Here is a 72,089-nt window from a genome sequence, read left to right on the forward strand (position 1 = left end):
TGAGTCAGGCATTTAGAAAAAAGCACAGGTTCACATATAGGTAACACAGTGCAAAAAAATAATACAGCAACATCCTTTGGGAAGGCAGAAAAGGTCAAGCACAATGCTGCTCTTTTCTGAAACAGAAATATGCAGAATTTATATGTGGGAAATTGACCACTCAAGCAGCTAATTGACAGCAGGATGTCTTGCTGTACACATCTTCTGAGGTGCTTTAATTATGCAAAGGCACCTTGTTGTCACATAGATATTATAAATAATGTTTAAAGCTCATGTTTGTTTGAAGTAAGTGCTATGGGGACACCCCTTTGGGGAGAATTCCTTGTTATAAACAACATAGCACTTCAGCACAGGGTTTTGCTGCTGATGGATTTTCCCCTCCTCGAATTATGTTTTAAAAAGCTTCTGGCTCTATTCCTCACTGTCATTGCAAAATTGGGCACTTCAACAAATCGCTTGGTTGACAAAAGGAAAAAAAAATGTTGCTTCAAAATAAACAATTATGATGAGTTTGAAGCATAACATAAAATGTCTCATTGATTTTGTCCCAGAGGACTGGTGTAAAGAATGAATAACCAAAGATGCAATGAAGCATGTAATATTAGTGCATGCAACATTACTTGTGCAGTATTGTTTTAAATCCGTTTTCTCACCTCGGCTCTTCTGTGATCACCTGCTACCAAAAAGGGAAACACGCAAGTCATCTAAATACCTGATCAATAAGAAAAATAATGTCTTCCTATTCAAAAATAGCTTAGTAGTGGCAGGAACAGGCACTATTCCTTTTCCACAGCCTCTGAGTGGAGCACTAGAGATCATAATTTCAACCTGTGGTGCTTGAATTCCTGGCCACTAGAATTTGGCATTTGTTTTCCTCTCAGAAATAAATTTTACATTTAAACTCTGATTACACTGTAAAGCTGGTACCAAGAAGCATTTATTCCTCTCCTGCTCTCTATATTCATAACGCTAAGTGCGCTCTGAAGGGGCACTGTGCAAAATGTACTGGCAAAGCCTCATTCTGGAGGCAACCATTCACTCGGGTGCATTTTGTCACACAAGCCAGCGTTCAAGAAGTAGGACGTTAGAGTGTTACAGCCAGAAAAAGGAGCAGTAAACGATCAATTGTAGCAAATGTTCTGCAGTCATTTCTTCAAACACAAGTGATGCAGTATTTTGTCCCTGGGCTGAAATAGATTCAATTCCCTATTACACTAGAAAAAACTCAGCGCAGCTCTTCTGCTACCTTTGGATATGGCTCTTCTCATCTTATCTCCAGCCAAGGTATTTGCTTGATTGATGGAGAATCTGTGTCTTATAAGTTTCCATTCAGCAAAGAAAATTTAAATTGCTTAAAAAAATGACATTAATCAGATGTTAAATAATAGTTGGAAACAATCAAACAGTGGCTGTCATTCTGAAAGTTTGATTCCTAATAGGCTTGACACTGAAATTCTGTTAACCATATTTATCTCTCCAGGTATGCCTGAAATCAGTTTCCATCACTGAAGTGGAACAGATTATTTATTGTCATGGGTTTCCCAGCATCTTTACAGTGCTCAAATAATTCTACGCATCTTTCCACTTAGCTTCACTGGTTTGGCATTATCATCCCTCTGTGAGCCAAGACTCCATCTCTTGCATGTAGTGATCAGATCCATTTTTTTACTAGAAGGATTCTGCTGAGAAACTGCAGGTATTCCTTTACTACGAAGATGTAGCCGTACTGTGCTATGACCTCTGCCAGCTACAGCGAGAAATAGTATTTTTGTATTCCAACACATACGAATAGAACACAGGCAAGATCACCCTATTAGGGAATCCACCGTTGATGGGATTCTGTTGCTTAAATACTTGGGAAGATTTCAGCCTCCATGTTTTTTTGCTCCTGGATTCCTCATTGTTCTATACTACTGCATTAACTGTGCAGGGAAAATAAGCATTTACTGTGGGAGTGACTTGACAATTTTGTTTTCAGAGCTGTAGACTGACAGAAGATATATCTATTCAGCTCTGCTGGGCAGCAGTGCTCAGCAGTAAGCTAAATTAGCCCACAACATGTTATTCTACCTAGACTTCCGAGAACCAAGGCAGCTTGCTTTCAGGCTAATATTCCCAAAAAGGGAAAACTTTGGCATGTTTTTCCTCCTGGATTGATTATTCCCCCAATACTTCCAGGTTCTGCTCTGTGATGATTTAGACCACAACACTTCATTCCATGCTCGAACCTACTGGTTCTTGCCTCCACAGGTTTACTGTAGCTTCTATAATGAATGAGAATGAAAAAGAAGTAATAAATAAGGCTGTGTAGCTAAGGGCTATGCAAGACTGATATTCAAAATAACTGTAATAAGTATTTCTAAAAATGTAATAAGTCAAGTGTATAAATGGAGAGAATTAAATGCCATGGTAAATTTACATAAAACAATGTTTAAAGCAGAAATTGGAATAAATATAATATAGATAAGGACTAATCCTCTCCCTGCTTAACTGGGCCATTAATAACAATTTTGAAGGACAGACCATAAAATATCTTTAAAAACAGAGGGTCATATTAGAGATTAGCAAGGGCTGATACAGGAAAAACAAAGAACTGCGCCTAGCACTGTGCCCTCAGCTCTGTATCCTATGCACGACAGTTCCTACCAGGAGTCTACCTGTACTGGTAGTTACTATACACTGAGACACAATGGCGATATCCATTTACTCTGGTCTTTTTTCTTACAGCGTTTAAAAGTTGTTTGTTTGTTGGTTTGTGTGTTTAACATTCACTGTGGAAGACAATAAAATATTTAGGCATTGTTTTTTTAAGAGTGTCGCAGAAAATGATTCAGAACCAGAAAGAAAATAAGCTATTCAGTTAGGTCCTTTGAAATTAAGCCACTTGCACTTTATAAAGAAGCTGTTGGAGATGACAAACCTGACATTTTTTGCCTTGCATAATGCTGCAAAGATAGCTGCTTTACGAAGACAATCATTCCTAAGAGTGTAAGCATTATTAGGTTTCCTCTGCTGATCTTCAAGGTGTAAATGACAGGTAACTTAAATACCCTGCCAAGTGCAAAATTTCTTTACAAAACATATCAAAAAACATGATTTTCTGTTTTACATAAGACTTCACAATCCATATTATGTCTAATCCTCTAACACGTATTCTTCTGTTTTCTCTTTACCTGCAGGATTTCTTGTGAGCAATGCATATGGCTTTAAGTATTAGAAAAGTAAATGGTGTCTTGAATAGCAGAATTAAATTCAGAAGCATCCTGCACTGTCAGGAAATCACCTCTAAAATATATTCCTGCAGGCAGTTGTTCTACTAATTCCTGGATACAGACAAATATCGATCTAATCCCAAAAGTAAAAACTGTCAGTATAGTGAGTTTTCTGTGACCCATCTCGTGTCTCTGTAGCTCTGGCATGATAGAAGAAGAGTTCTCCAGCTGGGAACAGAATTACTCTACTGTTTTCTGACATTCTCTTTGATTTTTTCCTGCCAGCCTAGTTGATCAGTAAGCGATGTATTAATATAAGCCACCCGGCTGAAACAGGTTCAGAATATGAACACCATGAAGACAGATGAGGCAAGAGAGAGAGTGGGTTAGATCTACTTAAATGTGCTTTTTTTTTCTATGGGAAATCTCTTCAGGTATAAATGATTGCTTCGTGTCCTCTCCTTGTATAAGGAGAGTTCAGGCGACACCAAAACACACATTTATCGAACAACCTCTTTGCCAGTGCACTAATTTGGGATGGGATTAGACTGATTGGCCAGAGCAGGGGTACTACGTAACTACTCCTGCGTTTATACAGTCTTAAAATTACATTCGGCCCTTTGAAGGCAACTGCGAGGCTGATGTGGGCCCCAGTGAAAATGAGTTTGACACCCCTGAGCTAGAGGTAGGGGAAATAGTAAGAACTAGCACATGGTCCTTCCAGCTGGGCTAAGCAGTGTTGAGATCAGCTTCCCAGTGCAAAAAAGCAGTCTGGAGACTTCTAACATGCTGCCTCGAGGTATAGTCTGAAAATAGGACTGTTTAATTATCCAGCCGAGGTATCCCGAATCTGAAGAATCAGCCTCTCAGAGCCTCTAAAAGCATATCTGAATCTGTCTCTAAAGAAAAATCTTCCTGGAGGAAAACCAGATGAGAGCACGTTCCACACCATCTAACTTCATGTATCTCATATAGTTGTGAAGGTAGGACCTCGAGCAGCAGTGGAGACTCCAGAAGAAGCTATCCTGGAAGCTCAGCTTCACTTACCCAGCAGCCTCAGACACTAATCTAGGCACCTGTAAGCCAAAACTAAACTGCATAAATATACCTATTTCCTCCAGTGTGCCCACATAACAATGGCACTCAGGTAGCCACTCTTGCATCAAATCGGTGACAGTTGTCAGTGATCTTTGAAGTTTATCAGCCAGATGGGAGTTCAAACAGAGTCAAGTACTGAACGATATCATCTCGTTTTGGATGTAACTATGAGGCGAAATTGAATCTTTCACATAGTAACACTTTTAATCAAACCAGGAACCTTGTCTGCGGACTGTAGCACTGATGGACATTAGGTCAACAGCCCTGGTCACTGGGAGGGGGTCTCATATCTTTTCAGAGAAAGTGTTAGTTCCAGGCTCTCTTATTATTTTCCATTTCTTCACTCAATGACATGTACCGATTTACAAGGAGGTTTAGGACTTGAGGGAGAGAGATCAATAGCTTTTTAGTGAATACTAAGTGCTATTTCTGACAATTCAGAATATAAAGGAGCCCCATGCTGTCCAGCTCTCACAGCTAGAGTGAGAGCAGAAAGATCCATTGCCTTGAAGGATGAGAAACTGTTGCCAGAATAACATCTTTTTTTACCCAGACCCTTGACTCAATGGTCGGATTGGGTGATCATGCACCTCTGGACAAAATGCAGGGGGAGAATGGACTTTCTGCTGGAGCAGTCATCACTTAATTTAAGTCTGACATATAGGTTCCTTAGGATTATGTAGGCAGACTCAGTGAGTATTAATTAAGATATTCACAGACTGAAGCTTCTGGGAAGAAGCTTATTGCCCAAGTAAAAACTCACTGCCTTTGCATAGCACAGTCAAGTTGTGTGTGCAAGTAACGTTACTGAGATGCATCAGATTTAGTGTGTACACATGACTAGACTGTTACAGCCTGGGCACAGAATTGCACAGTTTCTAGATGGAAAGCAGGGTTTCTGCAGCCATACTGTATATTTCAATTATGCACTAAATTGGTCTGATGTTTCTCTGAAGTATATGACCTACTTTGCAAGTACAAAACACTATATAGCAAATGCATGGTAGTCCAACACACTTTGGACTAAGCGAATCGGACCATAGATTTGATTTATGAATGAGTTGTAGAAATGCCTCTTATGAATACAGTGTTATGAGTGTATCTGTTTAAAAACAGTTTTGTTTCATTCAAAATGGCTAAATCCTCCTTACATACACAGAATTCATATTCCCAGAAGGAATACAGGAAGGAAGCAAGCAAACACAGGTTTTCACTTCCTGGGTACAGAGATATTAATTAAAATGGATTCATTTAATTAATGAGAGCCACTTATTCCTTAGGAGAATTTGAGCAGCATCCCCAAGGACAATTCACTGAAAACATGTTTGGCAAATAAACTGAATTGCAGTGATAGATATTAAAAAGTGAAAAAAGAGCTTGTTATTAAAAAGAGAATTATTTGCACTTAAGCCCATCTGTTTCTTGTGCTCATGTAGTTTAGATTAAAGTATTCTATTTCTCTCTCCTAATTAGGACTATTTATTACTGACTTCTCAGATATTTATATGTGAGCTTGAATTACAGTTCTTACAACACTTATTTTAATATGGTATCAATGCAGATAAACAATGGCTCCTGACAGGCTCTGGAAAACACTCAATAACGTCAAATCTGAAAATTCTTGTAAAGCTTCTTCCAAAAGTATTAACAGTGAGTGGAGAGATATTTATCCTTTAAATCTAATTAGAAATTAACACTTCAGCTAAAGACTACATAGAAGTCAAAAAGATTATAAAATATTCACCAAATCACCATACTAAATTTTGGGACACACCAATAATAGACAAGTGTTTATTCATCGTTGCTTTCAAACCCAAAACATTTGATGTGTGGAGAGCAGAGAGGAAGGCAAATACATAACTGGTGCTTCTCATAATTGTGATGTTCTAATTGATGGATGGGGACAATAATACAGTGAGTTAGACAGAAGTGACATCACCAGATGTAAGTATACAAATAGAAAAGTTATATCATAATCTCAGGCCTTTTAAGTAATTTTTCCCAACCCTTTCTGACTCCTGATGCATGACAAAAAGGTATGGAGGCTCATCTAGGGAGGCACACCAAGGGAAGGCAAGAAATAAGACAGAGTTTTCAAAGCAGAGCACGAACCCTGGCCTGAGAAATACAGGGAGGTGCAGTAAAAAAACCCCAACGTTAAATGAGACAAGATACTAGAAACCATGCACAAAAAATACATTAGAACATGTCAACCTAAGCGTTATGTATAATGTTGTGTATTACATCCTATGACTAGTACTAATTGTCCAGTCTCCAGATAAGCACCAAATTTCCTAATACCTGTTGGATTTTAGGTGAAGAAAAGTCTTTAACAAAAGTTTTTAAAAAATAAATAAAGGAAAAGTAAAGAATGTAGATTAGGAGATGCTACAGTAAATAATGTGGATTAGGAGATGCTAATTATTAATATTTTTTTGTCAATACTTATGTTTCATAAAAATTCTAGTTCTGTCCATTTGGTCTATTGCCATATGGGACTCTAATGACCCATTTGCTGTTGATAATAAGTCATTAGCATCATCCTCATCATTCTCATCTAATTCTCTAAGGATTTTTTCCTCCAGAGTGATCGCAAGTCTCATTCCACCAAGTGGAAATACTTTAAAATGAATCAGTGTAGACTGTTATCCTACAGCCCTCCAAATAACTCTTGCATCATTTCTTTCTCAATTAGGCTTAACTTGAACAAATATCCCTGTCTGTAGAATTGCATGTCCACAACCTAACAGAACCATCTACAAAGTGCTAAAGAAGATGCTTATTAGAGGCACAATTGCAATTATTAAAATAAAGAGCTATTTTCTGTAGCGTCCCTCAAAGAGAAAACTGGAGGCATTTGCCACCAAACCCATTATATCCTGAAAAGTATTTGTTTACCATTGTTTTTCATCTCAAATAGAGCTGATAATACGGCTGTATTAATCCCAATGTTAAAAAAAGCATCACTGCGCAAAGTAAGCAATACACGGATTGGCATGAAAATGCATTTTGGCCAGATGGTCAGTATGTGAAAGCACTGGGATTGCTGTTATCCAGCTTTCGGTACCAGGGATCCATAAGCAGCCACACAGAGTGGACATCAGCATTTACACACACAGTAAAATCCCACAGAAATTCAGGGAGTAAGGAGGCCTTGGGAGCAGGATGGCTTAGGTCAGAACCTGAAGGGAATCTCAGAGCAGCCCCAAGGACAACTTAGAGCGGACTTGGTAAGGGTCCCTTCAGAAAATGTAACATCAGGCACAGGAAACATAGCAGAGCAGGTACTATTTTCATATACATCTCTTACTTACCTCGTGCTGAGAGTGGTTTCAGGACCCCTGAATAAACCAAGACATTTCAGACATAAGGCTGTAGCATTCTTCAGAACAGGCGTCATGAAACACTTACCAAAATGAGTTTCCTGATACAAAGCTTCTGCACTTGTTATTCCAAACGGTAACGCCAGATGTGCCCTCATTGAGGAGGGTAGGCTGGGGGGAGCTGGCGGGGCAGAGCTTCCGATAGAACTGGTATCTTCCGCTCAGATCCACTGGCCTGGTGCTCCCTGTTGGCAAAGTAATAGGGAGAGAGTGTAAGCTTTTGTGGTAAAAAACTATTACTAACTACATGCAGGTTTTATCCAAGGACAGCTAACATGAAAAAGCATTCTTATAGAGTTGCCATGCTGTGATATCTAAGTTAACAGAAAACTGTGTTAGAGTGACTACAGCGGAACTTAAGTCAACCAAAACCGACAGTGTGAGCTCCCAAGCATTCACTCAAGCATACTCCCAAACCTGCCTGTACACAGCAGTGTTTGCCTGATTCAAGCAGTCAGCATGTTACTTTGTAGATGGTGCACAATAAGAGTGAAAAAAATTAATCTATCAGCTTCAGTAGGAGTCCTATCTGCCTTTAAAGAGCTTCTCAATGTAGTGACTGGGTGTTCTCTGATGATCAGACAGCCTCTTCCCATGGTGACCCAGAAACTTCATCTGAATCTAGTTTGTGCAAATCATGGAACTGAGGACATGAGTTTTCTGGCTGCAGGTTGGCATGGTCTCCATACTGAATTTCTCCGAAACACTTCCCAACACTAAAATGAGCAATCCCCTCTCTCCTGACATCCTGTTGAACATCTGTTTTCAAGTCTGGACAGAGGCAGTCAAATCCCAGGTCAGTTGTTTTCGGGTTGTTCTTGCCCAGACTCTCCAGATAGAATGAATAACCTTCACGCAGCTACTTCAGCTATGAAAGACACGCTGTAGACCCCTTTGATTTCACAGTACATCTGAAAATTTCCACTTCATAGATAAGAGGTCCTGAATTTATAGTATAACTTTCTTGCCTCGGGAAGATGTTGTTCTGCTCCAGTTTTGATTATGAGGCAAGTCCTATCGGCAGAGAAGATGGATTTCCCAGGCAGTTGCTGCATAAGGAGCAGGGACAGCACCCTTGTCATTAACTTGAGTGATTTGGTACTTGTCCCATGCCAAGAATGCAAGGAAGGGTTAGTACACACAATACTTGGCAAGTCTGTACCTGATGGCATTTTGTCCAGTCCTTTAGGTATTTCTGTGTGTGTAAGCTGATATGGCAAAGTGGAAGAAGTGTTTTGAAATGGATTTGTGGAAGTACAAATAGGGGCAGGTGTGATGATAGTCCCACGTTATAGTGGCCAGGAGCAGTTATAACAACACCCTTGTCTCTGCTCCTCTTAGCAAAGGCATTCCAGATAGGTTGCAAGCAGCACTTAATGTTCATTTGCTTCCTAGGAAGAAGACAGTGACTGTACTGGGCCAAAGGTACATCTGACTCAGGATTCCAGCTTTGACGGATAGATAAGAAAAGCATACAGTGATTTTCCTCCAAAATATTACTACTTCCCTAGCTATCAGGAAATTATACCTTGTATTAATAGCAGTAACAGACCTTGCGTCAAGGAGTTTGTCTGGATACTCTCATAACGCACTTGCAGTTCTGATCTCCTTACAGTTCTGATTGCAGCAGTAAGCTCCAGAGTTTAACCAACCTGGTTTTGTGACAAAGGGTTTTTTTTGTTTTATTTCTACCAGTGCACAATTCCATTTGATATTGCCTTGTATTTTAACATGAGAAAGCGAATACCAGTTTCCCGTTCCCTTCCAACACCACTCACAATTTTATCACAGCCTTCGTTGTATTCTTGTGTCAGTGTGCTTTTTCTGTGCTGAAAGTATTAATCTATTTCATCTCTCTTTGGACACGAGTCATTCTGTGCTTTGTCACCCATCTCTGTATCTCTAGTTCTGTTTTAGCCTTTCTGAGATGGATAAACAGTACTATGAAGTGTACTAAAGACAGAAACCTACCTTTCCCCTTAATCAACCCAAGAATGGTTTTTTCTTAACTGAAAACTTCCAAAGGTAGAAGTCGATCTGGCCATTCCATTGAAATACCTTGAAAGGGATGGATTTGATCAACATTTTGAAAATGTGTTTCCTAAGCTTTAAGAAAACTACTAAGAACCCTTGAACTGTACTACCGTGAGAAAATCCAGGATCTCACAGGATCAGGCTGTAAAATGTTATCTACATCCAGCTCCAATGACCCTTTTATTACACTGCCTTTAGATTTAGTAGAAAACAAACCAGAACCCTGGAGGGTTAATATTTTCAAAACCAGCCTCAGCTGAAGACAATCAGTGCAGCTTTTGATAAAACTGATCAAAGGACAATTCTTGACAGCTTGGAAATATGAAATGCTATTACTTGCCCTCTTTTAGTTTTGTTCTTTCTTCTCAGAAGACCAGTGTTTGTTTTGCATAGTAGCAAACATTGTTTTTGTGTTGTTTAACTTTTGCACATAAGCCTTCATTTCATTACACCAGAGTAAAAGCAACATGAGATTAGAAAGAGGTTCTTTGTCTTCTGCTATATTAAAAACTTCTCTTTTTTTTTTCAATTTATCTTTCTTTTCTTTCTCTCTCTTTTACCTCTTGGCCACAATTTATACATCAGCATCTTCTGGTATTGTCTTGTCTTGGATGAGAATCCCCTTGAAATATTCCCATAGAGTTGCTATTTCTCCTCTTTTCATTACTTAAAATGGCAAGTGTTTAAGATAATGTATTTGGCATCGGACTCACAAAGAAAAGAAAAAAGGAAGAAAAATTAAAAAGAAGGCATGGGGTGAATGGCTGTGTGTCTCGAGGACAGTTTGTGTTGGGGCACCAAGGCCAGGGAAGAGGGCAAATTCACGATCTCTTTTACATTGTGGTACTGATCAAGGGATGTATAAATTTCCCATTGACAAGTAACTAGGAGCACCTTAAAACTGCTTTTCTTTAGGCTTAGTACAAAAGCTGCAGGTCGTGTATCTCAACTCCATGCCCTCTCACAGGAGAGGATATGTCATTTGGCCATTTAACCATTTAGAAAGGCCCACAGGATTTTAATCTCTCTTTCATAATCTTTAATTAGTCACCTCTCTCAGCCCCTTCACAGTTTTCTTTCATGCCATTTGAAATCAGGACACTTTGCAGATACTGGCATACAGATTAAACCAAGCATTTAGTCAGTAGCAGTCTGCAGCCAGTTTGAAAAGCCTTTTGGGCACAGTGTCTGCTCTCTTACACTGGTGGAAAACTACAGGAAATCTAAAGAGCTCAGTGTCAAACCTTCCTCCATATTCAAGAATGCTGAGGCTGTAAAACACAGTTCAGTTCTTATAATTCCTTTGAACCAAACATTGACATAACTAACACAGAAATGCTTAACTGAGGGATCAGCGAACAGAGATAATTTCCATGCTATCAGATCCTTATATTAGTTACCACCCCCAGTTAAGTTTAGAATTGCTTTTTAAGCTTCTCTATTTAATCTAGTAGCTTTCAAATGCCAGTCTCTCAATTCATCGTTCTTTATTGAGCATTTCGGGTATAAAGAAGCAGCATTGTCTCCTAATTTTAGTTTAGAATAGAGAGTGAAAAAACCTTACAGATTAACCACGGATGTTTGCAGTGAGGACATGAAAAACCCATGAAGACCCTTCCGCTCCTCAGTTTCCCCATTCATATAATGGACTTGAAAGTCCACCCTTACTTACCTGGGTCACTGTGTATAAACCAGTTGGTGTTTGGTAGGGTGTTTCAAGAGGAAAAATGTTTTCCAAATGTCAACCATAATCATTCATGAATATTAATTCTCTGGGCAACACATCTGTGAAAGCTCTTTAAGTAACACCCTGCCTCTGAACACATTCGCGGAACTAAGTGGGCACATTTCCTATCCAAAGGCTATTTATTTATTAATTTTTGGCAGGTAGCTGTTTCTGCTTACACCCCAAATGGATGCAAGTCACAGTCTGACAGTGACTATGGAAAACCCATCAGCGTCAGTGCCAGCCCTGAGAAAAAGATCTTCCCTTTTGTTGGAAAAGGGCAAGTCTACCTAGGAGGCAGCATGTTCTCCACAGTGCCAAGGATGTGTATACTGGGGGAGGCTTCATTTTCATTAATCATCTTCATTTGTCTTAAAAACGGAACCAAAATAAAAAATCTTCCAATGTTTTTACATGACTGATTTTTTCCATTTGGATCTGGCATTTTTCATTAAAAATGTTTTTTGGCAGCAATGTATCTTTCAACTGGAAAGCTTTCCACATGAAAAATCTCAGACAACGATAACAACAAATGCTGCAACAGTATCTTTCATGTGAGATACAGGGCAATTTCATGACTAACAATAGAGGGAGCTTGGTTTTCTAAGAGCAGGGTATTCAATTTTATATCATGTTCATGACGAAGCTGTGTGCCTGAGCACATCTGACTTTCAGCACATAAGGATGTGTGGATTCAGTGTGCCCGCTCACTGTACATAGAAATAACATGCTAAGGAGGAAATAATGAACTAGCTCTTCTGGTGAGCTGTCAGGATTACCCAAAAAGGGCCGTTATAAAATAGGAGCAAGCTCATAGCTGAGTTTCACCCTGCTGATATTAGACCTTTTCTACATTTCAGCCAGCTGAAAAATATGATCCAAGGAAAGTGCTCTAGACCCCGAAAGAACTTGAATTCAACCAGGTTCGATGCCACATGCTGGAAAACCTTGTAGTGTAGCAGGGCACTGAGCAACTTCTCTGACTCCGAGGTTAAAAAAGTATCTTATAGGCCACTTCCACAACTTCCTTGCCACAAAGTCTGTGAAGTCACAGACTCTGGTGAGACCTGGATCAGACTCTGAGTGTCATTCATGTTCAAGGAGATCGTCATTCCAAGGCAATACATTTCCAAAATGAATTGATTTAGATGTAATTTCCCTCTTTTCTGCCTCCCTCTTAAAATAGAATAATCCTATGGACCTATGTGTTTTTATTTTCTACCAGAATCACCACAATGGATTAGACTCTATTTGCCTTCTACTGTACATGGCATTTGAACAAATCCCATCTAAATTCCTTTCCTGCTTTAATAGTGACTTTGGCAATTAGATTCACAGGCCATCTCCACTCTGGCATTTAAAGTCCCTTTGTATGAAAAAATAAAATAAAACTCCTTAAGAACAAATCTTCCATATCTCCCTCTTCTTTATCATCCAATAACGTCCATGACATAATGCAGAAAAGTTTATCCAAAAAGTAACAATTCTGTGGAAATGAATTAAAACACTGAATAGTAAGAAAGCTATTTAATTACATAAAAATCAACATACTTCTAATGCCGTGCTTAAAAACTAGTGGTGTCTTCTTTTTTCATGCATATATTTATTCATGCTGTAGGCTATACATTATTCTAATTATTCTGTTTACTACAAACACTGCCTATACATCACATTGTGTTCTCTGATGACTAAGCTTTGGAAGCGAGGACTTAAATTTACCTGTTACAACTTTCAGGAAGGCTCAAGATACTTTCCATTTATCTTCATGACCAGAAAACACACAGTTCTTCCATTTCTTCCCCTCCACCCCCCAACATCCTCCTAACGTTATCTCTGTCTCACCAGCTGTCAACCACATTCCAAACTCTTTGCTGGTGTGGAAAACCCATCCTCCTCCCAGTTCCCCCAGTGTCATTGCCCTTTGGCACTCGCCTACTTCATGCTTGCTTCTTATTGCCCTTCTTTCAACCTCCATGATTTAGAAGTCTGTTTCTAAGTGGCAGTGCCATTTTAGTGTAATCATTGGTTTAATCCCTTTAAGAGTCTGTGATCTCTTCACTGGATAGGTATTGAACATCTCCTTGAAAAAGTAAGATTTTTAGATCCACTTTCAGGCTCTAATCTATAGCTGTAAAAGACATTTGCTGCTTTGCTTTTTAGCCTCATGCTTTTCTCACACCAGAAATTGATGGAGGTGGCTTATTCTATTTTTAGTTCTCTTGAGCACTGACTTTTTCTGATAATGTCAGCTCTCCTCACTATACCAGGAGGTTGCATAGTCCTGTCACCTGGGTAAAGCCTTATCCTTCCCTTTTTTTGCAGCCCAGACTATGAGATTTTTAGCTCACGTAAACCTGCACAGTTCCACTGAAGATGAGTCTGCACTGGACGTGTCTGCTTCACTGCTGGCCAGAGGAGTTTGGGTGGACAAGGCTTTTAGGTATTTCAGTATTCAGACAAAGAATTCATTTGTTGAAATGCTTGTGACAGGAAGTGAGAAAAGACTTCAAAAAGGTGTGCTGAGATGGACTTTCAGAGGTTGTTCTTGTTTCAACTGTGTTTATTACTTTTTTGGACTCGAACACCCCAAGTGCATGAGTTTTACTTAATACTGGTACTAATAAAATGTGATATTAAGTCTAAACATTCACATTCCCCCAAAGCAAAACTTGATCGCAGTATATACAATACTTCATGATTTCTTAAATCATCGGTTTAGAAGCAGAACTTGAATCCTGTGCTTAATGTAATCAGACCCATATTGTCCGACTGTACTGACAGTAAGTTCTGTTCTAATCTACCAGGCCTATTTATTTTCGTGGAACATTTGCATAATATGCTATTATACCCGGTAAATAACAGCAGTACCTCACAAGGCAGCACTAGTCAACTTTGCCTGAGAAATTCCTTTGCTGAGAGAAGGCCAGTGCAGCTTTCTACTGGGGTAGCAGACTGCAATGGTTCACTATAATATTACACAAATACCAAAGTGTGAGCAAGACTGTTCTGTTTAGTAACAGCCACTTGATATATTGGCCCAGTCATTTAATAGATGTTTTTCTTTGAGTCTAGGAAAGTTTGGGGTCTTTTCTCCCCAACTTTCCCATTTTCAAATGACTTTGATTGAGTGACTTTAGCTCTGTTACCCCTCAGGTTCCTTCTCTGTTCAGTATTAGTGGGCACCTGGTGAATCACATGAGCCATCTAAAACCCCATAAAATTTGCATGCCAGCATAACCCAGTGATGTCTTTGTTCACCGTTATAAATTCAAAGACTTTATAGAAGTTACTTCCAATAGAGATCCTTGAGACTAAAATCAGGTTAGAAGTATATAATTAATCAATCCTTTATAGATCCAGTTTCAAATTCTCAGAGCAGGCTATTTATAGCTAGCAAAGCGCAAAATATGACCAAAAAATACACTAGCATGTCTATGGGGTCCTCATAGGTATTTCAAATGAAATAGGGGTAAAAATGATTATGCCCAATGACTTATTTGATAGGTAATTTTGGTTCAATTCCTCTCATAAATCATAAAGACTTTGCTGGATAATTTTTCTAAGGAGAATGAATTACTGGCATGACATAGTCCTTCCATGACATTTGCTAATACACTTCTCTGTCAAACTGTGAAGTTAAGTGTTTTCATTGTTGAGCTAAAGAGGCTTAACATTAAAAACTTATGGAAATGGCTTTAATACTGAGATTTACTTCTAGAATGCTTTTGAAATGCAATATCCCCAGGTACTTTATAAAAATGCTAGATTCCATTTGCTGAGTTTTTACCTGTATTCATAATCCAGAATTTGCCATTATAAATACTTAATCAATCAGCATCTGCTAGACTTACAAAACAGTTATATCTCAAAATTGACGGCTGGCCCGATTCTGCTCCTCTGAAGTGGTTGAGAACTTTGCTTCCAGCTTCCATCAGAAGAGGATAAAGCACATAACGTCAATCTCCATCACAACCTTTGGGTCTGACTGTACAGTTGCATACATGCGCAGTCTGACCCAAGCCAATGGAATCACTTTGCTGGCTGGTACTTAAACGAAAATGTCAATTTAAAAGTTGTATTTTTAAGCTGTGTATATTTCTTGCAGAGGTATAAACGTAAGTATCAGGAAAATGGGTTGAGGGGTATTTCAGATTAATCTTAGTTTAAGACCGCATGTTACAACCTCAAGCTGTCCTTCCCTGGGCTTTGCCATCCAGGGGGCAATATGATGTTATCCATATGGTACTGTTGGCCTTATGTTTGGCAAGGATGGTATCCATCTACTCAACTCTTTGCTGAGGGCTATCAGACCCAGGGTGAACACTAATCCCACATCTACTTTGCCCTGACTCATTTGCCACTGATGGAATACAGCTGAAATTAACCAAGCACAACTATCAATTTACCACGAGCCAATAAACACCGATAAAATGTCCTGTCTCAAATCTTACCTCTTTCAAATCTGCCCTTGATGTCTCTTCAACCTCACACATTCATTTAGACATTCTGTCTTCAAACTCCAAGTGAAGTTAAACATCCTTTAAAACACAGATGGTTATTACAGTCTGCCGTGGAAATAAAACAAAACGAACGAATGAACAAAACCCCACCACAGACACACACACAAAGGAAAAAAGGAAAATCCAGTGCAAACCTGACTGCGTTTGGTTAGGCGATACACTAGAGAAGAGCACTGCTCTTGGACAAGCCAGATTCCCTAGACGTGTGAAGGCCAGAGGAAAGCCATGTTTACATCAGTTTATCTTCAACACTGTGCACATGTTTGCGTAACAGTGTCTGTGACAGAGGTGACGCAAGGCCCTCAGCCCTTAGCGCTGTGATGAGCTCTCTCTTATCAATCTTTTGTGCCCAAACCAATCTGGAGAGAATTTTCTACAAAGCAGATAACAAAGCCTGAAAAAACTGAGAGCAGTCAGCAGCTACTTTACTGCCATTTTAACCAGAGTTGTACAGTTTTCTTAACTTAGGTTTTGTCACCTTTCAGTGCTCTTCCAACCCACAAATTCCATACTGTCACCGCTCTCATTCCTCTCGAGAAAACACTAGCATTGCATTGACCTCCTTATAAGATCAACTGCATCTGGGTGAGCCTTAAAACACCATCTCTCATAGAGTTTTTTAATACAGAATATGGAAGTGGAAGTCTGAGGTTTTGATTGTAGATGTTTGATAGACAGAAAATGCTGTGCCCGCTTTTACACAAATAAGAAGAAACAAAGATGCCTTTTTTAACTCCTTATATGATAAAAATAATTTTGAGAAATTAAAGTCACAGATAGCATGCAGTTCTCATTCTGTCTTTGTCACCAGCCAAAGCCTTGTTCTGGGAATACATTAGGAATAACATTAGCTTTGATTCACATTTACTTGTATCACTGTATAATCTTGCCGGTTCTCTACTGCTCATTATTGTCCAAAAATCTTACTTTGACCATGAACACAAGGAATCCTAGGTTTTAAATGGTTCCACTTTCAAAAACTCTGCTACTTTCATCACTTACTCAGCAACAGCAAATACACAAATATGGAATTTGTATTGGCAAGAGCATTGGAACTAAAACTACTGCAAAGGCATTGCACATTTCTCATCGTTATGCCCCTCATTTTGCTAGTTAGTCACATATTTAATGGCAGCAGGGATCTCCTCAGAATTGGCTTTGCTTATTTTGCTTTGTGCAAGATACTGCATGATCATTATTCACGGTTGTAAATAATTCCTAATTACATCTCAAGTGGTCCATTTTGCCTACCTAATTCTTGAAGAAACTACTCTCTTCTGTTTATACAAGTTTGGGCCATGTATTTAAGCTGGGATGATACAAACATTTTACCTGCACAGGAACATCTCGTAGCAGGACTGCCCCCATTTTTGCATGGCACCTGCTCAAGAATAGAGGGGATGAAGGTACGGGTATGAGGGCTTCTACCCTTAACGAAAGAAAAAGAATCTAAAAACGACTTTGCCTTGAGCACATGATACTCAAACCCAAGAACATGTGTTTAATGAACAAAAGCCTTTTACTTTTTCCCTTTAACTCAGGCTGTCACTATTTTCATGTTTATTTGCCAGATGCATCCCAGCTGCTAATTAAGCTTGAACGAATTAAGGTGAATTGAATCTTGCCTGAGCATCTGCTCTTCTCCTATTAGCATGACAGGCAATGAAAGGAAGATGATGCTACATCTTTAAAAAGGCCATTTATACCTGGAATTACTTCTTGCAATACACTAATACAGAATTTTTTTTCTCATAACACATACTGAGTAAGCAACAATAAGATGTGTTGTAGAATACGCCAGTCAGTTGACCTGTGTTACAATTTTAGCAGTTTTCTTGATAGATTCGCATAATATGCAAAATTAGGACTAAAGTTTTAAATTCTATTCAAAGATGAAGAAAGAGCCAAGTATCAAACAATCTACAAGCTCAGCGACTCGATCAAGCGTGATGAAGGTGTAGCTTCAATTTATCTCTGGGTTTGGCAAATTTCCTAACAAATGGAAAAGACAAGGTAGTGCCAGGCAGTAAGTGTTCTGTGAAGCCTTCTGTGCTAGAGGAAGGGAATGTTTCTTATGGCACCTGTGTCAAAACAGTCCCATGTGGAGACCTTAAAATGAGAGGTAGAACAAGATGTTAGACTAGGTCTACCTGTGCCAAAACCACAGTTAATGCTTAAGGAGCATTAGAGTCTTGGTTCCTGTAAAACCGCCGTTAATACAGTATTAAAAAAATAAAAAGCCACAATATTAAAAATAGTTATGAAAGGGAAGCAAAAAGTAAGTCATTTTGATCCTGGAGACACTTTTAGGTTATCTTAGATGGAAAGAAAATCTCTTCATAGAAGAAATATAAAAATGATTAAAACCCTGTGCCTTGAGAAGGTGCAGAGTTTGCTTTTACACAATTTGCAGTAAGTCTTTAAAGAGATAAAATCTTGAATATTAGATGTGCATCCCTTAGGGCTTTCATTTCATTTTTATACTGAAAAAAAGGCTAATACAAGTTCATAGTAATCAAAAATGGTGATAATTGCACTAGTAAAATTCTCCGTAAAAAGTTTGTGCTGTTTTACAGAAAAGTAAGTGAAAATTAACCAGAGCTGGTCCAAGTTAATAAATTTACTCATTGCACAAGAGACAGTTGGAAAGTAAAGTGTATAAATGTAAATGTCGAGAAGTTAGAAGCATAGTTCCTCAGCTGTAAGCATGATAAATTTAAGTCGTGTAAATGCTGTATTGTGGCAATTAAAACTAAGGATGTACAATGGTAAAACTGCTGAAATAATGTTTCTCGCTACATGCTTTCCCATAGGAATATACTGTTAAAGGAAAATCTAGCGGACTTTACATCCAGTAATGAATGTTCTTTTGCTTAACGACAAATAAGAGTCATAGTACCGTTTCCAGACTAAAGATGATTAAGTATTAATGCCCATTGGGCTAAAGAGCAAAACAAGAGCTATTGATCCAAAATTGGACAAATGTATTTGTTTATTAAGCTTAACTGAATTTTGCCAGTTCATAATGGTGAACTCAGCACCATGAGAAGAGTAGTTAATGATAAGACTCTGGAGATCCTAATGATGCTTGGCTTGTCGTGAGCATTACCCAAAACACGTTTAAGTACTTGGATAAATTAATCTTCATCACTAAATTCCATCTAAGCAAAATAAACTGGGGAAATAGCTCTAATATGCACAGCGAGGGAATCTTAAATATAGACTGCAGGACTTCAATATTTCACCTGTACTTGAATTAAATCTGAATAAACCATCAAATCTGAATCCTCTATTTTTTTTCATCAGATAAAATACAGTAAAAGCTGATTGTTTTTCCTCTTCCACAAGCATATCCTGAATTGAAATAAGCATGAAAATAATATCAAATGGAGAATAATTCCCGTTTTTTGTGGAGTTAAGGTTCATGAACTGTTTTTCATAATTTATTTTAAAAGTGTATCCAGAAGGAATCTGACCCTCGTCAACTAAGACATACAGCATCCCTCAAGGAGCCTTCAGGACCCTTTCTTGGGACTATTTGTGTTAAAACACACAAATGACAAAGCCAAGAGCATCAAGGCGTTAGTTTGACAGTAAAGAGACAACGATACAGAATCCAGAGGACTAGTTGCAAATGAGCAACACAAAATGCATTTTGGTTGTTAAATTTAAAATTTTAAGCTATTCATTAAGTCATGAATAATTCAAAATTCAGACTTCATATTTATGGTGAGTAATAATTACACATAAAATGGAAAGTGCAGCAAAACAATTGACATTGAAGAGGTAACAATTGATTTTGAGTTGATGCAAGATGAGAAATATTCAACATCATCTTCCTTATTGAGCAGCTAATCTCTAAATTATAACTTTCTAATGGCTTTCTCAAAAACAAAGCACATTTTCTACTTACACTTCAACATTTCGGTAAGAAGACATAGACTCTTCATACCTGCCTTCTTCATGGACCAGTCCTGGTTAAAAGAAGAAGACATTTGTGTGTGAAATCAAAGCTAGAAAAGAAAGAATTAGAATTCACAACAGAATAAAAGATATTGTTAATGTAGGAGCTTTATTGTCAGATGAAAGAAAGAAGACAGGACAGTGTAGGACAGGAAAAGCCTTTAGCAGTTGAGTTTATATATATATGGAATGATATTAGGGCAAAAATACCTGGAAGATCTGTACAATGGAGTTCTACAGAGAAACTGCATGAGACTTCAATAAGTGAAGAATAATTTGTTGTACTCTTTTATAGAGTAATAGAATATAAGAGGGGATGTCTTATTCCCCTAGCAAGGTAAAGCTAGTTGGAAGCCTAACTTTTTCTAAAATTCTGCAGTAATGCAGGTTTTACCACCTCAGGCAATTCCAGTGCTTAACCACCCTTATTGAAAGTCTAACTAAGTTTTACTCTTTACTGAAATTTATGCCAGTGTTTTCATATTTGTCTACCATAAACACAGAGAACAGTTTGGAGTGATCTTTTGAGAGCATTTAGAAAGGAGATTTCAAAGGAAGTCCAGCTGAGATAGAATAATTGTGCTTGTGGAAAAAAATTGCTGGAAAATTATTATGTGTTAGAAAAATTATAGCAGAAGTAAAAACTGGTGACTTCAGGAAATGAATTTAGTAATAGGGAACTCAGCCAGGCTCAGGAATATGTTTTCATGCTTTTCCAGATTACAGGTAAAGATGTGGTCTTCAGAACTCCCAGAATCTCTTGGATGCCTTCAGGGAAAGTTCTGAGCCTCAGAGGGATCTGGGGTTGAGAGCGATCACCATTCCTGGTGAGACCACACCTGGAATATTGCGTCCAGTTCAAACCCCTCAGTTCCAGAAAGACAAGGAACTGCTGGGGAGAGTCCAGCGCAGGGCAACAAAGATGCTGAAGGGACTGGGGCATCTCCTGTGTGAGGAAAGGCTGAGGGAGCTGGGGCTCTGGAGCTGGAGAAGAGGAGACTGCGGGGTGACCTCATTGATGTTTACAGATATATAAAGGGTGAGTGTCAGGAGGATGGAGCCAGGCTCTTCTCAGTGACAACCAGTGACAGGACAAGGGGTAATGGGTTCAAACTGGAACATAAGAGGTTCCACTTAAATTTGAGAAGAAACTTCTTCATGGTGAGGGTGTCAGAGCCTGGCCCAGGCTGCCCAGGGAGGTTGTGGAGTCTCCTTCTCTGCAGACATTCAAACCCGCCTGGACACCTTCCTGTGGAACCTCAGCTGGGTGTTCCTGCTCCATGGGGGGATTGCACTGGATGAGCTTTCCAGGTCCCTTCCAACCCCTGACATTCTGGGATTCTGTGAAAGGACACAACATTGAACTAAATAATTGGAGATATAAAAATGTTGATTTAAGCAGAACAAACTTTAGAGTTACGTGTGAAGTGTTGAGGGAAATTGAATGGGATACAGAGAGAGAGAAGAGGGAAGGCAGAAACTAAACAGAAGTGTTCACAGATAATTTAATTTATCCCCAAGAGGTATATCTGTCATCTCAGAAAAAAATATATAATGGATTAGGTATGACATCCACAAAAGACTACATATGGAGTCAAAAAGGGCAGCCAATATGGATGACTGAGGACATACAGAAGGTAACCCTGGGAAAGAAGCACACAAGATCCCTAGACATATGCTATCCTTCATATCAATTACAACAGGCTCATGGTCCCTCTGGCTTTTCCTGTAACAATTAATTTAAAAATATAGTTCTGCATTGTTATTTCTCGATGGCCTTATTTTTGTCTTACTCTCAATTTCTCTGTCAGTTTTAATCATACACATCGAGCAGTTCAATCCTTGTATCCAACTGGTTTACTTTTTTTGCCTAGGTTTTAATGTTTTACAAAACCAGCAAACAAAAACAGAAAGAACAGCAGTAACTTATAGGAAGAAAACCTTACATTTTTTTCAACACTTTGAAAATGTATATTTCAGTAGAGATGGAGGAGATTTAGGACTTACATATTCAATGTCTGAGTCTGTCACTGATCCACTCATTACTGTTACAGTCACCTGTAAAACAGGAAAATAATGTTCTTTACCATATTTTGAGACTATATAAAAGTTTGGAAAGCATTTTGATACCCTTCGATGAACGATGACATATTAAGATGATGAATGACTGTTAAACACCATCACCAATTCCAAGACTGTAGGCAGCTCTCCGTTCACATCAGTCAGATTCAGCAATGGGATTTTCATGTGTCCTCTTCTTGGTTAACTCCAGGGAAAAGTCTACTTGGCACTACCACTACGTCGAAGGCCCTTGTCAGAGCCCCTTCATCACTTGTGACAGCTAGACTGGCAAAGTGGTGACTCATTTGGCCAACCCTGTTTATGCTGCTAACCCAAGCACCAGTGTGAACCTGCCAGTCTTTCTCCCAGTGGCATCACAGAGAATTCAGTTGTCAAATGTTGTCATTTCTGGAGCTATTAATCTTTGCTGGACACAGAACGTAACTGAAGAGGGAAGAGAATAACTTCATTGGCTCTCCTTCCAATTTAAGTCTGATCAGGTTGTACCTTGGGTGGATAAAGACACTAAGAAGTAGGCTTTCCTTCCACTTATACACTGGATTACACAACTGCTATTTAATTTAATCTATCTGGGAATTCTTTTTTCCTTATCTTCCCTAAAGGCTGGGCCTTAAGTAAATGTTGTGTTTGTTTTTCCTTGAAACTAGACTTAAGGGTAGTCAAAGTTGCAGTTTAGTTTAAGAAATATGTGCATGGCTTAGTGATGGGAAAACTAAAAACATTCATCATCACCACTGCCAAAGATGTCAGCATAGTGGTTTATTGATGCCTAAAGGCATTCTTTTCAACACCCATCTGTGTTGCACAGGTCCAAGGAGTTAATACCAATGTGCTCCTTCTCAAGAGTTTCCCAAGCTGATGCTGGCTAGTGCTCTTCATTGACTATCAAACAGATTTTTAAATGGCTGCTCAGATAGAAGTGTCAGTGAGGAGAAAGGTATCAGTTTGAAACGCAATTTCCCATAGGCATCCTACAATGATAAATATTCTATTGTTGCCCTGTTTCTGTTTTTAAACATGCGAATGTTGTAGATGAGTGAAAAAAGGAACCACAGCATTCACAGAGTAATTTGCTGTCTGACTTTGCAGGCAAAACTGTTAATTGAGGGCTTTGCAAATAAGATAATCTAAAAACGAAGATCTATGGCTGTTCTGTTATTTAACTAATAACAACATCCTGAAAAACAGCAAAGCACTCATGTCCAAATCACACAAGCAGTTACTTTTTGTTTTACCATTCAATAAATAAAATGTTGTTGATCCCTACATTAGTAAATCAGTGAAAGCCAATAACAATCAAAAAATCTATGAGCATGAATAGGCATCTTATTTAGATACGGGAAGTTTTTGTTTCATTTTTTCTAGTTAAATTTCAATGTATCTGTGAATACGTCAAGATGACAGAATCTCATTTAAAAGCTGTGAAGACAGCTGACAGAGAGTGCATTAAAAATTAGATTTTGAATTCATAGAATGAAAGCTTTAAATCACTACAAGCATGTCTGTAGGACAAGATTGATACCAGATGCTATTTAGTACATGTTATTAACAAACCATTCAAGCCTTGAAGGGACCTTGTCACTACATAACTTCTGTCTATGTAAATAAGATTGAAGCAAGGATTTATATTGCTAGCGATATCGAGCATCCAGTACATCAAAGAAACAGGACAGAAAGTACTGCTCAAGTTAAAGAAAGTACCAGAGAATACTAAAATCTATGACTTTCTCCTGACTTTGCTTACACATATAAATCACTCTACAGTGCCACATAAAATCTATCTCATGAAAGTACTGGCCTGCAGAGCAAAACCAAACACTACAATTCTCTCTGTGCTGAGAAAAAAAGTACTGCATTAACCAAATATTGTTGTATTATTATACAACAGCGAACATTAATGCAGATTAAGTTGTTTAAAACTGAAAATATATATACACTACAGGACCTGTCAAAAATCTTTTATTTGTTCTCTCTTTCGAAGGTCTTCCTGTTCTTGGTACACCGTTCACCAATATGCAGCAACACTCTTGTTTCAAATACTCGGTGCTTTGGGGAATATTGTGACAGTTGTCTAAGCAGCTAAATTCTGGTCTTCCCCGAGCTTCTGGTCCATAACCTCCACTGACATATTCATTCAATGTTAATTTGACACTTCTGCCTTTTCCTGTGGTCACCCTGATTTATCAAAACCAATTCTCCCTCAGCTTCTAGCTTAGCCATTACATACATGCTCATCCATAGGTCGCTTCAAAGGGATTGCGTGTTATCCAAAGACAATGTTATATGCCAGTTCTACAAATATTTTCTCAGATTCATAATTTTTAAGACTGGAGAGACCTCTAGGAGATCAGTCTGACCTTCTGCCTCAACACTTCTCGTTGAACCAAAAAAGCTTCCATAAACATCCAGTCTGGATCTTAAGACGCAATGAAAGAGGATGTACCATATCGTCACATAAATTTCTGGATACATAGGTATCCATAGCATGGCAGGTTTTTCTCTTTGTTTTCTTGGCTTGATTTGTCTGACATAAACACACCCAGTAGATTGAAATTCTGCAATAAATTTCAAATGACAGAATTTATTAGCACTTCAAGTTCTTGTCAGTTACAGAGATGGCAAAGCACGATGGTACTTGATCTGGTCAGCCCACAGACCATATTCTTAGAGACTGTTGGTAACTGCAATGACGGGGAGAGGAGGAAACAACCTGGTTGTTTCCAAGTACTGAAAATAATTGAGCTTTACTACAAAACGAGGTTTTGTTTGATTTTTAGGACTGCCACAAAACAAAGTTGACCTTTGCAGGAGCATTGTGTTTTATAAAACCTTAACCTCTGAATGCTCATGCAGAAGCGCTTACTCCACCCTACTCTGGACAGTAAATGGCTCTATGGCTGTACGGCTGGGTTTAAAACGCACTGAGAGTGCTTCTCTTAACATTTGCAGTTTCTAGCAGGACCAAGGGGCTAAAACTGCAGCCAGGTCCAACTGCAGATTCATTCTCATCTCCTTGACATTCCTCACCTGGCACGGCTGGCTTGAGACAACAAAACAGCCTGAACATTTTCTCTTCATCACCAGAGGCGAGCCTTGTCCTGAGTAACTCGCACATTGCTTTTCAGTGGCTTCTCTACAGCACTGCCTTAATAAAAACCTGACCATTTGTAGCATTTCCTGGACTTCTGATCAGCACACAGATGCCCTGCCTCGCTGAATTACTGTTTCAACAATGAATTTAATGTCTCAAAGCTTATGAGCTTAAGTCATCTCACATAATTCATGCAAAAATTAGAATCAGTGCAATGAAAATACATAAGCCCAGACCTACTCCCTTCAGTGACTGTAACTAAGCAGAGCTTTACAACCAAAGCCCAGTCATGTTAAGGTTGGGTGTACTTTTCGACTAACAAATATATCAACCATTAAATGATGTATTTTACAACATATTGAAAGATTGCTCTAATGTGCTGGTAATATATATTTCACTGAAAAAGAACGAATTCCTTTTTGATTGAAGAGGAAAATTCTTCTGAAATGAAAGTTTGATCTTTGAATACTGTGGTCTCATGTTTATTGAGGGCAGGTTCTTTGATGAGATAGTATGGTTATTTTCTATCAAACAAGGAGTTTCTCATCACTTGTGAAACTTTCAAAACAAAGTTGAATCTAAATTATGTAACATCAACTTGAAATTGGCACACAGCTTTTTCTATATGATAGGGGACAATTAAATCAGAGATAATGGAAGGAATAAACCAAGCACAAACCACTAGAGAAATTACTGAAGAAATGTAGCATACCAAAACAGGTGAGTATGAGCAAATAAATATTATAACTTCAATTAAAAAATAGAGCATTTAATGGACTGGAAAGGGATGTGGGAATTAATGTTGGCTGATATATTTCAAACCACTGAATTAAATCCATAATATCTGTTTGTGTTCCATATTTTAGTGCCTGTGGTTGCTGGAAGACATCTTCTAGGAAACAACAAAAAATGATATATATATATGTATATATGTCAATATGACTAAAATAGTGTTATTTACTGCCACCAGAATCTAATTGGAATCATCCTATGCAGCCACACATGTCAGGAAGAACACTTATGCTCTTTGAAGAGTAATCCTGGCTAAAAATCATGCTGATCTTGGGAACAAAGGTGTTACACTATGGGCTTTGCACATGGGGAGGAATAAACAGTCGCAGAAAAAATCACGGGTTTGTTCAGCAGACGCTGCAGCTCAAAATGGAGGTGTTGGAAAGAGCTGCTGAAGAAACCAGCTGCTTTTGGGAGGGTTCTTCCTTACCACAAAGGACTCTGTGCATGGACCCGCTGTTTGGAGAAGATTGCAGCGTGCACTACAGGCTTTCTGAGCTGCAAGTTTTACTCTTGAAATCATTTCAACAACAACAAAATCTCTCTTAATCTAAACAAAAATATCCCCAGAAACATTTGACTAGCAAAGGGGTTTGACTCTACATCAAATCGATAGAGAATATTCACTGTTGAATATCAAGCACTGGCATGCTGCCTCACAGGTGGAGACGCAATGACAGTATTTATTTTGTATCATTTATTCAGATTGCTGAAATATTCCCTCGATGCACATCCTATGCACTGGGTGTCTTTTCCACCGCTTACAGTGAAAACACGCAGCAATACAGAATAAATGACTGCACCTCCTGTATTTAGGGTATCATTGAACAATGTTAATTTTCCCTCCGGAGAATATAGTACTGAGCCCAGTGGAGGGAAAAAGCAAACAGTGCAAGTTGCTGAATTCCATCACGTGGACCTAAATTCCATATTTCAAATGCATTGTGTAGCTTTCTAGTGTGCTGATATCCAATGGCTATAAATACTGCTGCTGTTTAAAATAGCCAAATTTACATTCTTTCCGAGGGTTTCATGCACTGATTTAAGAGCCATAAAAACATTTTTCAGTGCCTCCATACATTGTGCGCTGCTGATAATCTGAAGGTTCCTTTTGCTCATTTTGAGTGTCTCCCAGACCTCATTGACTGTTCTCAAACGTGCAGAAGCGTTCAGCACACATTTACCAGCACGCTGGACTGCACTCTGCAGATAACGAGGAATTTACCTATTATTTAAATACCGCTTACTCTTGCTTAAGGCACCTGATACGTATAAGGAGAACGAACCTACCCAAAAAGAAACCAAACTCAATCAAGAAGAGGTCATTTGGAGCCACATTGGCTCTGTTTGCTTTCTTTCATAAAAAGGGGGAAAAAATTGACCCCTTTCACCAGGGAAAGCCTTTGAACCACACCAGTTTTCCTTAGATTAATGTTAGATTTACACTGATCAGCAAGCCTGAAAAATATATGTTGCCTTACGCATGCAGCACACCCCACTTTTAATGGTTAAGTACCTTAACACCCCCCTTTTTTTAAAATGCTTGCGGAATACAATGTGTTCTCAATGTGTTCTTGTGTAGCTTTCTGTATTTTCACTTGTCTTGGAAAAAACAGCAGTTGAGTACAACTTAAATATTCACTTTCCAAAGCTTGACCAAATTACATTGCACATTCAATTCCTTCTACCTTCCGGAATAAGCAAATTGAATGTGATATGTTGGAAGAGGAATAGGCTCAGCACTTCTGTAAACTTCAATATTTTTCTGTTACTAACCACCAGCCTGTTAATTAGAGAGTGATTGAATCTTATGGACTGCAGCAGTGTAGAGAAACTCAGCTATTTGTTCCTGACCTTGTCTGAAATTAAAACTGCAGCAGGTGAAAAGGAGCTAGAGGGAAAGAACGTAGTTCACAATTACTTTTACATATAGATATATATATATCTTTCCATGGAAAAGGTCCCTGACACAAAGTTTTGTTTGGATTTTGGAGGAAGAAGAAGATTTTGGTTTCAATTCATGGTTGATAGCAAAGCTGCGGAATGTTGTTAGAGGTGTCGGCATTGGTGTCCAAACTGAATGTCAGCTTGTGTGACCGAAATACAACAGCTAAAGCAACCACCTGAAATTTCACCACTTGCCTATCAATTCTACATAGTTAAAAAATATATATTAAAAGGGTATTCTGCTTTGGATGTACCTACATACCTTAGGCACTTATTTGACCCCTATTACTGTACTATCAAAGCACCTCACAATCTCACTGGCTTTATCCTGACAACCCCCCTGCAAGGGTTTGCTATTATCTCTGCACTCACGCTGACACTTTATGTTTCAAGGAAGCACAAAATCAAACTGATTCAAATGTAATACTTTCCCTTTGGCCTTGGAGGCCCAAGGCAGCTCTTTCTAAACATGGTTTCAATCATGTTTCACAGATTAAATGAATTATTCAGGTCTGTAAATCTACATTTTGCAGCAGATTTTGTTCAGTTTTAAGATCAAGTTATAAAAAGTCATCATTTCTCTAAACTGCCTCCTAATGGTACAGTTTTGATAAAAAAAATATGTAGGAAGCATACATCTTTTTAAATGCATGATAGTTTTACAATAAGGGGTAAAACTGGTTTCCTTATGTTCTTTAGGGAAAAAAAAAGTCACCAGTTCAAAGGAGGACAATCTGTAATTATAACTGAAAGAGGAGGCCTAATTTGTACATCTAAGGGTAAAAAGGCTACATGTAGGATTTCTCATTCCCAGTTTGTCATACGTCTTTTACAGATTGATTTTTTCCAGAGTTTGAACAGACATTACATACGGTCCTTGGCAAACCTGGAAAGAATCCAATATTCTAGGACAGAAAAGAGAGATGAGCACAGCAGAGCAGAGAACTGATTCAAGGGTTGAATTCTGGTAAACCACACTTTCTGGTGTTTGGTTTTCCAAATAAACCATTGTTTACCATTTTCCCTTTCATTGTGGTAGATGAAAAGGAAGTATGGAGAATTGGTTGTGGTATTAGAGATGGGAATGTTCAGAGACAGCAATTCTTCCAAAAGACGCTGCAATGAGCAAAGGAGACGCCATTTCTTTTTTTTCCACCTGAACAATGCATTTTCAGTGGTGAAGAGGAATAAACCAACAATCAAGATCTAAAATGACAGAGAAGTTGAATAACAAATCAGCTGGAGAATGCCCTAAATGTAAACTTTTCAATATTAACAATGGTTACTGTATTATCCTTTTCAGGCTGAAGACTGATGCGCGTTTTCCCCAGGGGAAGCGCTGACTTTGGCTGTCCCTGCCCTCCCCTCTGCTCTTCCACATTGATTCCTGGTCCCGTGTTGTGCCCTCAGCTGAGCTAGGACAACTGATTTGGGACTAAATGGAGAACTGGATCAGGGAGGTGACAAGGTCAATAATAATAACAATAATAACAACAAGAACAACAACAATAACAAAGTTCCTCATTTCGCTTTGCTAGTCAGTCTCAAACTCCTTGTGTGCACTCAAAAAATGGATTTAGTTAGCAAAGGGAGAAAAGACAGCCAAGCGGTGGCTGGATCTGCTGGAGACGGCCCTCCCAGAGCCGCTGTAGTGCAAGGAAGGAAGGATACCCTTAGATCACAGAGACCAAGTCATGCTCCAGCATTCCCAAGGTGCTCATGACTTGCAAGACAGCAGGACAAAGCAATCGTGAGATACCAGCAGCCCTGGAGGAGGTTTGAGCCTCTTCATCTGGAAGCTGCATGATGGTATCACACCAGCACCACTGAGAATTTGTCACTGAGGCTACATCTAATAGTAGGGACATTTTGCATGGAGAAACAGGTAAATATTTCCAATATTTCCTAACCTGATCTGTCAGCATCTGTGAGGGCTGCTGCTTGGTTCTCAAGAACCGTGTCACATCTAATTGTATATCATGGCCTTTATTTTGATAAACAACTTCCAATGAGTGGCTCAATCCCCAGTTCACTTTGCAGCGATCAGCCTGCTAGCGCTTTCCGCAATCATTTTAAACAGCTTGATTTGGAGGTATCTTTTAACTGACAACTGAGCGGCAAAACCTGTCAACTAAGAATTTTACTGGCTGTTTGGTGCTTAGCTGCTAGTGGAAACGCAAGAAGAAAATATTAACACTTCATCAATATTTTTAGTTGTAAAAGCTGTTTTTAGGGATATCTCTGATCTACTGTCCTACTAAATAGAGAGTGATGGAATAATTCTTCACCTGCAAAACTCGTAACGGGGCACACGCCGAGCAGGAACAGCCATGCACTGCTTCCTATTATTTCTTACTACAGGGGAAGAATAAAGACTGCTTGTTGTTTAAGTGTCTGCTCTCAGCACTCAGTTTGTCACCTATTTCTATGTGGTTTACCTACAAAATGCTCCAAGATATAATCTTTCCATGAGTCTAGCTTGAATATATTAGTAGAAAAAACACTGCAGGTACAATGCTGAGTAAACTATGTAATATTATGCCTGCTTCTTCTGGCTCTGTTTATGTGCAATGTTGTTACCATTTATCCTAGGAGGCAATTAAAGCATTTGTTTGAAATTACAGACACAAATGTGACTTCTTTCTAGGTAGCAACTTTGTTATTAACCTGTCAATCCTGATTATTATTAAGCAAACTATTCATTTCATCCGTTCATTGCTGCTCACGTGCTCCATCACTGGTCACCAAAGGAACTGGGCCACTGCTGCTGCTCCTGAGAGGAGATCTGAGAGTTTTCAAATGTGAGACCATCAAATAATTGAAACTAATTGTCAAATTAATTATACTGGATGTCACGCAAATATTAGGATTCAGAAACATTTTCATAAACAAGCAGTAGTTATCTAGGCACTCCTGAATAACACAGGCATGATAATTACAGCAAGCTAAATGCTGCGCTTTATTCGTTCAGCAATTCGTGTCAGTTTTCTGGCATTTTGTTAATTTTATTTCTTCAAAAATCAAACCAGCTCTACTATGTTCTTTGTATTGAAACCCTTGTGTTGTAGTCTGATGGCCGTCACATTTGGGATCCTCTTCATTACTGCACTGAAAGTAATCACACAGTGTATTTGAGTGACCCGCTTCTCAAGTTCATTTTTTTCTGCTTAGATTTTAAAAGGTGACTTTTTTCTGTATTAATAGTTACGATTATTTTTTCAAAAGGAAGCACAGAAAATGTATCCACCTGAACAAAACTGGAAATTGGAAATATTTCCCTTAGAGATCCCGATTTTTAGGGAAGTTTGCTACATTGTTCCACACAGAGCTGTAACACAAGGTTATTAATGACTCCTCGTGCCGATGAGAACTTTTACACCCAACTGCCTACAGTCAGTTAGTTGACTATGAAACTGCCCAATTTCTGTGTGTAATCAAAGTAACTGTGTACACATTTGGCATGTAATTACGTTTCTAAATTGATTAAAATCCAGCCCTGAAACGATTGCAAGCTAAGGCTTGGCTCCAATGATTAGTTCTTAAAACTTCTTTCACAAGCTTGAGCAAATAACACATTTGCCAAAAAATGCTGCCAACTGCGAAAGTTAATGATGATAAATGTAACACAGTTCTCTCATCACCCATGTACAGAGAAAGGCTTTTGCCTCATCTAACTTCATTGTCCATCAGGACAAAGATGGTGCTTCAGGTTTCTTTCCTTTAACAAGGACAGATATGCTCATGAGTGACAGTTAAATTTGTTGGAGGTATTAAATTGCTAATGCTAACACATTTTACAATCTTCTGAACTGATTTAATATATTAGACTGTCACTCAAAGTCTTAATAAACAATTCCACACTCTTAGTTTAAAATCATCCTGTCAGATCTGGAGGTTTTCGCAATTGGCCTCCATTGTTAATGTGAAAGTAGTTTACAAACAAATGACTTTTTTCCTTCATAGGTTGCATCATGTGAGACTTTAATGGGTGTTTCTCTTGTTTCTCACTTTTATTTATTATGAAACAGCTGTGCCAGAGCTTAATGGTGTGGATTTTTGCTTTAAAGCACCTGTGCTTGTAGCTATAGACCTCTCCCTCTCTTGCAAATAATCTCCCACTTATTCATATTTGAATAGATCTTTCTTCTCATTTTAGGGTATTGCAAGCTCAGCCTCGTGCAACTTCATACACTTTTGAAGAATGATTTCATTATGTTTATTCTAATATAGTGTAACTCCTCCACGGAGCGCCACTTTTGCTTCAGAGACCCATCAGGAGCTCGCCGAGTACTGAAGTTTCATGTCTGCAGATGTGAGAAACAGAGGTACTCATTATGGCTAATAGACTTTGACAGGAAAGTCATTAAAACCAAAATATTTTCTCTAATTTTGAAGAAAAAAAATAAGAGGGAAGAGGAATTCATTTTTCTGAAGTGTATTTATTGAGAAAACAACCTGGATATTTTGATTTTGAGGCTCTCAAATACGAGAAGAGCAGCACTAGCATCAAAGAGTTTAGATTATTGTTTGGATAAGTATCCAGATTTTGACACTTTATCTGTCTGAGTGTTAAATCAATATATCAGATTGCTGCCAAAGAAAAACTTGTAGAGAACTCTACCTTAAACCAGGATTAATAAAACGTCCTTATGTTTTGTTTGTTTTTCCTTATCTGTGTGCTGGTGGTAGATTTCTTCTGTGAATAGATGCATAAATTATTTGTAGTGGGATCTAAAATCACTGCAACAGACAAATACAAATTGTTCTGACAGCTCATTCCATAATGTGCTGCTACTTATTCAAGAAAGCTTCATTTCTGACTCTCACAATTTTCTTTATAGACTCTCTTAACTTAGTTATCTTGAGAGTTAGATAAGTATTCCCTAAGGCAGATGTCTCTTCATAGATAGCTTTCAGGGTCAGGACAAAGGCTGTGAACACATCACAGAAGAAACAGGACTAGACAAGACCAACAAGTCTAAGACTAATGAAATATCAGTAAGTCAGCACCCGAGGATGTGTGCTTTCATTTTACGGACATGATGAAGCTTCCGTTTTTTGTATAGGTAAAACTGACTCAAAGATATACAGAGAGATATAAATGTGTCCAAATGGGAAAAATTACCAGATCACTTATTCAGAGGAGTTAAGCTACAATATTTAAACTGGGTTTCTTCCTGGACTAGAATCCTCAAGGCTGCGAGGGCTTGCCCCACATCTGTCCACATCCTACCCCGAAAGGTTTCAGGTGATGTCAGAAAACAGCTCAACTTCATTTGGTTATTTGCCGTTCAGTACTAAAAGTAATCATTCCCTTGATGTTATGCCTTACTTGTTTACAAATCCAGTAAAAGCAATAACGAAAACATTAAAGAGGAGAAAAAAATTAGGGTATCAAGCTTGTTTGGACTTTTGTTGTGATAATTCTACATCACTGTATGTGCAATCCACTATTCTATTCTATTGTCTAATAGAATAATTGTCTAATTTTCCCAAGAAAAATATTGCAAAGAAAAAATGCCATCCCTTCCTGAAACCCTTGTTTTTCTTCCTTCTTTAGACCACCATGGCTATAAAACCATGCAGCAATATTTGGATCCCTAAATCAATGAACACTGACAATTTAGGACTGCCTCTTCAAGCTTGTGTTGGAGAGTCAGCATCACTGCAGCTGCACCAGATTTCACAAACTGAACATCTGTTTATCTGCCTCTATCTATCTATCTATCTGTACATTGAGTGTGCTTCTCCACAAAATGAATTGGAAACTTACATCCAATGTGTAACTAGAGATTCTTAGAAAATATTACTATGACATAGCTGGCAATTTTCATAACAGTGCAAAACCCAAATACGTAAGTATGTTTTTAAGGTTCTAATTTGCTTTTTCTTTCCTACATGAAGCATTCTCAACCTGTCATACCAACTTTTGAGTTGTCACATCTGGTTGAATCAGTCACATCACTTTATATTACCTTAGAATGCAAACCACAGCATTACTAATGTTGCTAGACAAGGTATTTTTATATGTGTTGTGGTTTTGGAAGATGGTGGGATTTTTAGGAAGGGCACTGGTCCATAGATACCTGTCGTCTTTTTTTTCCTTGTTTTCTTTGTTATTCAGATGTATGGTGTAACGTTAGTAGCATGATGTTCATGGGATGTAACACTCCGTGATCAACCTGGATGTCAGTCTAAGGTGCTGGCTCCTTATGTTCCCTCCCAGAGATGATCATCTTGCACCTGCAGCTACACAGCTGAACGGCCCTTTGTACCCTTGGCAACAACCAAGATAGCAGTTTGACCTTACATTCTTTTCATACCAAATGCCAAACATTAGAAAGCTACTGGAAGAAAACATATAACTTTATTCCAGGGTGCTATCTTATTATTCTCAAACTAAATCCAAACCAAAAGACCATGCTAGTGACTAAGAAAATGATTAATCGTATTGAAAATTACCTCAATTCAGCCAAACAAGCACAGTGGGAAATTGTATGGATGATGGAGTATGGACAAGCAGACCATTTGCTGACATTTGTTAATCGCGTAATACATACAGGAGTCTTTTTAGATGTTTGGATAGTTATATTCTAGCCTATTTGCTCCAGATGAGGGTTAAAGGGTTTAGTTTCTGTTTGATAAAGCATACTTAGATCCTGACCTTGCCAGGGGTCAGTATGGTTTCCTTTGGAAGGTTGGTCTGGTTTAGTTAGGACCAATTTTTGCCTCTACCATCATAGACTCAGTTTCAGAGATCTGCAAAGTTCTGAGTGATTTTTAACCACTGTCTGTCACCAGCGTGATCAGATCCAGGGCACTGTCAAACAGAAGGTCTTACTACTAACCTGATCCATCGCAAGCTGAAAGTTCTTAAGTCTTTTGTAGAAAGTGTGGGGGGTCTTACCTGTTTCAGAAATCAAGATAATTACATGTTAAAAAATGCAATGCCATAGTAGTAATTTAGAAAACTTATGAAATTAATACTAAGAATGTGGTTTTGATGAAATAGGTATTTGTCTAATGAATATTTTTCAAAAAGCAGTTACAGAAAAGATAGTAGGATAACAGGAACAAATGAAAGAAATAGCCAAAACCAGGCTGAGACACAATAGAAAAATTCAGCCGAGATACTACCTTTCTATTTCTCTAATGCTCCTCTCCATTGCTCTGCTTCCCATTTTCTTCATTTCAGCATTACAAATAGACCAAATTTTTATTTCTAAAAGAAGATGCCAAGTATTTCTTCTGGTGGATTTGCAATTCTATGAACTCCAGACTGCATCTGTAGTAATAAAAGATAATAATTATGAACTGGTATAATTTTCATTACACAGTTGATCTTGCTTGAATTTCAAGCTGTAACAGCCCTGGTCTGCCATTAGTGTGGGATGTGGGAGGAGTTGCTGAAAATGAACTCCCTAAACACTGGCTTTGTTGGGACAGTAGCTATAACAGCTTCTTAGTTGCCTCATTACTTGTGGGAACCACTCTGCAGCTGCACTACACGCAGAACTCCCCCTGAAGTCCTTGAGCAAGCGCATAATTGGACCCCAGTGCACACTTCAACACATTTGTTTTCATTACCATGTTTACTATCTGTGTTTTGGAGGTGTCAGTTACACTGTGCTCCATGGCTCTAAAACCACAATGCGACTGCCATATTTTATGTTTCTTTTTGAAACAATAATTTAGCCATTATTTTTCCCCTTATGTGTATGTTTTTAGAAAGTAAATCTGCGTGTTCCAGAACAGTATGCAAAGTCAGCGCTTTCATCCAGCATTTTGAACCTCTTATACTAGTAAACCTTATGAAGTGGTAAAGATTGGATTTTCCTTTCAGTCTTTGCAGGCAGTTGAAAATAAGCAGCACACTTTTGCAAAGAGAAGTGGTTTTTTTATACAAACTCTATAGCTAAATTTACTAGAATTTATGGTTGGCATTTCAGTAGACTTTTATGTTTTTAAACATGACAACTTTTATCTTGTTTTTTCCTTTTAAGATAGTGGATACTAAAAATTACATATTGCCGTTCTTCATTCTGTGTGCAATCTCAAAACACAGCCTTTGAAAATCTCACTACTGAGTATTAAAGGGAAGGGATTTATCCCATATCTTCCTTTTGCTGAAGAGTAACTAATATACTGTTGATTGCATCACTGGTTAATGAGAAATATTTGCAGACAGCCCACAGCAAATCAATATCTTTGTTTCTTCTGCTAATCTTCACTCTACTGATAATCAGCCTTTAGAGGACTGAGAATTTGAGCCTATTAGAAGATAAGGATGAAGCACTGACAGCTTACTCATTTCCTCATGCAAAAATGTGTTAGGTCATTTTTTTGCATGTGAAATATGATACAGATATAGCGTCATTTGATAAATAGAGAGGTTTTTAAAAATTGCATCTGAAATACTTGACATTCAGTACAGTTTTTGAAAATGATAAAATCATAATTGTAAAAAAGACCTGCAGTATTGCCAATCAGATTCTTGCTGTTATGTGCACCCTGGCACATACATCTTACTGTCCCCCTGCAGAAGAAAGAATGAGCATAAAGAAAAGAGCAATTTTCCTGCCATAAATTGGAAAGTCTGCCAACCAGCTAAGTGATCTACCATCAATCACTGTTAAATTCTCCTTAGCTGCAGAAAATTCAAGAACTAACTATTACTGAGAGATTTCACACAGTGACTAATGGTATATGACAAACACATTTAAAATCTGCATAGACCAGCATCAGTTGAAAATATAACATGAATAATAAACAATTCTAAAGATATCCTGGTGTGCAAAATAAAATATAATCTCCTCAGACACACATTGTACATAGAAGATTACCATTCTAGAAATGCATTCGATATCAATACAAAGCCAAGTATATGATATGACTTCATTTGGAATAGCATCTTTCATGTAATATATGCCGCAATGTTGCATGTATTCAACCAAGACTGTACAGCAAGATGTCTAGGTTATAGTATAAAGATGACAGCTGAATAAAACACTGGGCTGAATAAACAATTACTTCACTCGCATGAGGAGCCCCATTAAGTAATCTTGAAATCTTGAGGTGACAAAGGTCTTCTCCTCCACCATGTCATTACTGAAGCCACAACTAATGCATCTGTTCCAGATGGCAAGCATTCAAATGAATGTGAGATAGCGTTGCTCCTTGCATACTAAGCTGGCCATTTTTCAGTGCAAAGATTCCACTCATGTCTGTTTAGTTTCCCCTTAAAAACATATTCTTTAGTTGCATAATATGGAAAAATATTTATAAGAAAGGACTATATGAGCTATTAAAAGCTGTCTGCACTTCTAGCCGAAGAACAGTGCATAAAACTGGAGACATTTGTCCTAGATTTGCGTTTTCAAGCATTTAGACCTTTTAATTTATTTCCATTCATTTTCCAGATCGATATAGCTTATTTAGAATATAAAGTACATCATTTTGACCATGGTCCTTCTGGTCACAATGGTCTTTTTTTTGTTGTTTTTAAGTTCTTCCTGACAAAATGTGTTGTCACAGAAGTCAGAGGGTGTATTGGGCTTCATTTTATTGGAAATAAGACCTGTCATTTCTGGCTTTGTCAACCTATAAAGGAACCATAACAATCTAGAGCAAAGGTCTCTTCACTTTGAATGGACACAAACTCTGAAAGAAATAGGAATTTGTAAGGCAAAGCACCCAGGGCAAGGTGGGCTATGCTGAGAATACAAGCAGTTCTAATAATCACCAAAGTGGGATGGAAAATCCTCAATCAACGAAATCACACCAAACAGCTTCAGGTTGAGGTACCGCTTCCCCCATTCCCAGCTGAAAGAAGAGAACCAAGAGAGAAGTGTAACCAAATAGCTGACGTGTTTAGGTACAACGTCTGTAAGCCGTGCTGTGATCTCTCAAATATTAGTCTGACAGTATGCCTCCTCCTCCAGCTTTCTGCCTCCCCAAATTTAAGTATACACAGCTAATTTGCTTAAAACCTTTAGCTGCTGAGACTATCCACCTCTGAATTGTGACTTTCTGAATCATTCAGGGATCGGTTTATCTAATTTTGTCTGCTCTGAGCTCAGATATCTTATATTTAAACAGGATAAAGTGCTATATATGTTAAAGACAGAACTGTTCAGACACAAGTTGGGAGGTCTGTTTCAATCCAAATCACAGGTAATACAATAAACAGAGATATATCTCGTGCTTGAGCTGTTTCTATACCAACAAAAAAAACCCTGTTCCTTGACTTAATTCTACAAGAGCAAGCAGCATACACATAGCACACAGGAAGCAGAGAGTAGGCCAGTCCAAAAAAACACAAATACCTCAATAATCATCCCATTAGCTGAATTACAGTAATGACCCGGTAATTTGACCCTACTATATAGGATCATTTCCATTTACAGAATTGCTAACAAGAAACCAGAAACGGGATAAAAAAGAATTTGCCTGTTATCATTTGGTGCCATTCTGACATTCTATGCAAGCACATAACCATACAAGGAAAATATAGATTGGAAATACTGTTAGCAGAAAATATTCCAAGCCTGCTGAATGCCATGAAAGACCTGTCTGTGCTACTCCAGTTCCTTGGGTAATGGCTCTGAAGGCTCTGGAAATTCTTGTAGGGAAAGTGCGGGCAAGCATAGAAAGTATTTAGCCAAAATCCATTTATGATAGCACACAAACTCAATGTTGATAGAAGCCATAAAGTTTATCAGATAAATTGTATTTCCAATGATTGACTTCTCTCAAAGAAAAGAAATGTCATTTTTAAAAGTCAAAACTAAAGTAAAAGTGAGAGCATAGCAAGACGGATGAGTAGGCAGAAGGATATTTGCCGTCTCTCCTTTGTGCTCTCTTCTACTCTTAGCAAAAGCCTCTGATGTATTATCACCGTATTATCTTCCATTGTTTTAATAGGGTTTTTATGAGTAAGGAATTTATGGCTGTATGCAAATACTCTGTGAAGCTAGCAGCAAAAGAAAGTGCTATTTACACTGAAATTCATGTACTAACTAAAAAGCATTAACAATAGCAATTAACAACAATGGAGATTGTGCTGTTTCCATCTGTATTTTGAAATATACAGCAAATGATAGTCACTCAGCAATACATTAATTTGCTAATGTTCTTCAGTTAAAATATAGAAGTTGTTCTATTTATTTTAAAGCACTTTTATCAAAGTAGTCCAAATCCCCAAATCCTGGCTGCTAAATAATTAGAAATCATTAAGGATATGAGAATTCACTCCCAGCCCCGAGTAAAGTATTATTTCCCTAGGAAGAGTTCCAAAAAGGGCTCAAGAGACACACTTTGGATTCTCTGTTATTCCGGGTGGGATAGAAAGGAGCAATCTTTTGCATCAAAGCCATCGGCAGATTCGGGTTTTCCTCTCTTGTGCTGTCCGGATATATGAACGGGGCCCAGTGCCTGTGTACCACTCTTCTTGTAGGTTAGAGAGAAAGATACAGAGATGGGGTGGGAGGAGAAATACAGAGCTAGGAAGAGAAGAAGATTAACTTCTTGTCTTCCTTTCTCCATAAAGACAAGATAGAGGTGTGTGGAGGAAGGTCTTACATGTCCTTTGTCTCCAGCTCAAACAAATACACTCATCAGCTGAACATATTTTTCAGAAATTGCGAAATTGTACTCTAGAATTTCTAGGAACAATCAAATTCTATGAATATGTTTTGCTTATTTTTAAATCTTCAGGGTTTTTATCCAATTCTAAAGAACAATCAGAGTAATCTATAAATCTGTGAGAATCATGACAGGTGTCTCTCCAACAGTTTAAGTACCTGCTTCATCTCTACCTATAGAGCAGCATCCAGGTGGATAATAGTGTCTTCATATCCTTCCCGAGTGACCTTGCAGACACCATTAACCTAAATGAGATTAGTCACTGGAGCTGTGCACAGTTGCTTTTAGCAGATGCAGCCACAGCAGCAGCACTTTTCAATAAAAGAAGCTTGTCAAAGAGAGAGAGCGCCTGGTTTGGGAAGTTTTGAAGATGATCATAAGGACATATGGTATCTGAATTTCTGAATATGCTAGAGACAGGCTGGCATAAGGACACATATCAAAAACCAGAAAAAGCCCCTATGAAGAACGCACGTTTTTGTGTTCATTTTTATAATACACTGCAAGTGTTTACGCAGAAGCCTCTCATTCACGAAAGTGAAGTTTATGACTATCAATCACAGAAACAGCAAACAAAAACGCTGAGATTTTATGTGCAGTGCTTTAGTCTGAGGGTTTTAACACTTTTGTAAGCAACAGTAGTTATTTTACTGGCAAATGGTGTCATTGGGAATATGTTGATCATCTGGCTAAGCTGTAACATTCATAAAATATCAACATCCCAGCTGAAAACCAGCCATAACAACACAATGGGGCAGGCTTTCCTTTGCACATATTTAAACATTTATGCTGAGATACTAATTGCCACTGTTCTGTGGAACAGGAGAATCATCCATGAATAAAGTTCCAAGGTCACCGTTAATCCAAACCCAAACTATCAATAAGAGCAGGTTTGGTTGTTTTTTTCCTCAGGTCAAGAGGGTACTGTGGGCACCACTGTATTTTGTGCACTTTGAATGAATCTAAGAAAATATTTTTAAAAGTTTATGTTTGTATCATATTCAAATGAATTGCAAAGAACAAAGGTTACCCAAAGCACTGATATGGTCAATGACACTTCCAGAAAACAGTGGAACTACCTGAAAAGCTGAAGGTTGGGATTAATCTAGAACTTTGTTCTTGAAATAACTTTAAGAGCAAGGTCTTCTCCAAAAAATCCCAGCATGTGAATTAATATGATAGCTACTACCACTGTAGTGTAGGGTTGAAAGCATCACCTGCAAGTGAAAATGCTGGATTAAACAGAACAGCAGGCACAAGTAGCTGTGATGACAGCTTATATCAGAATGCACTAATCATTGGCCTGTAGGGTAATATGCACTTTTGTTCTTATTCTCTGTGGCTTACAGAGTATTTAATTATTCTACGTAAAGCAAAATCGCTTCAACAGAGTGGAGAGTAGGATGAAAATCAATCCTGTAAGTCCTTAATGGTAGGGTATGTTCAAATGTTGTCAGGCAGAGGAGAAAACTGAAATTAGAACTGCTAGAAATGGATCAGTTGTCTGATCAGCTAAATTAAGTGGAGACCTATGTAGAGTGTACCTCCTTTTCTGAAAACACCTACAGGATCATTTCCAGGAAGGGGAGACCTCTTTTCTTTGTGAACCCAAATGGGTTCTGGGTTTCCTTTTACCTATGGAAGACTGTGTTAGAAATACCTTCTAAGACCCATACAAGTTTGCAAACATAAAAAAGTCCCGTATAGTGTCATCCTCCAAATAATTTAGTTCTAGAACAGATTTAGATATCTCTGAGGGCAATGCTTGTGCTGCCAAATGGTCAATAAGTAGTAGTGAGTCTGCAGTTTGTGCTGTAGAAATCTGCATGTCAGTTTTCCACACCGTAGGTGCTGATGTCTCTCGCAAGGGGAAGTTAAACTGGGTGTTCACCACAAGCAGGTAAGGGCTGTTTGGGGATGTATCTACCAAGAACAGTAAGAGTGTATTCAGTCCTTTCTTAATCAGCAGATATTACTACACAGGTATACCTAGAAGAGAGGAGACACCTCTCAGCTGCCAGCATGGCAGCCAGCTAGGCTGGCTGTCCTCTTGGTCCTCTCTCGCAGTTCTGAAAGGCGCCTGCTGGCATTTCTGTGGACGCATCTACTTCCCAATTTATCTGACAGGTGGTTAGCTATTAACATAAATAAAAGTTGTGACCTGTCTGCCACTTTCAATAACTCAAGTGCTATATCTCCAATCTGTCATGTCCTTGGCAGCCCTTTTGTTTATTAGTAAATGCATTATTCATTAGGAAAATTTGTTAGGAAAATGTGCCTTAATTTTAATCATTTTAACTGTGCTCCACTATTACCCCTTTAGCGACATTTTTCTTTGCTGTCTTTCCTGGCTGTTTCAGGTACTATTATAGATGGTGACTTGGCTGATGCACCACTACATGGTGGTGAGGGAGGATGGCATTTTGTCACTGTCTTCTGCAAGTTCTCCCAGATGTGCAGAGATAATAAAAGGTTGTACAACTAACTCCTTTCATGATGCTGAAGCGGGTGAGTGGAAAAATGGGGAAGAAGAGACAAATAAACCTGCATTTACCATCCGCTATTGCCGAACTGATCCCACATGTTTCAGTCTCAAGTAATAATACCTTTGGGTGCTTAGAGAGGCACTGTGACTCACAGAGTTCTCTTCAGTGGAGTTCCTTATTCATTGCTCCTAATTCAAAATGGTTCCTTCTCCCTTCTCCTCTCCACTGCAAAAGCTGATTTATCCCTAACAAGGAATAAGCACTTCCAGGGTTTCGCACAACAAAACAAACCCTGTGTTAACACCCTATACACTGTATAAAATCTGGCCTTAGATTTGTTAAAGACTTAATAAAGGCACTGGTCCTAACAGCAGCAGCAGTCCTTGAACCAAATACTAACCCTCCATCCTTCCTGGAACAAATACAAGGTCCTAAATAAATATATTGAGCATAGATCGGGTTTCCATGACTTAGCACTGAGGTAACCATTCTGTCCTCATGTTAGTTTGGAAATTTCTAATGTAAATTGTATCTTAACTCTTATAACACCTGTTATTATGGCAAGATTTATTCAGGTTAACAAAACAGTAAAGTCACTAGCAAGATATCATACTACTGTGTTGAAAAATGAAATTACCATGATAAAATTTCATCAAATTGACGTGACAGAAATTAGGAAGCAATCTTTATATACTGGAGGTAGGAAGATAAACAAGAATATGTATGCAAGACCGATCCTGATGTGTGTGGGATGAGATGAAGCATAATGGCTTGTCGGTTAAAGTTATTTCACCCAAAGCCTCCTCCTCCAACAGCTATCTATCTTCCATGCAGCTTGGATCACATTATTTTAACCTCAAAGTTCACCCTTTGGATTGATAAGTCTGGCTACCTGAGGATCTTGGAAGGTGAGTAATTTGTTTGAACCATCTTCCAGACAGTGTTTGAAACAGTCTTTTATACCGATGAACTCTGTACACTGTACATTTGTCATTCCTGTGTTGTCCATTTGTTTGCTCCCATTTTGCTAGCTAAGTGTGCCTGAGCAAAGAGAGTGTCAGAGACTAATGGCGAAAGTGTTTCCTAATTACTGTTCAAACTCCCGTGTCTAAAGTCACTTAATGCACACAAAAATCGTGAGACATGAGTTAAATTAACAGGAAAGTATGCAAGATCTTAACTGAGGGGACATTTTTTTCTGCAGGTTTGCTGTGTCTTTAGCTGAATTCTGGAGGACAGAATTTTTCGGTTGCTGTGCAAATTGTCACACTGAGAAAGATCGTCTGTTGCACTCCAGTCTTCTGCTCCACGAAACAGCAGCCTATTTTTCATGATTGCAGCTTTGCGTCAGCTGCACCAGTGAGGTGCTTTTCTGGCACATTATTCAGGGAGATGTTGCTGGACAGGTGCTTTAGGAATTCGGAGCTTAAATTCAGAGTTAAAGGGAGAGAGGCAGAAACTTTTGCTTACCAGTTGCATAAAGAAATGAAAATCTCATTTGACATTAGATGAAAAAAGAAAAAAGTTGAAAGAATGTAGGCTAGACACACAATTGTCAAGCATTGCTCTTGCTCAGATTAGGCACTGTAAGTGCGTGTCAATTGTCAATTAACCTTGCCTGTTTAAATACAGAGATGGGCAGATGACTTTTCTTTAATTTTTGCCTTCTGCTAGTTCAATTTCAGAAGTTGATTTGCAACGTACGAACATAATAGGAAGCACATTGGGACAAACCAAAGGTCTTTCTAACCCAGTGTCCCATTAGCTGACACAGAGCAAGCACATAGCAATACTTTCCCAGATACTTTTCAGCCTCAGATGTTTTTAGCTCAGGGGTATCCTGAGGCAGGGGTCCACTGAATTTAACAAACTTTCATAATCTTTTCTTCCACAATTTTTTCCTGTTGTCCTTAACATCCATGCAAATGATGAGCGTTCCTCTGAATGTTTCCATTTCCCACCCAGTACCAGTGGCGGGGACAGTTGTCCCTGTGTAAGCAAGAGCACGGCTTCAACATCACCCTTTTGGTGGGAGCAGAGAGGCTGCAAATAACTACTGCAGCTGTAAACAGCTCTCTGGAGATGCTGGAAAGCTACAGAAAGCTGTTTCTCCACGGGGGAGCCAATTGCACCTTTTCGCCCAGTCAGACTGGGCTACAATGTAAGAAACCATCCTTTAAGAGAACGACAAAAGAAGAAAGACAGTGGAAAGGTGACCGTATTTGCTATGAGACTACAGATCATGTTACCTGCATAGACTAAACAAAGAATTATTAAGCAACAGAAACACGTGAGGGAAATTGCTTCAAAAGTTACCAGATGGCAACAGCTGTAACTTACCCTGCCAAGAACTGAAGTGAATGCAACATAGTACAATGTCATTTGTAGAAAAACACAAACCCACAGAATTCCTGCCATAATTGTTCCATGATTCAGCAATTCACCCAGCTAACTGCTCCCAATCACACATAAACTCAAATAAATTAGAGAAGAGACTCACATACATGCCATATGTTAGGATGAATGTAAAACCCCAAGGATATCATTGCAAAGCTCCGAATGCCTATGCAGAATTCAAGAAGGAAAAGAACGAATACAAATTTGCAATATCTGTTTTCAAGAGGAAGGGCACGGGGAGTAGGTTTTTTAAGTTCACAATTAACTTGCAGAAAGCAAATGCATAGCTCTTCTTCCCCAGGATTACCATAAAGTCAGTGGAGCAGCTGCCTAATCCGCAGGCAGAGACAAAATAAGGAACTTTGAAAACGAGACAGGTTAATACTTCCAATCTGCATAACCAAATACCTGGGGGCTAGCGCTGCCACAGCCGCCCAGGGGAGCGCTTTCCTCCGCACCACACAACACTTCTGCAGTCGCTCAGGATGGAGCTCGTAGAACCTAAGGCCAAATTCAAAGCTGCGCTACACTTTGTGGAATTAGGATTCACCACTTTCGGTTCCTTTGAATCATTCTTAATTTACAGTGGCATAACAGATTAGAATCTGAACCCTCGAGTTTTAATACCTACTTAGATTTAAACAGTAGAAGAGCTTTAGCTTAAGACAAGAGCTACTAATTCAGTCATCTTTATTCACACATAAAGGCTAGTATATGTCTTTTTGCATTTATGCACAAGATAATCCAGCTAAAAAGTATTCAGAATGTGTATAAAACTGCAGGAAGGTATAGCAGACAATTTTAAATTCCTTTTTAATAATTACAATTAAGCATACAACTATATTGTAATATACAGTGCATTATTTCCCTGTTTTTCTCTTTCCTCAGTTTTTTACAAAAGCTTAAGGGGATAATTGTTCTTCTGGTGCATGTATTAAATGTTACCAGCAGTTTCTTTTTGAGACTATTTGTTCCCTGCAGAGTCTTCAACACCAGATTTTTTTAAAAAGCAATATAAAATAATTATAAATTCCCTGTGTAATTAGGTTGATTATAGTAATATGCTCATCTGATTTAGTCCACTATCAGCCATCTTGCTTTCCACATTTCAGGTTCCAAACTGCCTTTTTAAAGCTCTGTTGAAAATGCAACAACTGTCTTATATTAATAACTAAATTCAGCTACAAAATAAATACAAGGAAGAATGTTCTGACTTTAAAATTGCGAACCATGCAAGTGTCTCAGCAGGAATTTTAGCAAAGACACACACAATGAAGCCCAGGAAAGGAAGAGGTGCTCTGTAATGAGAACACTCTCATTGGCCTTTGCATTGCAAGGTAAGACATTGTACTCTTAGCTATTTAGAAGCGATTAACCTTTTTATGAATACTGCGGTTGGTATGACCCTTTTCTTCACATGTTGCATACGGCTCCAAGGAGCAGAGGAGAGTGGGCAATGACCCGTCTCCAACAGTATGTAGCCTATAATAAAACCTCTGAAAATATTATGCCTTACCCTTTGCCTATGTTTTCTTTTACCAGAAATGGTGATGTACAAAGACCTGAGACAGGGTTTCCAACCATCACAGGATTGCCTCATTTGGGAGAAATGGCAAGAGGTCCGAAAAGCGAGTCAGCCTGCCAGGGCCAGATCTCTCACTCCTTTAAGTAAAGCAATCGATCCCTCATGCTATTGTGACCCAATGCTACTCAGTCTCTGCCAAAACCAAACAAGAAAAGGGAAGCAACTCCAACTGAAATAAAAGACTAGATACAGTCAGCCACCATTATCCTTATTTTTACCAAAACTTGCCTTTTATGCCATGCTCTGGACCTAATCTAACTGCCACTCATTAATTTACCACTTTTTTGTGTTCTGAACTCCCTACTCATAGAAAATCATGTGGGCCGGAAAAAAATGGAACATGGAGAAATAAAATATAAAATAAAATAAAATAAAATAAAATAAAATAAAATAAAATAAAATAAAATAAAATAAAATAAAATAAAATAAAATAAAATAAAAGCTTAGAACTTTCATTCAGAGAGCTGCAGCCAGGCAAACCACTGGCCAAAGACATGATTGAATTCTGCCATTGTCATCCTGCCAGAAGGAGAAGCTAGAGGGCATAATATGGAGCCAGAGATTACCACTAAGCTGATCTTTTCTTGAATTAAGATGGATTCATTTTTTAAGCAGAAGAACTATTATTGCAGTAGTACTGATAGAAAATACAACTCTCAAATTAGGCAGAGATTCAAGAATTACGGGACTGCTTGACCCAGATTTCAAGTGCAGGATTGAAACCGTATTTGTGGAAATGTGGGCCATTTCTAAAAATGCCAGGTGATATTCTGATATAAGTAATATATCACTTATTATATATAGCAGCCTCTACCTTGTCACGCTCTCCACTTTCAATCATAGGTTGAATACTTGTCAGGAGCCAAAATATTATCTGCATCTCTGAAAACAAAAGAAAATGAGGGAATATTTAAGCTTCTAACGACCCGAAGAGACAAGGAAAAAATGTTTCCCGGGCGTTTATGGGCATCATTAAGCACAAACATTTTGCCATCAATACTGAACAGGCCATCACTGACAAGACAAACTCAGTCTGTCTTTCTGCCGGTTGAAGGATATTGTCATAATGATCAGGGCACAAATGAATACCCTTTATCTGTATGCTCGGAAAGTTGCCTGGGGGCAAGCTTTATGATAAATGCAGCCTATATTGTTCCACACACGCAGAGCAGTATTATGGTACGTGACAGGCTGAATGACTATCAGTACAGGCAATGTGCAGTATCTTGCATCCTTCAAAAGAGAAGCTCCTCTTGACAGCGTATATCCATCCCATTGGCTTACTTTCCAGGGGGAAAGAGGAGTTAGATGGAAAGGATGAAAGAAAGCCATAAAAATTATTCCATACAAGCTTCTGATGGATATTCTACTCCTTGAGATAACAGGGTAACATGAGCTCTGAGAAATCGTGAGACCAACTGGGTAATGCTTTAAAAATTAATACATTTTGGGTTCTTTTTATTTCCTTCCTGGTATGTTTGGGTTCACTGAAGGCTGGATTCTTAGGGTCAGATTTACAATTGGACGTGGGCAGAACTGATGCATCTAAATGTAAAATTCTAAGCCTGGGATTTTTCACCCAGCTGCTACCCAGTCCTGGAAATGCCTCATTTCTCCAGGTGCATCTTCTTCTAAACTTTCTTTCTTTGAATGCCCAGAACTGCTGTGATTTGAGTCGTGCACCTAAATCCAACATAAGCCCCTTCAAAATAAGAAACCGGATTAGTTTCTTTGGCAAAGTCCCACAGGGGATTCAAGATTCAGAAGCACCTCTAGAACTCTCTCAAAGAAGCCAACAGTGACTATTTTCTTCTAAGCTGTGGGGGTAAGTACTGCATGCCCGTGTTTTATATCAACAAGGGTGCCACCAGTCTGGAGTTCCTATGAGCAGAAAACTTCATCAGAAAGAACAGCTCCTTGTCAAGGTATATTCTATTAATCTATCACATATATGAATATACTAAAACAGGAATAATGCACTTGCAGTAACCCTTTGGATTTATGGATGTCTGGCCTTAACTGCCTTGTATATTCTCCCATACATTTCTTTCTAACTGAAAAGCAGGGGAATGATTCAAAGTTTATCCGCATGGTTGAGGAATCCATCAATAAACTACAGTTTGCCAAACAAAGTGATTCATGGAACTGAGATGACAGTTACGTGCTAAAAATTATATATTTGAAGTGGCTTGTTAGAATCAGAACAAAATATTTCATTTCTAAATTTCTCCAGTAATGTTAATTGTTGAAACATTTATACTTAATATAACTGAAACAAATGGATTGCTGTTAAAAGAATATAGTATTTCAATGCCCTGCAATAAATGCTTCAAAATGGTTCTCTTGCAAACAGTATGATTTGTGCTTTGATATCATTCAAAATAAAACTAGATTTTTAATATTAAGTCAATAGTTTCATTTTTTTCAGCGTATCTCATCGTCTGGTCCTAAAAGAAATGCAGAAATGTTGTAGCTGTGAGAAATGCCTTTAATATATATTGGTGGGAAGAGTTTATTACAGCAAATCTAATCTGAATGTGTCGGACACTTTTAACGATCAGCTGTTTGGATCAGCAGATTGACTGTGGCAGCTGTACATTCCTCCTGCTCAACATTCATTCCTCCTTCCTCTCCTTCTTTCCTGAGTTCTCCACACACCTTCCCATCTTTCACTTGCAGGGGAGCCTTATACTAATTGCCCTTCTCAGAGCATTAAGAAGATAGAGATAGATTTATTGAGTAAATAAACTCCAGGAAGAAATGCTTGGGAATGCTTCACATTTGTCAATTTTTTTCCAATTATTAAGAGCATGTGATCAATTTGTTTCTCTGAATGTCCATGTTAGCATTCTCCAGAATATTTTATAGGGCATTGCACTGTTAGAATTTGATTTATCTCGTATGCCCACTGAACAGAGAAGTGGCATTAATTTATTTACCACTATGCCGCTGTTCGTAACGCTTGGACCAGAATATCTAAGTCCCATAAGCTTCTTAAAAAAAACCTAATCAGGATACATTTTTCCAGATATTATGTTATTATTCTCTCAGAAAATATTACTTATTGCATCACAAGTATGGGAATTAGGTGATTATTGTGATTATTGTATTCACTGCAGGAAAATTATCTCCAGAAGTTGACCAACACCTTGAAAACTGAACAGCTGACATTATTTTTCCTTGAAAGGCAGCAAGGTTGGCAGTGCTGGTGCTGAAAGCCTCAACACCCAGGACATAGAGCTGAGGTGATGAGAAAAGAAGAACTTGCTAAATACAGGAGTAAAATGTGATGTGAAACATAAAGCTACTTTCGATTAAAAGCCTTCATTCTTCTTCAAAAGCAAATCAAATCAAGCTGAAATCACAAATGTAATTAAATATCTGTATGGATACAAGTAGCAATAGCTGTGTATCTGAATCCACTTGGATATCAATCAGTTCACCTGAGCTTTTATATACAAAGGAAAACAGAAAACACAAAAAGACTTGTACATCTACTAATGGTGTTTGCAAACATCATCCCAATACCTCAGAAATTTAACGTTAATTCAGAGGTATTTATAAAGCGATGAAACTGGATACAGTTTCTATCAGCTTGCAGTATTTATTGTTTTATTGCCTAAAGTTGAAGGTGTCACTTGTGCACTACTTAAATTCACCAGAAATTTGTCATATTTAGAAATATTACAGTGTCCCAGAGCATGTTCATAATTGAATATTCTTTCTGATATTCATGAATGATTAATGATGGTAGGCCTCTAGCCACTTATTGCTGAATTGCAGATTTCTAAAAGAAAGAGAGGTTATGTTATCAGTATTTACAAGAGCAAGTTTTTTGTGATAATCAAAATTGTACCTAAGAAAGTATCGTTCTCTAGAGACATGCCTGCCTAACACCAGTACTAGACTGACTAATGGTCTGACTGAGCAGAAAAATCATTCAAAAAAAATAAAGGTGTGATTTACACCACCAGTACAACAAAGCTTTGCTACACTATGATGACAAATGCTGAAAAATTCAAGGGAAGCTTCAATAAAAGGGCATCAGCTGGAGACTAACGAATGATACTGAGAATAAAATACTGTGTAACCTTTGTCTGTTTTGACACCTCATTTCATCGGTGCCTCGTCCTCCCTTTGGGGCGGACAGCTGTTGTGATCTTAAGGTTTCCTCATCTGCACTGCACTAATTTCTTGAGTTCTGCTGACAAAATACAGGTTTCCTCAGTGGTGATTTGCAGTATGATACAAAAATTACTCATAATTAAATGTCACAGATAAAGCATTCTCTAACTGTTCCCTAGTACAGCACAAACACGGGAACACTGTGGCTGGCAAAGGTCCATCCGGGCCTCAATATCTCTGCTTCAGTTCCTTGCACTTCTATATCCTCACTCACAAGCTATTGAGCAGGATGGTGAAGAAGCCATCAGAGAGGCAGATTCTAGACTCTGTAATTTACAATTTTAAGTGTGTTCTTCAAAGGAACAGCCTTTTGTATCCCTGCTCCTGTACTCAGGTAGGACATTGGTGCCCTTTCTGTCATCGCTTTCTGCAAAATGTATCAAAGCAAGACTGTCCTGCAAAAGGAATGAATAAAAAAGGACCTGTAGAATGGGGATACTGAGATGTGCACACAGAATGATTCTATAATAATACCTCATAACTTCATTTTAGAAATCAATGAAAGTTACAGTTTCAGTGCATTTGAAGACAAGAGTTTGTGGAAAGACTCTAGAAATATTCACAAAAGTCATCATTATGGGAATCTTTCATACCAATGAAAGCCCAAATAGCAAGAACTCTCAAAAAATGCTGATTTTTACAAATAGTTTGCAAGGGGACCTGTTTGCTTTTGCTTCACGCCTTTTAAGTTATCTTCAAGTACCCTAAATTTTTCTGATTATTTTTCTTGAGCCTGCAATGTCTGGGAAAGAAAGGACACCAACTTTCCAAGAACATATTTCCCTCTGTAAATGCATTCATGGGGCTATCATGTAAATGTTTAAACTATTGCTGTGCTATGCTCTTTCTCTTCAGAAGATTATGTAAGTCATGGAAAGGAGTTACTGATTATGATCATCATTAAACGTGTGAAAAAGTTGAGCACTTTCCATTTGGTGAAGCCCTCGGCAATAGCGCCGTGTTAAGAGACCTCATGAGGTTATGCCTGACAGTGAGCATCCCTTCAGCCTCATCACATTAAGACACTAGGGAGCAATATGCATTTGACTGTCACGTATTGACAAAAATGTATAACCATCTGAATTTAGTTTGCATAAATATCTCAGAACTGAAACTTTTCATTTTGCTGCAATCTAGAAATTCCTCTTTGGGGGGTTTTGCAGGAGTTTTTTTGCTGGACTCCAGTATGTTCCAGTCTCTGCAAGTCCAAACAGAAGCTGACATGGTTTGCAATTGCCTGGTAAGTGATGATTTTTGCTGACAGATTTTCAGTGGAAGGAGTTTAATTTGTCATTTATGTAATTTTGAAATTCTCTAGTAAAACGCTGATTAAAAAATTAGAGTAAGCGAAGCTGGGGAAGCATCTAGGGCTGACAGAAAATGCCTGGAAAGGCTGTGGAAGACGTTCACTCCTTATACTTCCTACATTTCCATCATTTTTTATTTCCATCTCCTTAACAAGGTACAGCAAATATGTTTAGAATTCTAATTCTACAAGCAATCCTATTATTTTTAAGACTGAAAAGTACTTAATCACATCTAGTTTAAACAATATTAGAAGTTTGTGGCAGCAAATTCTGAAAACTAATCTCTTCTCCAGATCTGTTCTGCTGAGGCAGTGGCTTAAAGATGTCAGATTAAAAAATGCTGTCCTAAAGTATTTGGAAATCTTATTTTAATTTAGATGTCTATTTGTTGCATTTCCCTGGTTTTGATCTAAGCTAGAATTTTCACATAAATACAACAAAATCTGTATTTCATCTTGTTATGATCAGGGAATGTGTGTGTAAGACACACACAGAGAGAATGGTCTTGATCCCCTTAGGCTAAAGTACTTACTGCGGCCCTAGCATTTATTAGACCTTTATAATGTACTTTCCTGGATTTGTTATCTCTACCTCCATCTACTTCTGCTTGAAGAGAACAGTCCTAAAATTGCCCTTAAAAGAAGACAATCATGATTCTTAAAATAGAGCATCCTTTCACAGCAAATCAAAAGTGGAGAACAATAGCAAGGGGGCTGTCTTTCCAACCTTACTGTGTGAAGTTCTCCTGCTGGAAGCTTTAAATGAAATAAAAATCAGCCTTTACAATGAACCTTTAGAGATAATAGCATTGGACAAGGACTTTGTTGGGTTGCTTCCTTTTAACTTGACTCTTACTAGGCTAAATGAAGAAATAGCCTTATTGAAGGAGAACTAACTTTATCCAGGTTACGAGACAGAGAACCACATCTAAGTCGTAGCACAAGGCAGCAGTGATATGTAGCCTGAATTATTTTCTCAGCTCTTTGTGTGATCTCTTCAGGCTGAAGTGAATACATCCCTTTCTCACACCCCTGGATAACCAAGATGACCAGCAGGGGAAAGAAGCATGGCTCACTTTGTAAATTACTTATTCTCATCACTGGCTTTTTGTTCCCCAAGATTTCTAAGGCTTTGGCTGAAGATTCTCAAATGCAGTACTGAAGTGGTGAACAAGAGGTCTGAGATTCTCTGAAGGAACACAACCTAACTAATCAGATGCAGGTGTAGTATTTACATACCTGGGAACATCAAATCTAACAACAGTTGCCCACTGGAAAGAGAGGTATTAAATATTCAAATGAATTTTGTCTTTATTTTAGGTCAGTAAGAATGTAATTAATAGGAAATGATGGATTCCTCTATAGGCTCATTCTTTGCTCACTCTCTCAAATGCTGAAAGAATTAAACACACTAAGTTTCCACTCTTGGAAATATCAAACTTCAAATGGTTTGCCCTGAAGCTTTTCAAGACTTACACATGTATTCTATAAAATGTCTTAGTTCTCCACTCAGTGACATGGTATGAGTCAGAAACACCTTTGTTGAAATTAGTCAGCCAGTATGCTGCTAAGCAATATTGTGCTATTTTCACATTGCTCTCTTAATTTGATTTGTTTTGAATGCAACAAAAATGAAATTTGATTAAAAATATAGACAAAACCCAAACGATTAATATTCTTTCTTTCCTGCACTTCCCTAATGTGCAGCCACACACACACACAAAGTGTTAAATCTTTTTCTGCGGGACAGTTATATACAGTTCAAAATCTAATGGCATTCAAAGCTTCTTAGATTCTGGTTTTATCCAGGAAATCTGCTTTTCCATATCCCAGTGCACTGGGTAGATCACACTGTCTTACACAATCACAATTTTCCATTTGTACTGATCCAGCTGCCCAGTCAATGACCACAGTTTGTGTGATCAGATGAGGTCCTCATGCTCACCTGTGTATTGTCTCACTATCCATGCACACAGAAACTCGGCACATTTGGAGTTCAGACATACAAAGAACTTCCTTCAACACCTCATTGTCAGCTTCTTGTTTTCACAGATACATTATCAAGTGCCACTTCCAAATTAGTTTGAAGACATCCACTTGCAGGCTACTTCTGATCCTGTCTCTTCTAAGAGAGGAACTTGCTTTTGAATTCCAGCTCAGATTTATCCATGGCCAGTGTAAAACGTACAATGCTGTCTATGGGTTAGGCAGATCTTTTTATGCTGCTCACCCTTCCCTCAGTCAGATGATGAACTTAGAGATGATGTTATAGAACATTATCTTTTGCTTTACAAAAATAAACAAGCTAAGGTCCTTAAGTGTCAGGGGAGTGGAGGGGCCATGGCTGTCTCAGCATCTTCACTTGCCAAAACTCATCAGAAAAATCATATGCTCAACTGTTATTAAATCTGACTTGTAACTGGCAACACCATCGATTTAGCAAAATATTCACAACCTGAACTGACCTTTGGAAGTCAAGGCCTGTTCCTCTCTCCCTGAGCTGAGCAACTGAAGAGTCAGCAAAGAACGAGGGGAAAGGTGTGATGATATCACAGATATGTCATGTGCACAACGGCAGCCACATAAAATAAGTTACTGATCCTTTCTATAAGGGACAGTTATCTATCTCCAGCAGTAAAGCAATGGAGAGACTGCAAACCAGCATCCTACCAGTTGCACACTATCATTCAGGAAAACTGGTGCATTTTTAGACACAAACACATTGGGAATGGGTAGTGCCATTGAGCCTTGACTAGCATATTGAAAACATACTAGGGTACTCCTGAGAGCTTTGAGAGTTCTGCACAGTTAGGTTAAATGATGTCTAGAGTCCCAACAAGCTGGTTCTGAGTGGTGCAAATGCTGGCAAACTGTTCCCCTTAGAATTAGTTGCAGAAGCTTGAGAATTTACAGTCATTTTCCTTTCAGGCTACAGATTAATTGAAAACTGTTTTCTTCTCTCAAGGTTCCTCCTCAGAAATTCGAATGTCTTAGGAGAGGGTGAGACTAACAGCAGGATGGGAAATTCACTTGTGTGTGACATTCCTGGTGACAAATTCAGAGACAGGTAAGGAAAAGTTAACAATAGAGGGTGAGATTCATACATTTCGGGAATCAGAACAAGCACTCAAATCCTGGCTGTGTATAGGAGCCAATGGAAATTTAATCCTTGATTCCAAAGAACGTGGCTTTTATCCAAAGTCTGTACCCCACCGAATTCCCAGATAAACACTCAAAAGCAATAAAATGCTTCATAAACATCGTAGCCTGTCTCCGAACAAGAAATTCATTTGGAAAGAAGAATGTCTTGGAGCCTGGTAGCAGATGTGCCAGAGGACTCTTCGTTAGCACAGGAAATTTCTAGAGCTTTACTGTTTTCCTTCTCTACAGGGCCTACCTTTCAGTTCAATATAATGACCAAATTTGCATCCAAACAAGTTTGAATATTCTCGAATTTTCCATTCTGTCTCCAGTGTTATTGTGTTCCACTGAGGTCTCATCTTGCACTATGACACATTTATTACCAGATGATAATTGAAAAATAGAAGAAATGGCTTGGAGAGTAAATGGAAGAGAGGCAGATAATTTTAGGATTCAATTTTCTCTGCATTTTTTACTGGTAGGCATAGTATAATACTGCAATAGAATCCAATCAGAAGTTCTCTTCTGTACTTGTCACATTTCAGTGAGCTAACAGTGGCATGTCAAAACAGCTACAAATCTGGAAGACTTGTTTCTGCTGGAATTAACAACAGGACAACCAAAACCATGAAGAACAAATATAAAGAGAATACAAAAAATAATTGTTAAACAAGTAAAGGATTTCAATTATCCTTATTGCCACCTTAATTTGCTTTGCTCCCTGTGTAGCACAATCCTCAATATCATATTATACACAATTAATTCAACTGCTGTAATGAAATTAAATACATTTGTATAATTCACATGTTGGCAGAAAACAATAGCATTAATATTGCCTATCATTTGGCAAACTGATAATAAAGCCCAAATCTAGTTAAGGAAGGTCAATAAAATCTTTATATGGTGACATTGAACTATGTCAGCAAGGTGTTATTTGTGTGGACCAGATTGAACTGAGCAGAGCAGGGTACAAACAAATGCCCGACAATGTGTACATGGGGTTATCTTACAATTCCCCAAAGAGAAAACACAGGAAAATCCATTAGGTTTTGCTTACTTCTTTCACTGTGAAATTTACAGCAACCTCCATTTTTAATCAGGATTTTGAAAGAAGTTTGCCTTAGCTTTGCATGCTAGGCCTGAAGAATCTGCGCTTAGAGCGGGATTTGCAGGTCTAGAGGAAAGGAGAGTTTAAGTCAGAATTTATCTGTGCAAGCCTGGGTGGCTCCAGGAGCTGAAGGGCACTCTGAGTAAGTCAGCCAGCATGCAGAGGTTCTCTGGAAAAATCTTTGCACTGTGCTGCTGCCCAAAATCAGAACTGTGTGATGGGACCCTAGGCCTGTCCTTCCCATTCTCCACTCTGAACACATCCTTACTCTGTTCTTGTGCGGTATGTGTTGTGCCTCTACCAGCCACACCACAGCAAAACTCTGGACTTTCAGGTCTTCTTTGTACATCTGGAATTCTTACAAATCACAGTAGAGGCACTGAAAAATGACGGTCATTTTCATGATTGATTTTAGGTATTTCACTATGCATATCCTCTTCATATACAGAATTAAGATACAGGCACTTTGATCACAGGATCATGTGGCCTAGAAATGCAAAAATATGATTTCAGGAAAGAAAAGGTCATCATCTAGAAATGCAGCTTGGAATGTTTGCCAATGTTTTAGCCCAGCATTCTCTAGGCTCATCTATTCTTCATCTTCCTTGCCTATAATTCTACCTATGATTTATCTTGTAAACATTTATGAGCAGACATTTCAGAAGCTTCATATTTTCTTTAACAACCAGTTTATATCATCTTTGTGAAGAATCCTACAGAACGATGCAACATCAGACATTAATATTTAAAAACTGAAGAACACCTCAACAAGGATAATTTTTTCTCAGTTTGCTAGCTGTCTTAAATTCATTTGTGAAATGAATTAGAACAAGGAAACCACAGAGATAAAGCTTCCTTGCATTTTTATGAATACACAGCAAATTCATTTTTAGAAGACACATTTGCATAAATGTCACTTTTTTTTTCCCCTTCTGAAAGAGCACCTGTTTTCACAAATTATAAATTTGAAGTTCATTAGATGATTAGATGTTCTGGAAGTATGATTTATAGGCTAGATCTCCCAATCAAGAAAGAAAAACACTATATGAAATACATTATTGAACAAAATTCAGCAGAATTGTAAAACACAGAAATTTAATCTTCCATAATTGCTACTTCAAGCAAACACCACTCTCAAAGGCAGCATTACAGAAGCACACCACAAGAAGCAGTGAACAAAGGTGAAATTCAACAAATAGCATGAAATGCAAATTGAGAACTAAAAGAGGTTTGGAGTCGAAATCCTACGTCAGGCTACAGCAAATCGTATATCAGCCTCTGTTAGCATGTTGCTGGAACTGCCTTACCTTGGATGCCCATCTGGAGCCATAGGGATTGTGCACACTACAGAACAATACTACCATTCTAGAATTCCAGGAGATCTCATGGCCAGCCAAGCTGAACCAATATCTTGAACCACAGTGCAGGATGTGCTTTTGCATTCCCCCTGCTAAGTTGGCAGAAACTTGTAACCTTTTACTATGTGGTCACATCTTTCTTTGCTTTTGTTCCATGTCCAGAAGAAGAGGCATGCTTGTGCCTTGCATTCTGCTACCTTGTAATTCCACTGTATGCAGTTTTCTTGTTCTCAGGTCACAGCTCCCCTGTTTCAGGACCTTTCCCAGGAAGGGTCTGATACTGTTTTGCAGAGGTGCTGAGAACGTTTATGGTGATGGACATTTATTTTCAGAATGCAGACCTTCCAGAAATTTCTCGTTACCTTGTCACCCCTAACCCATTTGCCTCGACTATTTGTATTTTTTTTTCCTCTGATTATTTTGAACACCAATTTTTCTTTTCATTTCCCTTAGGTTCCAACAGGATCACTAAACCACAATTTACAGTTTCTGCAAACCCAAGGCAGTTTCTTCCACTCTCACTTCACTGCTTTGGGATTTGCAACTTATTGCCTCCTTTCTTATTTTCTTACAAGAAGCAATGTGTCCCTTAGATGACAGCCTCCATAAAACATTTTGTTATAGACCTGGGGTCAGCACACGGCTTTTTAGAAGGCATTAAAATTTGGCTTGGCAACTGAAATATAACGTAGGCTCATTTTTTTTTAAAAAAGGGGGAAAAAATCCCACATCAGTCCTTATTTTGAGAAGAAAATCAGTTCAAATCAACAAAGCAGAGTCTTGAAGTTCAGACAGCTTTGTGTCAAAACAAAGAATATCTCATCTAACTTTTTTTCCTTTAGAAGAACTGAGCAAAGATCCTGCATAGAAGTTGACAAGATCTGTATGGATTGGAGAGTATCCAAGTCTGGTATATATACTTTTATACTCTTGCTTGTTCTTATCTATACAATAGTATATTCCAGAAGTCAGCTGTGGTCTGTGCTGCTGTACAAACCCATGTAAAAGTCCCTGTCCCTTTGAAGCTAACTGAATGAAACAAATAAATTACTAAAAGGGATACCCAACGTCAGGGTGATGAAGCAGCTTATACAATATCATGCAGTATGACAATGACAGAATCAAGAGTAAAACTGCGATTACCTGAATCCCACTTGGGTCAGCGCTCTGTTTATTGGACAATCCTATCATCAGATGTCATCCAGCCCTGCTGGATTTCCCACTACTCCGTACACAGCTGTAATATCCAGGGAGATCGCAACTTCCGTCTTCACTCCTCCATGATGCAACTGAAAACAAACAGATACCCCACCTTAACATCATTTTTATTAATACTTACACTTTAATAGGTCTGATAGTAAGTGCCGAATGACAGCAATGAGACGTGACAAATATTGAGACCAAGACAAAAGACTGTTCTATATGTCATCTGCATTACTGTTATGCATAAGGATGCAAATAGTTGCTGACAGTAGGTAACACACGGGTGATATTGAAGAAAATCGTGTCAAGGTGAATATGATTAAGTGAGAATGACATTACCAAATTTATGGATTCCATTGTCACACTATTACTTTCCTGGCAGTGGAAATAATATTATTTATGTCTGTTGAATGCAACTTTCTACATTTACCACATCCTGACTGTTGTATTAAATGGGCTCCATTATAATATTATTTATGTGACACTAGTGCCTAGAAGGTCCAGTTAGGTCTTCCCTGTGATGTGCACAGGAAAATACTTCTGCCAAGAAGTATTTGTTGCTGAAATACTCAACTGAGACAAAGGGAGGTTAAGGCAAATGGATTTTCATGTTCTGTAGTCAAAGACACACTGACAACTTCATGCAAGATTTGTTCATCTGCTCAAATAACTCTGGAAGATTTTTTTCATCATGACTGACGTGCAAGCTTCAACCTGTAAATGGTTTTGCTCTCTTTATTTTCCTACCCTTTGTAACAGCACTGCACTGATTTATCTCTCTTGCAGCCTCATGATGTTTTCCCCTGCACAGTGCAGCACAGCCAGGCACTAATGCATGCCCCAGCTTGGCAAAACCACAACTGAGCATGTTTCCTTATTACCAAATAAACTTTCTTCCAGATTCGATTCCGCTATACAATTTTTAATAGGACCAAGTAGTGTTGTAATGTATTTTATGTTTAAAATTAGAACTATGGGAAATAAATAATTAGTATTGAACAGGATTATTGACCACAGCTATAGAAAATTCCATTTGAAAGGGACTCCGGAGGTCTCTATTCCAGCCTCCCTCTCAAAGCAGGGCCAACTAGGTCACATTGCTCAGGTCATCGTACAGTCAAGTCCTGAATATTTCCAAGAATAAATGCTCCTTTCAGAACCCCTGCTCTGACAGTTTGAACCCATGATAGAGATCATGGGTTTGACCCATATCTGGCTACCATCATGATGATAAAATTTTATCTTGTATAAATGAGTATTCTGCACTGCAGCTTGTGTCCACTGCTTGTGAATCAATGGAAGGAAAAAAGAAACCTGAAATGGCAGCTTTATTTGATAAGGAGCCTGTATCACATAACAGAACTCGCAAAACACAGACAAATAGAGCTAAAGAACATTGTATCAGTGAAGAGAGAAAACAGATTTCAAAATTCTAGCAAAAAAAGGGCCTGGAATTGAATAATAGGAAAGTTTGCTGTGACAACATCCAGATAGTTAAAACCAAGAAACTGTCATTTGCCAAAAAATTCTTACAACCAGATTTATTTCATGCAACAATAAGAAAATATGAATAAAAATCTGGTTTACTGCTTTCTATATGGCATGGGGTGAACTAGTCATTTGTGTAGATGGCACAGCCTGTCAGTAGGTTCATTTCAGGATGTTAAAATAATTCTTGACATCTTGAGCTGCTGCACAGCCTCAAATGAAGAAGAGTGCCCTGACTTGGGTGGCAGTTGACAGTAGAGAGTAGGCCACAACTTACAGATGCTCTCTCCGCCCAGACCGTATTCTAAAGAGTGACACACCAAAGAGGAGTGACTCTGGTTTAGCACACTCCAGCAGTTCCCTCTGCTCGCTTTTAGAACATGCAATAGGACTCAGATTATAATCATTAACGAGATCCTCCAGAAAAAAATTACAGATGCCTTATGTTCCTGTGACGTCCTGTGAGTGACACACATGGAGCAAAGAGGAACAGCAAATCTATCCCATCACATTTATTGTAAACCTCTGACCTTTTGAAAATAATAGGTTTGGCAGCAAAGGCTGGCCACTGCTGGTGCACCACCTATCAATGGGTTCTTAATAGAAATTACTGAAACGGCAGCTGAGCCCATCCCTGCTACCACAGAGAACTACGTAACACACCAGCAACACAGAGCTGCCGTAAAGAAAAGTGTGTTTGGTGATACATATTGTAAATAAGAGGTTTAGTGGCAGCTGTCAGATTACCTCTGTTGTAAAATCGCTCTTTTAAATTTACGGTAATTAAATCCATGTAAATTACTGTTTCCACTTCTAATGTAACAGAATTTTTTAAACAATGTATCAATATGGAGCAACAAAGAAACTGGTTGTTTTCTAAACTGTGGAGAAGAGATTTTCTTCTATGATACATACGTGTTTCCCAGCATGATTTTGCTTTTAATGATGCCTCATAGCAAAATAGTCCACTCTGCTTACTGATCATGTTAAGCTGTTGCCATGGAAATATGAAGACCCTACTATACTCAGATGTTAACTCTTAAAGCACAGCTTTACACTTCTTTAATATAAATTTCTGTTTAAAAGGAGAGCCCTTGGCAAAGCAGAATTCAGTTACTTTTTCAGCCGTCTAGTAAAATAGCTTCTTAAGGAAGACAATGAGCAGGACTTGTTTCAGGGGTGTTGCAAAGACCATAGCAGCCATATGAAAATATCACACACATACAACTTCTCCTTATGAATAGGGAACTACAGGAAAATCAGCAGACAGCTCCACACACCATGTCAGTAATACTTAATTAGTCAAGTTCATTAAGAAAGAGGGGAAATGGAGAGATCACTAAATACTGCTACAGCTCTGTCTAGCACCTAATTCATAGGGAAAAAACCAAACCAAAAAAAAAACCCACAACATTTTCTCCTTTCCCCTCTCCTTTTATGGTTCCTTTTAGAAACAAAGACCAAAGACCCTAGGAAACAATCACTGCTTACCTCTATCTCTACACATACTTTATATATATATATCTTTTAAAGAGGATTATGGCCATCAAGGTGTTGAAACAAGAGCAGTGAATTCAAGAAAAAGGTGCAGATCAGCTGTAAATGGCTGCCTTTGAGTTAGGGAAGTGAAAGACAACCAGGCTGTGATTTTAGCCTCATCATCTTCTGCCATGTTGCTGGCTGTAGAGACTGGGATTCTGGCCCAGCTGACTGCTACAGCCAAGATAGATATTTGGTCTTTAGTCAGCATCGCAAGGGAATCTGTATGGTAGCTAAAGAAATGCCACAATTCAGACAATGTTTCTATTTAAATGACCAAGACACATAGTCATTTCATCTTTTTTTGTAACTCCTGTTTATATCCAGAAGAGTATTTCAGAAGAAATAATTCTCATGCATACAAATGCAACTGAGTTGTGAGGAAATCCATTCCATATGTCCAGTTACAGTCAGCTAGAGAATCATCTGATTCTTCAATATGGCCTTATAAAGGTAGAGCAAATTTAATCAGTTCTTGGTAAGACACTCTGATCTATACAGGTAATATTACTATTATGAACGACGCTTCAGCAGGGAGAAAGCTAAATTTTGAAACACTGACAATGTAAGAAAAAATGGTCTTGTATTCCTGATACCTTTAATCATTGTTACCGCTTTTGTTTGCCTGTGGTTCTTTCTTGTCTTACGAAAGGTAAACACATGCTCATATTACTTCATTTAAACTTGCACTAACCAAATATCCAGATAATTCTGAAAACATGCATCAGCTTTGTGATTTATAAGTGAATTACATACTTACTGTATGTAGCAGGAATAAATCAACATGGTAGGTCTCCTGATGCTCGGATAATTTGTTTTACAATCTTCATCTTCCTAAAGCTAAAGAAGTTGATTTAGATGGCTCTGAAAGCTTAAATGAAATACAGTGTAGGTGAGTAGTTTCTAATGACATACATCAACTCTTTATACATGGTAAGAAGCCTAAATCTTATGTCTACACTTTTTTTTCCCCTGTGATAAATGCATTGCATTTTTCTTCTGCAGCGATAGAACACAGGCTAGACCTCCTTCTTCCTGTAAAGAAGCTCAAGTACTTGTGACTTGGTGTTGGCTCTCTTTAAAACCCAGCAGTACACAGGGAGGCTGACAACCGCACTGTGCCTTCACTATGATGGATGTCATCAATAGTCTAAACACAGCACTGGGGGCCAGCAATCCTCCTGTGGACTGTAAACCTGGATTTGTCACTAATTCTCTCTGAGGCCAGAGGCAAGTTATGTGTATGTTTTTTCAGCCCCCTGAGTAAGATAAGGGTTGATTACCTTGCACAAGTACGTAGATGTTTTGATGAGTAAATAATTGTCTCAATAAATGTCAAGTAACCTTATAGCATATCCCTACTTAGTGTATATCAATTGAAGGTGACAAGCTTTAAAGTCACTCCCTAAAGAGATGCCTAAGCATGTCAATGATTGTTGGCCCTATGCAAGTGCAGTTTAAAACCTGGTGACTGCTTTTTTAATTATTATTTTTATTTTATTCAGGTATTTCTATTACCTTGTTTATTCCTTTACTATTACCATCTTTCAGACGTATCCTTTTTCCCCTCTCCAAGACAGAAGAATGCTACTGCTTTGAGTAAAGGTGAGTGACAGAAACTCAAAAAGGCTGAATTACCAACACAAAGTCATTATGAAGTCTGCCAAACCAGGGGCAGGACCTTGGATACTTCAAAAATTAGCCCAAGTTATCAACCAGCTGTTAGATGTTATTCCTGTGCTGTCATCTCCTGAAACCACCACATAAGTGTTTGATAAATATAGTAAGGCTACCATAGGAAGTATGAGACTGAAGTTTTAATAGCCATGTTTACATTGAAGCTAAGTATCAGGGCAATATTAAGAACTGAAAAACAGTTATGATAAGTTTCTCAGCTGCTTTGCAACATTATCAAGACTCAGAATCACAAAATCACAGAATGTTAGGGATTGGAACGGACCTCAAAAGATCATCCAGCTGATCCAGGCTCCAGGTAGACTGCACACTTCCCTACGATGAGGGTCAACTCTGCAGATTGGGCCCTTCGTCCCTCTCAAAAGGGAATTACCTACTACAACTGCCCTTCTTTCTTTCTTATCTGAGGCAGTCTTGAGGCGTGGGGTCAACTGCCTCTTTCTATGTGACCTCGTAGGTGGGCCTTGCACCACACCCTCACCTACCTCCTCTTCAAGATCCAGGGCCTCAAACCTATTAACGAGGGGCACCTGGGGAAGCAAAGCAAGGAGGGAGGGAGGGAGGGAGGGAGGGGGATTGCCCACAGCCCCAAACTGGAACCTGCTTCCAATCCTTGTCATCTTTTCTGTCCCCTACCTCTGCCCAACAGCAACAGGGCAGGGGCTGTCTCAGGTCTTCTCCCTCTGCCCAACAGGGCAAGGGGTTCATCACCTTTTGGGGGGTATCCCCTGGAGCCTCTCTGAGTGGCACGCCTGGGAGTTACTCCACCAGTCAGTTTCCTGTTCACACTCCCTGATGGTCCTCAGCATGTCAGTCTCCTGCTTAAGCTTTGCAACCATTCTGAGCAGCTCTTGCACCTGCTCACCCCTCACACAGGTGGGATGCCGGCCATCCTCACCCGGCAGCAGCAGGCTCTGGCACTCCCTGAACAGCCACGGTTCGGGGCAGACACTCTGCCTGAGTTGCTACAGTCTTCTGCAGACAAGCTCTCTTGCTGGCCAACACCATGGTCAGCAACAGCATGGGACAGTGGCAACAGGTGAGAGTCTAACCAGCAAAAGGTGACAACCTCTACACCCCAGTGCACGAGTTACCACACCCGCTGCTGCAGCACAGCCTGGGTGCCACTCACCCGCGGCACAAGCCGAGTGCCCCTTCCAGCGCCTGGTGGCAGCGACGCGTCGCTGTCCTCCCGGAGGCTTTTTCAAGAGGAGGGGCGGGGGTGTGATCTCTGTACCTCGGAGATTTCGCTGAATCGGGACCCGCCGAGCCGCCTCCGATCAGCTGAGCTCAGAACCGAGTGCCAGGGTCGAGTTAGGACGGGTTTTAAATCACCCGCCCTCGCCGTGGTGACGCCCATGACGTCACTGCTCTCGCAAGGGCTGCCGGGAGCTGCCGGGGCTCTCCAGAACCAAAGTGCCCGATTGGGAGAAAAACACCCAAAAAAGGCTTCTCTGTACCTCGAAATTTCGCTGAATCGGGACCCGCCGAGCTGCCTCCGACCAGCTGATCTCAGGAACTGTTAGCCAAATCGACTCACAGATTTGGCTTCTTGAAAGTGCCTCTGAAAAAGTCTGATTTCTACACCGTGAGCTTTTATGACCACTTCAAAATAAATCCAAATCATCTGATGACAGATAACTAAACAGGAACTCAAATTTCTCTGAAGATCCCCTCCCACATGATTAGATTTCACTTCAGCATTCAGCCCAGGGATGCCCTGCCCAGCTCTGTGGTGAACGCCCGGGTTTTTGGCTACATGTCTGCAGTTACTACTCGATGCAGCAGCGCTCTCCCCCTTCCCTCTCGCTGTGACAAATGCCAAAAGTCAGGATGGACCTGGGCAAAGACACACACTCCATCAGCTGCAGCTTTTCGGAAGCTTGGGAGCCCCCCAGCAGATGCAGCTGATGATCACAGTGAGAGCTCCACCCGCCGCACGCAGCCCCAGGAGCTGCCCAGGAGCCCAGAGCCCCAGCTCCCTCAGCCTTTCCTCCCACGGGAGATGCTCCACTCCCTTCAGCATCTTGGTGGCTGCGCTGGACTCTCTGCAGCAGTTCCCTGTCCTTCTGGAGCTGAGGGGCCAGAACCTGGGCTGCAAACAGACACCAACTAAGCAATGAGAAGACAAAAGGGTGATGACATTAAGGCTATTCCTCAACGAAATCTGCATTATTTTTATTCCAAAGGTTCTAGTAAAAGCAGAAATTGCTTAACAAAGAGCCAACTTTTAGGACCTAATAAAAAAACTGTTCAGCTGCTGTCTTTAAAATGTGTTTAAAACAACAGGATCCCAAATGATGAACATATTATTTGATTTTTGTTTGGGAGAAGTAATGCAAAACCAAGGATTTATCAAACTCCTATATAATCTTACAAGAAGGGTTATTTATGGAGGAGGATCCCCTTACCCTTTAGTAGAAGTCATTGAAAATTCAGTTTATATGAACAAGATAACATGTATCTTTTAAAATACATTTAATTAACAAAAAAATAACCTGTTCCAAAATCTCATTTTGAAAATAAACCCTGCAGCAACTCTAGCATACAAATCAATTACTACATATATTCCTAAGAGTTAGTCTAGATGCCAAGTGAAAATCAATGCGATTATTTGACTTTATTATAGGACAACACCAGCTTTATGAAAATGCATAATCAACTGAAATTTTGACACTACTTATACTTTCAGACTCAAAATAGACAAAACCAATATATGTGAATAGGATCCCACTATCAAAGATTTACACCAAACTCAATGCAAATGAGTGAAATCAAAGATACACAGTGTCACGTAATCCTAGAATAATGTAGGTTGGAAGAGACCTCAAACAGGGTAAAAGAAAGCTCACTGCATCATTTTCCCCCTGCATGACTGAAACATGAATAAAATCCATATAGAAAAGTGTGAGAATTTACCAGAATGGACAGTACACTTCCAAATTGTACCTCCTCATATACAGCTATCACACAACTACAATGTTCATTTTGACTCAAGTGTGGAAAGACCCTTTGGGTCAATTTTTTCAGAACCAAATAATACACTTATCATGATATAAGGCCAAGACTTTGCACAATCTTGGAGTCTAGATGTGTCTTCTTTGAGAAGAAAACACATTTTCACATGCATTTTCAGTATAAACACTGAAGCTGGAGGCCTGGGGAGATATTTACAATATTTTGGTTTAGGGAGAAGTGGTAGAATATACTTCCAAGGAATATTAAAAGTGAGTATTTTGTGGAAAGGATATAATTAAGCACACTAGTAGTAAGATAATGTGGACTTAGAAGGGTGCATATATCTGCAGGATTTTCCAACAAAGCAAAATAAATTCCGAATGTAATGCAAGTGAATGATGCAGACATGCCTTTATCCTCACCTGCACTTACCAGCTGCCAGCATTTCAAATTGCATTGCTCTTACTGGAGTGAAACTTCCCCTGTTCTTATACTGGCTGAAGCTTATCTACAACACTGAGACACAATGGGTCTACTTTAAAGATGCAGATCCTCCTTTAACATTTCTTAATTCTGTTGGATTTAAGTCAAACCCTTAGGGTATCTTGAACTCCTGGGGTGAGCACCTGTTTTTAACAGGCTCATCAAGCATAAAACGTGCCCCTTTAGCATCAGCAGCCTGACACAGGAACTGTGCAAAAGGCTGATATTGTTGCAGTGTGTTTAAGCAAAAAGGCTGAATTTCCAAATGGCTTTTAGGGAGAAATGACCGTGGCAGCTAGTTTCTGAATGTAGGGTGAGTGTGCTCTGCACATTAACAGAACTTAGTGCAATCTTTAGGCTACCAACACCTCAGTCAAAAGCGAAGGGGAAATTAGCTCGAGAAGGTCTTCAGCAGGAGATCCACTCCAAAGCCCTCTCCCATTAACCATCCTTCTGGGTCACAAGAGCAAGGAGGAGGTTAAGAACCAGCCCCCTGTTGCCTGAACTGTACTTTACCGGGATTCTGCTTTTAGAGTCTTTCATGCTGTGATTATTGAGAGGCAGTCTGAGATGGCAATGTCTCTGCTTAAAAATCTAGCCAGTTTTTCTGATGTCCAGGCTACATCCTGCAGGCAGGTCCACAGGGGACACGAACTGCAGAAGCACTCATCCTATCGCAGAGGTGAGTTCCAATCTGGATAACCCCAGGAAAGGCATCAAATGCTCTCTGTCATTTGTACTTTGAAGTAGAGAAAGCAGTTTGAATATGTAGCTTGGGCTCCAGATTTCTCATTCAGTTTACACAGAGCTTTCGAAGTGCAGCAGGGCTTAGTTCACTCAGCGTTGCCTCATCTCTTTGACATTTGGAAATGCAAACACAGGGATGCCCCTCTTTGGCATTGACCTTGGGGCTGTCAGCTTAAGTGGACCTGAAGTAAATTTCCAAGAGCTAATATCATATTACAGCAACTAATACCTATGCTGTGCAGTTGCTTCACAGAGAAGTAAAAGCTGTGCTGTTTTCAAGGCACTTTGATACACTGGATTGAAGATCTTTCAGCATTACAAATCAGAATTATTTAAAGGTATGCAATACTATTTATTTTACTGGCTGCTGTTTTAATTCAGGCATACAGCCTCGTCTCTGCTTACTCTCTACAGCACGCCAGCTAGAACTGCATTCCACTGGAACTGAATGCAGCAGTTCAGCATAGGAAAACAGCAAAACTGTCTCAAACAACAGAAGTCTAAGTAATTGCCTATTGTGTACGGCAAACCAATAATGGGTATAATGGCCCACCTTACTCCCTCCTTTTAACTCGGGCAAGAACTGTATCTGCAGAATGAACTGACATTTCTCATGCATTTGCCTTTTGCCCTGTTAATTTGATTGATGTAATGTATCCTCTTTCCCTCTGTTGCTGAAAAATATTGCAAGAATACATCAAGGCTGATGCACTCCCAGTCAATCAGAGCAGATTTCTGTACATAACCTTCCTGACAATACCCCGTTTGCACTCTCTCTGCAAACTTGTACTGTTGCAACTGTAGGCACAGGCAAATTAAAGTTTAATTATTCACTCAATCTTTTAGGATGAAATTCAGCTTAGTGCAGAGGATCTGCACAGGAATGCCTGTGCCATTTCAGTACCACAAAAGCGAGGCTTTACACATAAAAGTGGATTTGACCAGACAAAACTACCCTGACCAGAGGCTTTAGTACAATAGAAGCCACAATTATTTTGCCTACGGGCTAAAGAGTATGCCACACATGGTGGTCTAGTGCACAAAATGGAACATCACAGACTGTAAGGTCTATGCCTGAAGTCTCCATTTAGTCTAATGGTCAAAAGCTCACACTGCTGGGCACTCAGGCTGCTGATATAAAATATCTGTCCCTGCATATTTTCCCTTCCTGCCTCCAAACATATTCTACTTGCTTCTGCATTATTTTAAAGGCAACTTCCATAACATCTTCTTCAATCCCAAATGTCAGTCAGACTTGATTTCACAACATTAATGGGAACATCCTGATTTCAAAAACAACAGTAAAAACCTCTGACGTTTTGATAGAGACAGACATGTTTCTTCTTCTGAGGTTTCCACCGATTTCTAGCTGGCCTTTTGAAGACCTCCTCTCTCCTTATATCTGATTTTTAACAACTTACTCTGTTACAGCTCTCAGCTTGGGGATGGTGCTGCAGAAGGCACTGATGGGCTGTTATCAGTCTGCTAAGAACAGGAACGTTTCCCAAGTGATGCTGCTGTCCAAAATGGCTAGCAGATCTTATATCAGTGGATTGAGCATTGTTTGTATGACTTCAGGCCTGATGGCTGTTTTGTTTCATGAGCGCTAAACTGTTATATTTCTGTGAAAGGCAACGGAATTACACCGGCATCAAACTAGTGCAATGGAGTGGAGAATTGGGCCCTTAGAGTTAAATTCAATATGGAAGAACTAAGTGAAGCTTTGCAAGAGATGGAGAGTGACTATGACAACTCCTAACACTCTTGTAAGACTGTTTGAACATCAACATTCATTATTTCTCAGACTTTGTCATCTCCCCTCAGATACATTTGCCATGTTATTCCCTAAAGCTATTGACCAAATGTTTCAGTATTAGATTCTACACAAACATTGTGGTAAGAATAGAGGAAGTCTCTGTGTCTCTCAGATAGATCAGCTGTTACAGCTTATTGGATGGAGCAAGCAGATGGTTCTAACATGATGCACAGAGGTTTAATCTCAGTATTTTATGAGTCCACACTCGTCCACACAAATGTGCTAAGTTTCACACTTCAGTAGCAAAGTACCTTTGTTATAACAGAGCTGACTATGTATCAATAAAACATACAAGAAATGTTTTAATTAGAAATGATCAGCACTGACCTTCAGTGATCTCTATTTCTAACTATAGCTTCACGTAATGCAACGACTGCAGTATAATGGCAACGGGAAAGACAATAAAAATCATATTGTAGATTTCAAATTACATGTGCTGCAGGTAGTATCCTAGATCATTACAGCTGAAAAAATATTTTGAAATGAAATATATTTCATTATTGACTTTTTATTCTTTGAATCAGCTTTGTTTTGATTCTGTTTTGGTTTTCATATGTCATTGATCTTTCTCATATAGTATTTGTAGATTTTTGTTGTATTATGGAGTTTTCATGTGTGGTTGTATACAACAATAATGGTTTTGTGGCAAATGGTAACATTAAAGCAGAGAACTAAGAATTGCTTTAGTCCTATCCCCAGCAATTCTGCAATCATTCTTGGAGATCCATAAAATAGTAGGTATGTTTTGCCTGAGTACTTAACCTTGAACAAGATGTAATAGAAATACTTTCTGGTCTTTATCCTGTTTGACCACATCGGAGTGACTTTGAAGTTAACATCCTAAAAAGGATATAATCTGTTCAGCATAGAAATACATGCATACACTATGAAGGACATGCAGTTTATTGGGTACCCTGTAGCTGGTTGGCCTGCCCTGACCTTTGAGAACTTGTGAAAATTGCTCAGGACTAAAATCTGAAAAACACCGACTAAATCTTCACTATCTCGGATGTTGGCATCATTCAACACACTGGCAGCCTGACTTATGTGCTCCTGACAATGAAGAGTTGAGGGTCTCAAGTTGAACACTGAGAAATAACAAACCTTAACTTGAGGCAGGCACTTGAAAATGTACCTGTTTGCCTCCTGGATTCATTAGACCTCTAAGTGATGGATATGAAAACTGCATCAAGGCTTCATACAGAAGCCTCCAGAACATGCCAGGAGATTTTGAGTTGTAAACAATAAACTTGTACAACGTCATTTTAGTGGCACTGCAGGGTGCTATGTATCCTTTCCAGCTAATATTACTCCTTGCCTTTAAAAACAAACAGAAAACAAATATGAAAGTGTTGAATAAACATTAAAACAAAGATTAATTTGAAGATTCTCTGACTTTCTGTCAAAACTGTATTCATCTGTATTCAAATACCATCTGATAAATAACTTAACTGGAAATTAACAACAACAAAAACCAAAAGGAACAGGCAAAATAAAGATACCTGGAAAGATTTCAGCAAAGATCTAACTCTTGGAGTGTTTCCAAGCAGCAGCCTTGATTTTGATTAATATTATAATACAGCCTGCTAAAACAGCACCTCATAAATATCCATGAAGCAGTTTATTAGAGATGGTTGTAAATACTTAAAATCTTCTCTTGCAACCCATCAGATTTCAGAAAAAAGGCAGTTGAGAACATCAAAAGGTGAAAATAAGAAGAATTCTTCGAAGATGTTTTCTTCCTCTTAAATATTACAATGTATTGGTCCAAAAAACGTTATCCTGGAGAGTGGAAATACTACTGGAAAATGTGTGGGTTGCTTTATAAGCACAACTAGCGGAGATTTTGAACAAGAAAGACTGCTGGGGGAAAAGAAAAAACCACAAAAAGATGAGATGTGGAATACATGAAAATTACTCTAAATACGACATTCCGCTTTCTTATTTCAAAATCAAAACAAAATAACTGCTTGTAAGAAAATGAAGTTGGTATGCATGTAAAAAGAAGGTGGAAAATGGAGTGCTTTTGCAATTTCTTAATCTTGTCAGTCTCTTTTTACACATAAGCATCTTGTGATTGTAAAACAAAGTTGCTTTAATTTAGGCTCTGTTATAGGTGATGTTTTGGTCGTCTGTCCTCCCAGTTCTTGTCTTACATCAAGTATTGCTGTGTTCATATGCAAGGCCATTCTGGGTAGCACTTGTGCTGTTTTTCTACATTATCCTTCCCTTACAATGGATCTTAGCTTCTGTAAGACAGAAAACTGAAGTCATGCCTTTACCAAGATGATGAGCAAGAGAGAGGAGAACAACATTCCATAAGGTGACACTAATGCAGTGCCACAGCTCCGACTGAGTCATTGGCCTCTGAAGGTGGAAGGCACCATCGGTCTGCTTGACTTCATCTTCTCTGGGAGGATCACGGGGGGACACTCATGACAGAGCTATCATTCAGGAGCTGAGTTATGAGCACAAACTGAAATACCCATCTTAAGCAAACTGTCATAAACGGGAAATAGTACAAGTTAAGCCTGACCACAGACAAGCTACCTATAGAAAGGCCAAGCTGTGAGTGCTATTCCAGGTCAGCTCCTGCCCAAGTTCCTTGAAGTCACACTGCAGATTCAGTAGAGAGTGTCAGCCCAACAGTTTGTGTTCAATTCCCACTCCCTTTGCTGTGATAAGAATTTCAGATGCAACTGGCCCAGTGCTACAAGTCCTGTTTTCCTGACTATGTGTGGCAGACACAGGCCCCCAGATGGTGCATGGCTCTCCCTGCCTACAGCCACGAGATACGGAAACATGATGTGACACGGTGGGGTGTGTTCATCCCCTGAATCGAAACTGGGGCTGTGTATGCCCCTGGGAAGAAGTGAAATAGAAGAACACTAAAGGAAGATGATTGTGTGCTTACTCTGCCTTTCTTCTCACTTCCTAGCTTAGCAAGTCCCTGTGAAACCATTTGTCATATGTTACCAGCTCTCGGTGCTGCCAGGTAGAGCTGTTGTTATGCAGTAAAGACTACACAAAGGATACTTTCTCCTCACACAGAAAGTTTTGACTTGGAAACAATGCCAATTTTGCTCATGGTATTGCAGCTCAG

This window comes from Patagioenas fasciata, chromosome 13 (genome assembly GCF_037038585.1).
Source record: "Patagioenas fasciata isolate bPatFas1 chromosome 13, bPatFas1.hap1, whole genome shotgun sequence".
In the NCBI taxonomy this organism is placed as follows: Eukaryota; Metazoa; Chordata; class Aves; order Columbiformes; family Columbidae; genus Patagioenas; species Patagioenas fasciata.